Source organism: Pinus tabuliformis, chromosome 2_1 (genome assembly GCF_031772625.1).
Source record: "Pinus tabuliformis cultivar Carrire ecotype Pingquan chromosome 2_1, CPIR1, whole genome shotgun sequence".
NCBI classification, from domain to species: domain Eukaryota; kingdom Viridiplantae; phylum Streptophyta; class Pinopsida; order Pinales; family Pinaceae; genus Pinus; species Pinus tabuliformis.
The window spans coordinates 572415979-572480478 of record NC_142299.1 but is presented as its reverse complement, the minus strand read 5'-3'; the positions used below and the strand labels follow the sequence as shown (position 1 = coordinate 572480478).

Here is a 64500-nt window from a genome sequence, read left to right as displayed (position 1 = left end):
TGTGGCTATGTGGCTTCGAATTTGTTCGATTCTTTAGATGGATTAAACTCATTTACTGCTGTGCTCCACTACCGAACTTTTCCCAGATTTCCTCCCACAAGTTTCCTCGATCTTAACTTTGTTCCACTAGGTCTGGTATTTTTATGGTTACTCGAAAAATTCCTCTGCCCATTTTTAACTAGCCAACGCTTACCACTTTCTCCTTTCTGTCGCATCTATTGATAACAAATATGAGCCTTTCTTATGGTTTCATCCATCATCTTGGGATTATCTAACTCCAACCTTTCCTTCATAAAATTTGGTAGACTGTTGATAAAACATTGCAATTTCACCTTTTCTTCCCGTATGTAAGGAACACACTGTAACAAAGAATTTAATTTAGTTATGAACTAATCCATGGACAATTGCCTAATTTCAGATCATTGAACTCCTTTGCCTTTTCATCATAAAACCTTTCGGTTAGATATTTGTCCTTAAAATGTTTTTGGAAGGTGGCCCACCTGCTCATCAATGTTGCAGATTGTTTTTGTTTCTTCCCACCAAAATGTGGCTTTTCCCTACAATTGATAGACTGCTAGACAAGGTTTTAAGTTATCATCATATTCATAGATATGGAAGTACTTATTCATATTTATCAACCGTGCTTCTCTGGCCTCTTCTGCTTCTTCGTTAAGCAATGAGGCTTTATCGTTTTCAATTCCCCTTGTAACTTGATTTTTTGTCTATTAGCTCCCCTTCCCCCTAAGGTATTACCATATTCTTCCCCCTCCATCCGAGTTCCCTTACCCTCTAGGTGATCTTCCTATTGTTGCCCTATTTCTTCCGTATTTCCATTATCTGGACTCGGATCTAGGTTCCTCATATTTTTTCTGTTTGAGAGACTTTTCAGGATCCTCTCCTACTCCAACATTAGCCTCTCATTATCATCCCTTAAATCTGTCATCTCATCTCACAACCATTGAGCAGTCTCCAGTAACATATCATTCATGTTTGTAGTGCCTTTTCCTAGCTGGACCCACATCTCTGGGTTAGATCCAGCTCTTGTTGATGATCCCCTCCTCATACTACTTCAACTAATTCTCCCTCTGTGTGCAACATTAACACTTTGGTTATTATTTTCCTAGAGGCCATAGTGATGTAACCTGTGGCTCTGATACCACTTGTAACAACTAACTGCTTACCCATGGTCAAAAGCACATATATATATATATATATATATATTTGTAAAAGGTTTCCTAATCACTAACCATCATCAATATTAGATTACATGCTATATATAACCATAACTCCATTATTATATTGATGAAACAGTTAAATCATATAATCGCTCATTAGAAAACTAAGTACATTGATTATCAATCACGCATGTGCACATTGTTATTAATTAAGGCTAAGTATATTGGTTATTATGGTTTGATATTTATGGTTCATAAATATATTTAATGATCGAGAAGTGTGGATGGTTCCCGACACCTTCCTTGTGCCCTCCAGGTGCACTCAACTTGGACTACCACATGGAAGCTATCCCACGGTTGTTGTTGATTTGGAGGATCTGACAACTCATGTGTCTCAATTTGGATGGTAATTGCCCCCAGATAGATGGTTGAGGGCATTCATTTTCTACAATGCTCCATCGAGAGGATGGCTTTACAACCCCTTTTCATTCCTGCTTCCTATAGCTTGAAAACTAGTCTGATTCTATCACAGGCTTTCACTGATACCACTGCCAGAGAGTTTCTCAGGCTTAATTGGCAGTTCAACATGTTTACCAATCTTTTCCCTAGGATTATCATGGAAGAAGGTTTTCCTTTGTCCCTTCTCCCATCTCGGTATGTTGCAGACTTACAGACTAATGGCTGTCATAGCTCGGAATGTTTGGTTCCTCTCTTGTAGTTTCCTAGGCCACAAATTGGAGTTGTCTTCCTTATGGAAGACTCAGGTAATGAGGGTTTTTACCAATTCATAATTTATTTGCACTTCAATTCTTAATTTTTTCTCTACAACAACTAACTAGGGTTCTAGGTTCTCTGTTATAGGGAAGCTGGACAACATCCAGGGGTTTTGCGATGGTAGTTGGTTTAACGATTTTGGTTGCAACCCAACCTCAGGAACGACCAGGTTGGATTTTGGTTACGTTATGGGCATTCTTTGGTTTTGTATGATCATAATTCCACTTAGTAAGGTTAAGGGATTCACCTGATTTACTGTTAAATAAATGTATAAATATTACCGGTTATGAAAGAACTGGGCATTCCCGAGACCCCTTTGTTCATCACTTGTTGTTTTGGCCCAAGGTCTATGCAATCCTTTGCAATTGTCCTGCTCTAAACTATTATGTACCAAGGGTTTGTCTTTGTTTTTCTCGTTTTCAAGTTAATGGTATATTTGTGCATATCTCTATTTTTTATTCTTAGTTCAAGCTAGTTCCATGTTCTGTTATGCCATCGTTAACTAATTCAATCTATATGCTATAAACTTAGTTTACACAAATTTGTTGTTTTTTTGTTAATTCTCTCCACCAAATTTGTGTTTTTGGTACTTCTTTAAGAGCATTATCATTATTATAGTAACCGGTTTTATAGTTGTTTTATTTACCTCCATCTATGTGTAATTTTATTTGCAATCTTGTGAGAATTAAGCATGGTTAATTAATGACAGGCTCTTGCTACAGGTTTAATTTATTTAGGATTTGATAGTTACTGTATGCTTTCACTACAGAGTTTCGTCATCTGATATTTATGTAATGGGTTAACAATATACATATATTTTTCTGAGGTTCTGAGTGAACATATTCACTCACCCTTTCTAGGGTATTAGTGCTCATGCAGTTAATGGTTCTATGTTATAAAAATTTTTATTCCCCGGTCAATTGCAGCCCAAGGTGTTCTTTTCCATGCCATACTCATTAACATAGTTTTCCAGTGATTTATGCATTGTATACCAACGTGATTTGTCCGGATTTAGTGTGAATTGTCAGTTAATTTATTTAGCAGGGATTGCTAGTGCATTGTTTAATTTTTGTGGGAGAATGGTTTCTATTTCAAATTAGTAGTTTATTAATCATTATAGGGTTGGTCTCCATCCTAGGACTGCCTATGAGGATGCTATAAATAGCTTGTCCTCTGGGCTAACCCAGGTGGTAGACGCAACCACCAAACACATTATGCTCAGACTTAGAAAGCTAGAGTAAGTTATTTCCTTTCCTTTCCCTCTACTAAGGTGGGTTGTCTCGTCTTCTACAATACTTGGATGAGGTTTCATGTCATAACCCCCATTACTGTATTTACTATTATTTCAAGGGTTCCTTCCTGTGCTTATGAAGCCATATTTACACTAAGTTCTAGTTCCTTAATATGTTTCACCTCTCACATCTAAAACTATCTTCTCCCTGCTAACAGGAAAATTTTACGGGTTGTAGAAAAAATCCAAAAATTATCATTTTCATTGGGACCTATATTGTGTGAGATTCACACCAGCAGTTGTCGTGTTTTAACATTGCACCATTTCTTTAAGCAATTTCAGTTATTAACAACATTTGATCCAAAGGTCACTATTTAGATTACTACTTTACTTTTCTACCGGTTGTTCACACCATTATGTAATTGTGACTCATGCACAACAACGTTTTTAGGTTCCTGCCTTATTTTCCTTCTACACATTTACCATTAAGTACATATTTCACATAATCTGACAGAATTCACATTAAGCACATAGATTCTTTCAATAATAAAAATCATTAAGAAACAATGATGCTTCTTTACTCAATAGAAAATGCTTCCCTAACAAGAGTTCAATTCCTGTAAAAATTGTACAACATATGCTAAAAGTATATAAATACAAAATACTCTGAACACCAAAATTCCATACTTATCTTTGACTTCTTCAGCTGTTTAAGAAAGTGTATTCAGGATGATCACATACCTCCCTTCTAATGGAACTGGCAATTACATCCAGGTTCCCCCACTAGTATTCACTTTCCAACAGAGTTGAATATTAACATCTACAGGCTAAGTTATCAGACCTAAGGACTTCCCAGTCTAGCCTAGAAAATTCATATTTTCATCTGACTGGAGAGTTTCCACTCGCCCAAAACTAGCTCAGGACAATGCTCCGACATCATTCACATTCATTCTCTTCCTTCCTCAGGCAGTTCTGCCTCCTTCTAGTGGCTAACCGCTTCTAATACCTCAGGAGATCCTTTATCTCCACAATTCAGAATGAAAGGAATAATTTCCCTCAGCTGTTTCTTGGAATTTTTTAATTAGTTAATGTGTTCTCATCCTTGTTCCACTTCTTAAAAACTTTTCTTCAAAATTATCACATAATAAATTTATTATTGTTTTTCATACACTGTTTTCTTTCTTTCACTTGCAACTAAGGGTAATAACAATATTAATAGTGATTCTAGAATTTGTTACCTGACTAAGTCCATACTAAACATTAAAATAATTACAAATCTCTTCCATACATTGAAATAAAAAGACCCTATTAATAGAATATGAACTCTCTTCTTCTTTCTCTCTATACATATATTTTGATGTTAAAAATTTTTACTCAACATGCATATTGAAATATTCGATTTATAACCAACATTAAACCCTTTTTATGTTATTAATTTTTTTTATGGTACATATCAACTCCATATTAAGAATAGAATAAATTACACATCTCCCTCACAATGAAAAATATCAATATAAGAAAATTTTTAATTTTAGTTACTTTATTTTTCTTTATATAAAATTGATATAAATTTTGTAAATTAATACCATCATTGAAATATTTTATTTATGCAAATACTAACATATTTTATATTATTAATATATCTTTGTTTCAAATATTAAAAGTCAACTCAACATTGAATGAATTACACATAATGTTATATGAATAATATTATTTTATATACCATATATATTGGCTCTATTAAGTAAGGAAGGTATCACATATATCTCTCATACTAAAAAGCAATTTTTTTTTTTCAATTACTTAATTCTCTAAATTAAGTTGATATAAATTAAGATGGAAATTGATTTTTTTTTTATTATTATTTATTTTTTTAATGCAAGTATTATTTTATTATTGTTAAATGTCTCATTATGTGATAAGATCTTCATCATACTAGATTGTAGAGTGCCTCTCAACACAACAATTAATAATAATAATAATAATAATAATAATAATATTACAAATATTATTATGTTTTTAGTCCACACTTTAATTGGTGATTCTAGGTTCAATTCACCTCCTCCTCCTCCTCCTTGGTAATTATACTTTTATTAAGTGATATAATAACAATAATAATGTTATGTTGTTAGCCCACACTTTAATTGGAGATGATCCTCCTCCTCCTCCTCCAACTCAATTATACTTTTATTAAGTGATACAAGGTTTCCAATCACTAGGCAGCTAAGGTGGTCCTCCTCAATTATACTTTTATTACGTGATACAAGGTTTCCAATCACTAAGCAGGTAAGGTGGTCCTCCTCCTCCTCCTCCTCCTCCCCCTTTTTTTAAGTGATACAAGGTCTCCATTATACCTCCTCCTCCTCCTCCTCCTCCATTATACTTTTTTTAATTATAATATTATTATATAATATAATATAATATAATATAATATTATTATTTAAATATAATATAATTATACTTTTATTACTAATATTATTATGTTGTTAACTCACACTATAATTGGAGATGATCCTCCTCGTCCTCAATTATACTTTTATTAAGTGATATAAGGTTTCCAATCACTATGCAGGTAAGGTGGTCCTCCTCCTCCTTTTATTAAGTGATACAAGGTTTCCGAGGTAAGGTGGACCTCCTCCTCCTCCATTATACTTTTTAAGTGATACAAGGTCTCCATTAGACTTTTTTTTAAGTGATACAAAGTGGTCCCCTCTATTATACAAGCTCTCCATTATAATTATAATTATAATTATAATATAATATAATATTATTATTTAAGTATAATATAATTATATTTTTATTATTTTATTAATAATATTATTATGCTGTTAGCCCACACCTTAATTGGAGATCATCCTCCTCCTCCCAGGTTTCCAATCACTACCGAGATAATGTGTTCCTCCTCAATTATTTTATTAAGTGATACAAGGTTTCCAATCACTACGCAGGTAAGGTGGTCCTCCGTGATACGAGGTTTCCAATCACTACGCAGGTAAATTGAATAACGTGAAGGAAGTTCCTTCTCCGATACCTACGGCTAAAAGTATAAGATAACTGTGTCTCGGTGATCTTGCTTTACTGTAAAAGGAGAGGCAGATATCTAGATTACATCATAAAATACGATATTAATATTAATTAATATTACGATATTAATATTAATTACTATGCAACACTTAGCATAGTTAGTTGAAAACAAAACGCTAAATTACACAGTGCTCAATCTTAGTAAAGTTAAACCGTATCATTTTATTGTTATACGATAATGGAAAAACCTATGGTGTGGAGGAGACGCTCCATAATCCAATGTCTTACGGGAGTGAAGAGAGGTTTTTTACGTTACGTTTTGAGTCTAGTTACACTTTTTATAAAGTCATGTATTTAAACATATACATGTTTTATAAAGTTTTAATACAAGCGAATTTAATTTTTATTAATTTTCATACTTAGTATATCAATTATAAATGACACATTAAATTTTTTATTGCATTTAATACCTTTTTAATTTAAATATGGTTTAAATACATGAGATAGATATGTAAAAAAGTTATTATTTGAAGTTCTATTTATTGATTTAGAGGAGACAACGAGAATATGTTAGTATTTTTCATTTTCAATCATACTATTAACAAAAGGATCACTGTACCCACTTCCAATAAGGGATGCATATAGAAGTAACTATAAAAATTTGGAAATATATATATAATTATGTGTTATACATATGATTAAAACTAATTTTTTTTATAGAGGATATATTTTAATTAAAACTAATAATTGTTCCTCCTAGAGGGCGACTCAATTGGTGATCGAAGTAATGTGAAATATGTGAAAACTCAGAGATCCACGGTTCAAATCCCCCATTGTGACCCAGTTTATAGAGATGATGATAGGTTGTAAATACCCATAGGTTTACTAGTAGCTAAACTTTTATCACCTTCCCCGAATAAAAAGGAAAACGGTTAGTTTTCCTTTTAGGTGTTTGGTTTTTCTTAAATAATGGTGTTGAATCATGTTAAATTAGTGAAAAGCATTTTGTGACAATTGAATTAAGATAGATTTTTTCACTTATTATTGAATGTCACCTATGAATGTTGGGTTGACTCATCATCTTTATTCAAGGAAAACCACACCATTTAAAATAACTCATGAATAGTTTGGAAGGAGTAGATTTTAGCTCCTCCTCACCATCAAAGAAAATAATATCTTAACCAATGAGAAGCAATTTTAAATTTTATTTCAGGATAAAAAGGTGATTACAATGTATCTTCTCCACCCATGTTCAAATCCCCACCAATGACATGATAAGTATTGTTGTAATGGCTCCGTGCCTTGTGAACTCTTAGGTGACTATACATATGGGATGGTTGGGTACCAATAGCCTCACTCTAGCCCTCGATATAAGAGGGAGGCTAATCTGAAAAAGCATGTTTAGCAAGATCCTTAATCATAGATATTTTCCCTTTTCTCCGATGGGGATGAGAACTAGTAACAGGATGGGTTTGATGGGGGACTCGTCACCCTCAGCCACACAACAAAGGGTTTAATGTAGTGTGATAGGAATGCCTCTCTTAGCATGGATCAGTAGATGCTTTTGGAGATGTGGAGGTTTATATCATTGCAAGCATTTGGTTTTGAGTTCTGTTGAATGTTGAGGGTAATGGGAATAGTCTTGGTAGTAGCTTTTTAGTATTGGTTACTGGAGGGTGGCATTCAATCTATGCCATCCCCTGCCTGCTAAGTTGCGATGATCAGTAGATGCATTCCATTTGGCTCAGGTGCAGGTGATAATGTTTGCAAGGAAAGACAATGTAAGAAGTTGTGGGATCAAGGTTCGAGGTGGTAACTTCCTGAGTCTCGCAGTGGTGTATTTGCTTGGGTGGCCCACCAATAGTTGGGGGAAGTTGGAAGGACGGAAAATTGGGGGTTTCTTACGACTTATTATACCCTCGTAAGTCATAGTTATCCTTCTCTTAAGAGAAGGTTTGTTAGTTTTTCTTGGTTGAATGGTTTTTTGCTTGGATGACTAGTCAAATTTTGTTAGGTTTTTATCAATAAGTTCAACGGTGAGAAGTGAAGGGGGTCTTGAGAGCTAAGCTCCCCAAGAAATCATTTAGGTGTGTTAAATTGTAATAAGAAAAGGCTTCATTTGACTTGTTCCTTAGCCAAATGGAGAAATTTGAATTTCCACTTAAGCAGGATGAATTGAGTTGTAGTTAACAGGAGTGAAATGGCCAGGTCACTCAATTAAGTCATTCAAATTGAGTTTGTGGGCAAGAAGTAGAGTTGTGCATGAGCTTATTGCTAAGGTCTAATAGTCTAGTGGAGTTATATTTAGTGAAACTTAGTTATCTAAGCTCTAGTTTAGAATAGATTCAACATGAGTTGAGTTGAGTAGTTGTAATTGTTCTTAACTCACCGATATCTCAGCTAACTAGTCAATATACTAAAAAATTGCCTACTCATGCATGCAATTTGAATTGCCTAATTGAGTGGATATGTAATCATTATTGTATACTAGTGAGTGTACAATGTTTCCATGTAGAAGGTGAGCTAATTCTCTTTGGAATTGCACAAGGAAATATGAGATTTCATATTCTTTAGGAGTAGGAATTGTGCAAAGAAATACGAGGAATCAAGAGGCCTATTTTGCATAAGTATTGGGCAAAGAAGGCTCGGGAGCAGGAGATTAGTATTGCAGTGTAGGTTGAACTTCAAGGATTGAAGTTGTCATTCTAATAGATCATTTTTCTCATATGATATAATACAAACATAGGAGGGGTTTTTCCTAGTTGGGTTCCCTAGTAAAAGGGGTTTTTATTGTGATTAGATGATTGCATGTGTTTCTATTGTATGGTTTCCCTTCCGCAACTTGAGTAGAATAATTCTTTTTCTATTGATTTCAGTAGCAACAAAAAAATTCGATTTATTTCTACATGGTATCAAAGCTATTGAAAACTACATGCAAACCAGGTTCCTGATCACCTCTCAGAGAAATTTCGAATAACAGAGTTTATGGTGCAGGAATTCAAATTCTACAAGTGCAGGAATTAAAGTGCAGTAACAATATCTTTCAATTGATTGAGGCTTGAGTATGCATTGGAGGGAACTTAAAATTTCATTGCTTGGAAAGACAAAATGGAAGTTGTGTTGGATGACAATGGGATATTAGAGTACACATAAACTGACATTCCAAAATTAGCAGCATCATATGCACAACAACTGGCTCACTGGAAGAAAGATACAACAAATTCCAGGAAAATTATCCTAGGAGTCATAGACCATGTGGTTGAGAATTTACATGGAAATAAGACTACTAATGCTATGTGGAAAACCATTACAGAGCTATTTGAAAGTAGCAATGATGCTAGGAAATTGGCATTGAAAGATAAACTTAGGAACATTCAAATGAATAAAAATGAAATTTTTGTTCAATACCTATCTAGGTTCACTCAGGTGAGAGATGAACTTAGAGGAGTTGGAGAAAATGTGCCATCATATGAACTTGTGATCTTAGCACTCCTTGGTCTTCTAAAGTCCTGACATAACTATTAGGATTCAATTAATGGAAGAGACAAGATCCCAGATTGGGAGAGACTTTGGTCTAACTTGGTGCAGGAGGAGATTAGAAGAAACACTAGAGATGGTGTCACATCCAGAACTGATGAGGAAGAAAACTTTTCTTTAGCAGACAAAGGAACGAAAGCTAAAGGAAAGAAGACTTGAGGTAAGGGATAATCCAACTAGAACCATGGCAAGAAGAAATACCTCAGTAAAATTAGTTTTTACTACCATGAGTATGAACACTATGCAGCCAAGTGTTCACACAAGAAATCCATCAAGAAGCATGCAACGGGAGCACAACGAGATGCTCTCACATGAAAATTCGAATTGGATTTCACCCTCATTACTTGCATGGAACGTATTGTACGAGGTAGTGTATGGTACTTAGACTCTGGTGCTTCATTTCATATGATAGGAAATAAAGAGTTCTTCAACAACTTAGAGGAGAAGGACCTACAATTACACATAGAGCTTGGTGATGATGGAAGGTATAGAACCAAAGGGATTAGCACTATGACATTTAAAAGGGGGTTAGGCTCCCATATTCAATTAAAGAATGTAATGCATGTGTCTGGTCTGAAGAAAAATTTAATTTTTGTAGTTGTACTTGAAGACAAAGGATATGATGTGGTTTTTAGTAAAGGGAAGGCATATCTAAAGCAAGTTCCTACTTGACAAGTAAAATAAATTGGTGTTCAAGTTAAAAATCTCTACAAGCTAGAGGTGGATGCACACGCTGCATTAAGTAGCAAGGAAGAACATGTTTAGGGATGAGATGTTGGAGAGCTCTGGAATAGGCACATGGGACACCTACACCATGGGGCTTTGAAAATAATGCAACATATCACCACTAAACTTCCAAAATAAACCCTTAATCAACATGATGTTTGCAAGGGTTGCACTCTTGGGAAATATCTTAAATCTTCCTTTCGGGGCCAAGATAGCAGAGCTGGAGCTATCTTGGATCGAGTTCACTCAGATGTGTGTGGACCATTTTCTACAATCTCATCTACGAATCACGAGTATTATGTGATCTTCATAAATGAATTTTCTTACAAATGTTGGATCTATTTTATGATAAGAAAGACGAGGTATATTCAAAGTTTATTGAATTTGAAGCCTTAGTTGAAAACAAGACTGGAAATAAAATTAAATCCCTGAGAAGTGATAATGGAGGAGAGTATGTGTCTAATGCCTTCAAATAATTATGTGCCAAGGAGGGTATTAGAATGGATTTAATTACATGCCACAACCCATAGAAAAATTGGGTCGCAGAGAGGAAAAATAGAAGTATTATAGGAGTTGCTATAGCAATGTTTCATGACGAGGGATTGCCACTGTCCTTGTGGGCAGAAGCTTGCAATACAACTATTTATTTGGAGAACAGGAGCCATCACAAAATTCTTGGAATGATTACACCTAAAGAGGATTTATCTAGGAGGAAGCTAGATGTCTCCCACTTTCGTATTTTTGGATCCATAGTCTATTGTCATGTCTCCAAATATAGCAGGAAAAACTTGGAGCCCACTGTAGAGAGAGGCATATTTATAGGATACACAGAGAGTCCTCATATTTACTAGGTGAAAATTCCCTCACTCGGGAAGACTATTATGAGGGGGGATGTGATATTTAATGAGGAGAAAGCCATGGGGAGCTCTCTAAAGTGAAATTTGAGCATATCACCAAAGGAGGAGATTTTTAGTTCCAAAGGTGGAGCCTTAGTCAGATCCATAGAGACATCTTTCTTAAAGGTAAAGATACATTCCAGGAGGAGGATGTGGAGTAGCCACATGTGGAGGAGCAGAGAACAAGTCAAGTGGAGGCACCCACTTACACACACCCTTCCATAGAAGGGAGGAAGAGGACCAAGATGATTGACAAGTTGGTGCAGGAATCTCAGTAGTCGGTTGGATCTCCTAGCTCCTTGTGCATATAAAGGAGATCACGAGACATATATACATGATATATGGCACCCATTACATAATTGTTTGATTGTGAGCCATCTTCCTTTGAAGAGGTTGTCTCTCAACGGTCGTGGGTAGATTCCATGGTGGAGGAGTATGACTCCATCATGAAGAACAATGTTTGGTAGGTGTTTCCTAGACCTAGAAACAAGTCAGTTGTTGGTTTTATGTGGCTATACAATATGAAAATGTAGCTGATGGCATTGTTGAGAAGTACAAGGTCATATTTGTGGGCAAAGGCTTCTCATAGGTGGAGGGAGTTGATTATGAGTAGACATTTTCCCATGTGGCAAGATATTATTCTATCATAGCCATTCTTGCATTGGCAACACAGTTGGGGTGGAGGATCCACCAAATGGATGTTAAAATTTTCTTCCTCCATGGTGGTGGAGGAAGAGATTTACATTGAGCATCCCTAGGGGTTTAAGACATTTGATAGTGAGGCAGATGTGTGTAGACTCAAGAGAGCCCTCTATGGTCTCAAGCAGGCACCTCGTGCTTGGTACATTCACATAGACTCCTATCTAAGTGGATTAGGATTTGCTAAGAGTGAAGAAGATGCCAATCTCTACTACATTATGATAGATGGAAGTCTTCTCATCTTAGTCCTTTATGTGGATGATTTGATCTTGATAGGAGATCCGAGGTTGATCCAGTCTTGCAAGAGAGTTTGATATGAAGGGTATGGGTTTGATGCACTACTTCCTTGGCTTGGAGGTGTAGCAGGGAAATGGAGAGATATTTGTTGGACATACGAAGTACACCTCTAAAATCCTTTAGAGATTCCATATGCAGGATTGCAAACCCATGGATACTCCTCTAGGTACTAACCAGAGGAAAGAGGATTCTTTTACAGGTGAGGCAGTAGATGGCACTATCTAAAAAAAATGGTGGGGTCCTCGATGTACTTGGTGAACAAAAGGCTTGATATTTGTTTTGCATTTAATAATCTTAGTCAGATTATGGTGGAGCCTACCAAGCTTCACTAGAAAGCAGAAAAACATGTTCTCAGATACCTTAGAGGCACAACAAATTTTGGTTTATAGTATAAGCAGACTGATGGAGTGAAGCTCCAAGGCTTCACATATGCAAATTGGGAAGGGAGTCCCTTAGATAGGAAGAGCACATCAAAAATTGTCTTCAATGTTGGGTCAATAGTTGTTTCTTGGTATAGTAGGAAATAGAGATATGTAGCACTCATCTCAGTAGAGGGTGAGTATATGGTTGCTAGTTAAGCATCAAGCGAGGTTATTTGGATGAGGAAGATCCTGGTTGGTCTCTTCATTCATGGGATGGATCTTACAGTGATCCATTGTGAAAATCAAAATTGTATGAAACTCTATGAAATTCTAGTATTTCATGATAGGTCTAAGCATATAGACATCAGTTACCATCACTTGAGAGATTTTGTGTAGAGGAGGATTGTCATGTTACAGTACATTTCTTCAGAGGAGCAGGATGTAGACATTTTGACAAAGGATTTGTCAAGGACAAGTTCGAGTTCCACATGAGTAGGATTAGGGTTGTTCAAAACCATTTTCTTACTAAGAGGGAGTGTTAAATTGTAGCAAGAAAAGGCTTCATTTGACTTGTGCCTTATTCAAATGGAGAAATTCAAATTTCCACTTTAGCAAGATGACTTGAGTTGTAGTTAGCAGGAGTGACATGGCCAAGTCACTCAATTAAGCCACTCAATTCAAGTTTGTGGGCAAGAAGTAGAGTTGTGCATGATTTGGTTTCTAAGATCTAGTAATCTAGTGGATTTATATTTAGTGAAACTTAGTTATCTGAGCTCTGGTCTAGAATAGAGTCAATATGAGTTCAGTTGAGTAGTTGTTAACTCACTAATCTCTTAGTTAACTAGTCAATCTACTAAAAATAACACTAGTCATGCATGCAATTCGAATTACCTAGTTGAGTGGAGGAAAAAGGCATAATTGTAATCATTATTGTATATTACTGAGTGTACAGTGTTTTCACATAGAAGGTGAGCTACTTCTCTTGGGAATTTCACAAAGAAATAGGAGCTTCCCTATTCTTTAGGAGCAGGAATTGTGCAAGGAAATAGGAGGAAGCACGATGCTTATTTTTCCTAAGTATTAGGCAGATCAGACTTAAGAGGAGGAGATCAGTATTGTAGTGCAGGTTGATCTTCAAGGATTGAAGTTGTCATTGTAATAGATCATTTTTCTCATTTGATATAATACAAATAGAGGAGAGGTTTTTCCCAGTTGGTTTCCCTAGTAAAAAAAATATTCATTATGATTGAACGAGTGCATGCATTTTAGTTGTATGTTTTCCCTTCCATAGATTGAGTAGAAGAAATTTATGTCTATTGATTTCAGTCTAATTTCATTAGCAGCTAAAAAATTCGAGTTATTTCTACAGGCTGGTAAAGAGGAGATTTGGTGTGTTTGGTTTGTGGTCTTGAGAATCAAGGGTATCTTCTAGTGTGAAAATTATCCTCCAGTAGTGGAGGTTTGTTAGTGACGTGCTTGACATGATTGCTTTGCGAGAACATGGAAGGTGGCACTTTTTGGGTTGTTGGTGCAATTAGATAAAACTTGGGTCCATGCTTAGACAATAAGGTTGCACCCATTGGGGCATGGATCCGTGAGGCCATGGAGTAGTGCATCCTGAAGAAAATCACGGTCTAGAGGAGGAGGTTGATCAACTCATTGTGCACTCTCTAGACAGAATTTAGACATCTCCTCCCTTTGATTTCTTGAATGATGGACTTTGATAGATTTCAAAGCTTTTGGATAAAATGGATCAGGTTCGACATGAGGATAGGAATGAGGTTATTGTTTCATGAACGACCTTCAATAGAAATAGTGGTGTATGCTAGATAATGTGGTGTTGTTGCATTATGGGAAAAAAAGGATCTTAGAAAGTTTAGTGCACTTGGAAGGCCGAATTGAGCATATGGAAGCTCATGTTCATGAAGATTTCCATGCTCCCCCGAGTGCTGGTAATAGGTGAGGTGATCATGGCCCGATCCTCCTTCCTCATAGTGATGAAGATTGGGTGTTTTTAGGTTTAGGGATTTTTTAGGTTATTTGGGATTATTTATTTTCAACTATCTAGTTTTCTCATTGTATTTGTAATGTGGTTCTATTTTCAAGTGTGGTTAGAATGAGGACCATAATTTTGTGATATATCATCTGTCATGACATATTCTATGCTTGGAATTAATAGAAAATGTTAGTTCACAATTAAAAATAAAAACTATTACAATTTGAATAATATAAAAATCAAAATAAACAGGTAATATTTCTTATAATAATTAGTGAAACTATTTTTCTATTTCTAAAAAACATAATATTTTTAATAATATTTAATCTTACTTCCATAAATAAAACCAAATACTACTCTCTGTTGCATATATATATAATTTATTTTTTATTCCAAAAAAATCTATTTACTTGTGAAATTTATTTAACTTATTCTAAATATTTATGTTTTTATTTTTTAATATATATTTTTAAATTTTTTTGTAAAATTAATAAAATTTTAAAATAATTTTTAATTAAAATTTAATAATATACATCAAATTTAATTTAATTTTTATTTAAAATGATATATATATATATATATATATATATATATATTCACTTTCTTAAATTTTATTTTATTTATTTATTCATTTATTTTCATTTTTCCATAAATTTTATAGAAAAATTAATTCAAATTAATATATATATATATATATATATATATATATATATATATATATATATATATATATTAAACAATTTACAATAAGTAATATTAAAGGGTTAATTTGTATATATAATGAGCGTCCACAATTTCCAGGACTCTGAATATTAAAAGGAAACTATCACTCAATCATTTTTAAATTTAAAAATATATTAAAAAAATTATCAATATCAGTTTTTATCAAAATCTCATGAAACAGCTAAAAACGATACAATTATATATATATATATATATAACATGGCTATCTGATTCTAATACTGTCTACTCACTAATAAGATACTCTCATCAAAATTTAAGTCGAATTGGATGAATTGTCTAGACTGTTTGAATCCTGACAAAAAAAATTTAAAAAATATTGCAGAGGAGTGTTTGAATTATGTTTCTACTGGAAATAAATTAACACCATAAAAAATTTCCTAAACACCTAAAATTTTGAAAATTAACAAACTATATTCGAAACCTTCCGAATATTATAAGCATTTATGACAATCGAGGACAAAACATGTCAAATACAAATACATCAATGCAGTTGAAGTGTCACGGAACCTACGCGTAAACGCATGCCTGAACGTTCGAAGTCAACTAATCCTTCGAATCTTCTCCTTTCAATATCATTCACTGTGTCGTGTAGTGTTATATCTCATTTCCACGCTGTTTGTTTCTTCTTGATCCACAGCTCAATGATCGTTCTTTATTTTTAGTTTATCAGAGTTCCACGAAATATTTGGTATCTTATTATTAGCATGGCAGAGAGATCGGCACTGGTCTGTTGGGTGTTAATTGGATTCTATTTTCTCACTACTCCTAACATTTATCGAGCGGAGTCTAAGTCTATGATAACCAGACATGACTTTCCTTCAGATTTTATTTTTGGCGCAGGCACTTCTGCGTACCAGGTCGGCCAATGCTTGTTCTCATGACTCTGCCTTATATATTATATACACATTGATGCTAAGCTTTGCCGGGCGTGCAGGTTGAAGGCGCTGCAGCATTGGATGGCCGGAAACCCAGCATTTGGGATACTTTCACCCACGCAGGTCGCCCCTTACCCTTCACTCAACAATATTTTTCCATAGTTCATTTTTGGATATTAATATCAAGCATCGAATGATCTACAGGTAACATGCCCGATAAAAGCACAGGAGATGTTGCAGCAGATCAATATCACCATTATAGAGTAACAACTTCTACTACTCCTCTCTGCTCTTTAGGTTATGAAATAAATTAACCTAACCTAAAGATGTGATTGTGATAATTAACTACAAATTAGGTTATGAAATCTATAATTTCCTTAATTTGCTTGCACCTCCAACAGCCCCTGTATAATCCATGAAAATTCATTTTAACTTTCAGTTAATCATGGTTTAATTTGGGTTAAAAGTATCGAATCTCTTAATTTTTATCTAGAAAACCAGTTCGTGATATATTTAAATTTAAATTAATTTATCTGTATATTTGAATTCCCTATCATTATTTATAATCAACCTTAAATGCTTAACATTAAAAAAATTACATATTTACTCTCAATCTACAAGAAAAACTCCTCTTCAAGGGAAAACAAAACTGTAACCCCAATTCCAAACCTAACCGAGAATATAAATGCCACATTACCATTACAATACTGCTTGAAATTAAATCAGAGTTAAGTAATTTGACCGTCGTGTGTGAGGGTGATCATTGTTTTGAATTCTTACTAAGTTCCAGCAACCCTTGTGCTGACGTGAATTTCATCGTCCGGAAAAAGCTTTGCTAAGCCGAAATCTGAAATCTTAGGATTCAGCTTCTCGTCCAACAAAATATTGCTGGCTTTAATGTCCCGATGAATTGTCCGCGGTTGAGAATCTTGGTGAAGATAGAGAAGGCCACGAGCTATCCCCATTATGATGATGTAACGCTTCTGCCAATCAAGGTGTTTACGTTTCTTTGGATCTGTATGTTGAAACACGACAACTAACTGATGATCATGCCTGAACTGGGTATATCGAAATATAAGAGCTTTCTATCTACATTTAATAAAATGCAAGTGACTTACCGAATAAAATCTTATCAAGCCTCATATTCGGTAAGTACTCGTAAACGAGCAACGTTTCTGAACCCCCTGAGCAACAACCGAGTAGCTTCACAAGATTTCGATGTTGAATTTTGGCCACAAGTTTTACTTCATTCATAAACTGTTTTCTTCCTTGCATAGAATGTACGGAGAGCCTCTTCACAGCTATGTTTTTTCCATCATCAGTAGTTCCCTGTGAGATTCAAGCAAAAAAAATGCGTATGAAGAATGGGTGATGTAGTTAGTCTTAATTGTCTCAAAGCTATAGATTTATTTTCAAGACAGCAATGTGCTTCCAAAGGTCGAGCGTGCAGTGAGAGCACCCCGCAGATGATATGAATATGAAAAGTGGTAGAAGCTTTCTTTATAACATAAGTTTACCTTGTATACAGAACCAAATCCTCTCTCTCCGAGCTTGTTATCATCATGGAAATTCCCGGTTGCGGCTAGCAATGTTTTCATCTTGAACAATACTTGCCGTTCCTCACTGATTGGCGTGTCTTCCTCCACTTCATGAACTATACAATATGCAAAATAGATAGGCACATCAGAAAATATTGGAGCAAAAATCGAGAATATCTATTTTAGTTCCCTCAATCAATTGGTAGGTCTCTTATATATGTAATGTTTGTGTTCTCAACATCGATCTAAGAGAGCATAATGTTCCAGATTGCATGGAAATCAATGTATTGTATCTGTGATGATTTATCATATCTTATATTTTCACACATAGATAACAGAGATCCATTACATAGAACCACTACAACACCCGTGACAACCTATCCATTCTATGTGTGTACACATTTATGTAACTACCTTATATCAATTTTAACTCCATTTATCAATCACCTCCCAGAGGTATCAAACTCTTTCCTGATAGGCTGGTCAAATGCCGTTTGATCTCAAGTTCCAAAAAGATCAGATTTTGTAACTGAATTGAAGGGATTAAACTAAGATTTAAAATGAATCTACTCTAATTACAATGTCTAGCAAAAACTTCAGATATAAAGTTTAGTTTTATCAAAAATTAAAATAATTGTCAATATAAAGTTTAGTTTTATCAAAAATTAAAATAGTTGTAGATATAAAGTTTAGTTTTATCAAAAATTAAAATAATTATTTGAATTTTACAGTGTGTGTCAGGCCAGGGTAACTCCACATTGAACGAGAGAAAACATTGATTGATTTTATTCATTAGCTAACACATTATTTATACATATACAAAACGGATCAGTTCATTTTCTAGATGACTGTCGAGCTTCACCTCATCCGTTTCGGATTAGGTGTCAACATTCCCCCCTTAATCTGAAGGGATGTTGGTGAGTCCAAGCATCATTCTGAATCTTTCAAGCTTTTCTCTTCCAAGCAATTTGGTGAAGATGTCTGCAATTTGCTCGTTTGTGGAACAATGACGGAGATGGATTGTTTTGGCCTCAACATGATGTCGGATCAGATGATATTTAGTATTGATGTGCTTAGTACGATCATGGAACTTTGGGTTCTTGGCCAACTTTATTGCAGATGTGTTATCAATCATGAGTGGAGTTGATTGTATTTGTTTTACCTGCAAATCTTCAAGAATTTTCTTGAGCCACACAATTTCTTTCGTTGCTTCAGCTGCTGCCACAGATTCTGCTTCTGTTGTGGAATCTGCTGGTACTGATTGTTTGCGTGATCTCCAGGAGACAGCTCCTGATCCAAGACTCATAGCATATCCTGAAGTAGATACCCCAGTTTCTTTGTCTCCATCGAAGTCTGAATCAGAGTATCCAATCAAGTTGAAGTCGTCCACCTGTGTATACTTGATTCCAAGGTCTTGAGTTCCCTTCAAGTACCTTAGAACTCTTTTTGCAGCAGACCAATGTCCTTCACAAGGCTTTTGCATAAACCTTGAGAGGATTCCAACAGCAAATGAAATGTCTAGTCTGGTAGTAGTGAGGTAGATGAGACTTCCTACAAGCTGTCTATACTTTGTTGCATCCTCAAATTCTTTTCCTTCAATAGATGTGAGCTTCAAGTTTTATTCCATTGGAGTAGAAAGGGGATTGCACTCTGTCATGCCAAATCTGTTTAACAAATCTCCAATGTATTTCTTTTGAGAAAGAAATATGGACTTTGGATGTTGGGTTACTTCAATGCCAAGATAGTAGTGAACATAGCCCAAATCAGTCATTTCAAAAAATTTTCCTAATTCTTTCTTTATGGATGCAATATAACTTTCATTGTTCCCTGTCATTAAAAGATCATCTACATATACCACAAGATATACAACTGTTTTGCCAACTTTCTTGACAAATAAAGTTGCATCATCAAGATCAAAATGTTTGAAGTTGAGTTTCAGAAGATGCTCAGTTAGTTTTTCATATCAGGCTCGTGGTGCTTGTTTGAGGCCATACAAGGACTTCACAAGTTTGCATACTTTGTGTTCATGTCCTTTCACAGCAAATCCTTCAGGTTGGGACATAAAAACATTCTCTTTTAGATCTCCATTCAAGAATGCAGTTTTTACATCCATTTGATGCACTTTCCAATCGTTCTGAGCAGCTAGTGCAAAGAGTGTCCGGATGGTGGCCCATTTTGCTGTGGGAGCAAAAGTTTCCTCATAATCGACCCCTTCCTTTTGTGCAAAACCTTTTGCCACAAGCCTAGCTTTGTGCTTGTCAAGTGAGCCATCAGCTTTGTACTTGTTCTTGTAGACCCACTTGCAGCCAATTGGTTTGGTTCCAAATGGAGGATCAACCAGCTTCCAAGTGCCATTCTTTATGAGGGCATCATACTCCTTCTGCATCGCTTCTTTCCATTCATCATGAGAAGCAGCTTCTTTGAAGGAAGTTGGTTCAAAATCTGTAGACAAGTTCAATTCACAATCATAAGTAACATCCATATCAACAGGTGAATTAGAGTTATCTACATCACCTCCATCTTGTCGGTTTGAATTTCTGGTTCCTGTTTTTCCAATTTCATCAGGATGAACACTTTCAAGTGTCTTTGTCAGCCACTTTGGGGGACCTTTCTGAGATGGTCCAGGCTGCTCTGTTGATTGAGTTGGGTCTGAATCAAGATTGAGTCTCCCAATTCTATCAATTACATCACTTAAAGCATCATCCGTTGTTGGAGTGTCATGCAGGGGAGATTGTTCTTCAGAAGAAGATTCCACATGTTGATTTAGTATAGGAATCCCCCCTTCAAGATGTGGAATCTGATTATCAAACTCTTGGAATGATTTCGGTTTTGTGAATCTATCCAAGCGATCAAGTTGCCGCTCAACAACACTGTCTGATTTGGATGATTCAAGAAAAATGACATCTCTAGATAAAACAAACTTTTTATTTACTTCATCATAAAGGCGGTATGCTTTAGATGTGTTTGAATACCCCAGGAAGATACACTTACGACTTCTAGCACCAAGTTTGTTTCTATGTACCTTTGGTATTAAAGCATAACAGGTGGAACCAAATATCCTGAGATGTTTTACCGAAGGAACATGTCCATACCACAATTCATAAGGAGTCTTGTTTCTTATAGCACTAGATGGACATCTATTCTTTATATATGCAGCACATAGAACAGCATCAGCCCAAAACATTGTCTTTACATTTTTGAAGAAAAGCATGGATCGTACCATATTCAAAATTGTTCTGTTCATTCTTTCAGCTACACCATTCTGTTGAGGATTATAAGGCACAGTTGTTTGATGTTTAATCCCATGTTGGCGAAGATAGTGTTCAAATTCATTTGATGTATATTCTTTTCCATTATCAGTGCGAATAGACCCAATATGAGATTGTGCATCATTTTCAATCCACTTATGAAAATTCTTGAATGTTTGAAAAGCATCAGATTTGTTCTTCAATAAGTAAACCCAACACATTCTGGTGTAATCATCAATAAATGTCATGATATATTTATTTCCATTTGCAGAAGGAACAGGCATTGGACCACATAAATCTGAATGAATAAGTTCAAGCTTCCTATGTGCTCTTGAATGTGAATCATGAAAAGACTGTTTGCTATGCTTTCCTAGAATGCAAGCATCACATTGTTTATGTTTTCTAGGAATTGTAGGCAAACCAACAACACCATTTTTCTTCAACAAGCGGAGACTATCATAGTTTAAATGTCCAAATCTAGCATGCCATAATAAACTTGATGGAAGTGCACCTTCTTCATGATGAGAAATATATGAGAAATGCTGTGCATGAGCAGAGGTTCCTTGCAGTTTAAGGAGTCTTTCTTCTTCTATACCCCTCATGACAAGTGAGTGGTCAGATGCCTTTCTTACCTCAAGCTTGCCATCAAACATGTGAATGGAGTGACCTTGCTGGCGGATGTGGACCAGGGACAACAAGTTTCTCTTCAGCTGTGGGAGATATAGAACATGATCCAGAAGAAAGTCTGGAAGACCAGGCAGTTTAAGCCTGATTGTGCCAAGCCCTGATGGCTTGATTTTTGACTGATCTGCAAAGTATACTGCTCCATCAACATTGTCAGTGAAATCTTCAAAGAAATCTCTCCTATAAGTCATATGACAGGTTGCTCCTGAATCAAGCAACCAGTCATTTTTCGAAGAAGCAAGTGAAGCATTAAACAAATCTTCATTTACTCCAATGTTACATTGTGCCTCAATATAGTGAGCGGATTCAGGTGCTTTACCTTTGTCTGAGTCATCAGTTTTACCTTTCTGCTGATTTCTTCTCTGCTCAACTTTGTCCCATGGTAGCTTGCATGTAGAAGCATCATGTCATCCATTTCGTTTGCAGCGAATGCAATGCAGATCTGCCTTTTCTGCTTGAGGATGTCTGCCCCCCCTGCCTCTGAAGTATCTTCCTCTTCCTCTTCGTCCACCTCTTCCTCTTGTAGAATCTTGAGCAGGCTGCTTTTCTTTATGAGCAAGGCAAACAGTCTCTTCAGAAGATTCAGGGACTGTTTTCTTTCCAAAGGCTTTCTCTCTTTCAGCAAACTTTTTCAGAAGAGTGTCAAAGGTTATATCTTTAAGATTTCCATTTGCTTGTAAAGACTCAAGATAGTTAGAGTAAATAGGATAGAGTGCTTTGAGAAAGGCAATAAGAGAGATATCCAACTCAACCTTAGTGGATTTAATATCATGCACTATAGACTTTATTTCAGATGCAAGAGTAAGAGGATCATTATTTTTCAGTTCAAGAGTGAAGAGTTTAATCATGAGCTGAACAACTTCAAGTGCAGAATGTGTATCATAGAGTTCTTTCAGCTTTTGTAAAGCTTCAAAGGTAGTGGAATAGGATGAAATATGACGACTTACTTCCTCATTTACAGATGCTGCGATCAATGCAAAGGCTTTGCTGTTCTTGTTTTCCCAAATGGCGAGTTCTTTGTCTGATGTGGGCTGCACAGGGTCTTTGTCTTCTTCTCCGACACACACTCCTTTCCACAGCTCATTGTAGATGAGGGTGTGTTTCACCATCCGAGACCATTCAGAATAGTTCTCCTTGCCGGTGAGAACTATTCCGACCATTGAAATGATTAAATGCATTCTGTAAAAAAAATATCTCTTCCAAAAACACTTCTGTTGAGAGAGAAAAAAAAATCCTTATATGATAGCCTTATGCATTTTATTTTTCTTCTAACATTCCATCAGCATATATATATCACTGCTCACATATATATCATGTATATCACTGTTTAAAAAAAGGGCGCTCATATACATATCACTTCTCACATATATATCAATGTATATCACTGTTTAAGAAAAGGGCGCTCATATATCACTTCTCACATATATATCAATGTATATCACTGTTTAAAAAAAAGGGCGCTCATATACATATTACTTCTCACATATATATCAATGTATATCACTGTTCAACAATAAAAGGGCGCTCATATGAAAACGCTGTGGTATCCTGGGGGTTTCACGCCATGGTAGCCGCTGCCCAGAGGTGGAACACATATCGATTTCTCGTTAGCTATACTATACCCCATCTGAAATGGCTCCTCCAGTACTCGGCCTTGTCTTTGCCCGTTGACATATGCTGGAATGAAATAAACCAACAGTCCCGAGAACAGTCTTTAAAAAACGCAGCGATACCAATTAGAACAGTCTTTTAAAAAAAATGCAGGGGTTCAATGCACCAGGTTACCATGTCTTCAACGCAGTTACCAACAGTCACAGTCAACCATTTCAAGCTTTTAAAAAAACGCAGTCATCTTTACAAGAAAGTCGATGAAGGCATTTACAATTCGTCAGCACAAAGGAGAATCACTTCTGAGCTCTCAGGCAGCATTCAATACAACGCAATCTTGAATACCATAAAAAACGCAGTCTACAGTAAAAAATGCAGTAGCATTTTTATAATAAAACGCAGTCTTCTTGCGTTGCTTCAAATACATTAAACGCAGGCTTCAATACATTAAACGCAGCTTCAATACGTTAAACGCAGCATCAAATACATTAAACGCAGCTTCAATACGTTAAACGCAGCATCAAATACATTAAACGCAGCTTCAATACATTAAAACGTTGCTTTCCAGATGTGCAGAAGTCACAAAACACACCATTAACGCAGTCATGAAGGCACCATCAGTTTCGTTTGAATGGAAGGAGATAGGTTTTTACCAACATCAGAAAACGCATCAACGCATAGTTCCACGGACAGAGGGCGCAGTCTCCATGTCTCAGCAGTGTCAGGAATCCCTCAGCAGAGGGCGCAGTCTCAGCAGTGTCAGGAATCCCTCAGGATGATGCAGCACTCAGCAGGAGTTACACTATTTTGGGACCTGTGCTCTGATACCATGTCAGGCCAGGGTAACTCCACATTGAACGAGAGAAAACACTGATTGATTTTATTCATTAGCTAACACATTATTTATACATATACAAAACGGATCAGTTCATCTTCTAGATGACTGTCCAGCTTCACCTCATCCGTTTCGGATTAGGTGTCAACAGTGTGCATTGAATATGTGCTTAGCACATTTATGTTGATTGAAAGCTTTTTCAAATAGGTTAATGGTTTAAGATTTAGAGGCATTTTATAGGAGTTAAAGTATGTGTATTTATAGATCAGTAGCAGGGAATTCTGGATGGCATTGGTTTTCTTGTAATCGCATTAGTTTCCTTGTAAATGGTAAACCAAGATATCAGCCAATACTATCCTTCTTTACTGCTAATTTGACAATAGAATTATAATAAATTTTCTCGCTAAAAAATAGGAATAAAAATAAAATGGGTGTAGAACATACCTACCTATCCTGGGTTTGAGCTTGATTATATGTTTCTTTAGCTTGGGTTTGAACTTGATAATATGCTTCTTTAGCTTTGTGATTGATAGATTTAAGTCATCCTTAACTAAATTAAAATCCTAAATATCAGATTTCAGAATATTTCAAATATCTAACTAACCAGAGCAAAATCACTTCCCAAGTTTGCAACCTACTTAATCCTAGATGCATAAGATAAACGTTCTAGCGAAAGATGCAATTTAATGAACCGGCCCAGTACATCACCCGACACTGCCCAAACAAGGGATTATTGCAAAAATAAAATAAAATGGCTGCTTGACCCTCCTACCAGCTAACATGATCATGTACAATACCTTGAAATATGGTAGTCTTCAGTCTTCTCCAAGATTGGAAGAGGCACACGAGCAACGCGAGAAGCAAGCTGTCAACAACACCTAAAATTATGGGTACCCTCTATGGTCGTGTGATCCGCATCCGTGGTGTATGACCTACCGTATTAGTTGGCGCTGCCGCAGGAGGCAAATTAGGGATATTAAGGATAGTTGGCGCTTCCACAGGGGCTGTTGGAGGTGCAGGCAAATTAAGGATATTAGTTGGCGCTTCCGCAGGGACTGTCGGAGGTGCAGGCAAATCAAGGATACTAGTTGACGCTTCCACAGGGGCTGTTGGAGGTGCAAGCAAATTAAGGAAATTATAGATTTCATAACCTAACCTAAAGATGTGATTGTGATAATTAACTACTTCAAATTTTATTTTATTATTTATAATTAGCGTTTGCTTTCATGGATGATGATATTACTTGCCAGGAGGATGTTGCTCTCATGAGTGAAATGGGGTTAGACGCTTACAGATTTTCTATCTCCTGGTCTCGACTTATACCTGGTAACACACATACACATATGTTTCTTCGTGTACAATCGAGAAACCTAGCAGTATATTGTTAATATAATTCTTTTCAACTTACAGGAATTGCATCCCTGCAGATGGAAGGGGAGTCGTCAATCCCAAGGGCGTTGAATACTACAATAATCTTATCAATGAACTTGTCCTCCATGGTAACATGATCATTGAGAAGAGCACTATGAACTTGAGCTTTACAGCCTTTCATTAAAATGCAAATAGTGCCAACGCTGTCATTGCATTGTGAATGATTGGTACAAATCTTGCAGGTGTTGAGCCACATATCACATTGTATCACTTCGATCTGCCTCAAAGTTTGGAAGATGCTTATGACGGATGGCTCAATCCCCAGATAGTGTAATGCTTTATTATTTTTATATTTTTTTTTAATGTGCGCTAATAACTTGATATAGGATGAATTAATAATTATTTAACAAAAGGATTTGTATATAAAATAATTTAAAAGGAAATCAAGATACAGAATTACTATACTTCTCTGACCGTGAAATATTTTACTATTGTTTTATTTAATGTTCACAAGTCTACTGTTTTTTTTAATGTTCACAAGTCTAGTGTTAAAATGTATTTAAAAAATCTGGATCCACCATGACAATGTTCACGAGTCAGTGTTAAAGTGTATTTAAAAAATTGGGATTTACTATTATATATTATGCGACTATTTTGTAATTAGTTTACAAAATAGAATAAAAGATAGATCAACCATTTGAAAATAAGTTTTTTTCTAGGGTTAAATTTCCTTTACATTATACAAATGAACAATTTATTGGATGATTCAAAGAACAAAACCTCATTTCTACATATAAGAGTTTAAGGGGTCATAATATTGGACATAACAATAATAATATAATGGCACAATAATAACAATAGTAATCTTCTATGGAACATAATAATAACAATATGGGGATAACAGGGGACAATAACAATAAGACCTACAATAAGAATAGTAATGGGAAATCACTAGTACTATAAAAACCTAACATCACAAAACTTCACTTTTTAAAATAAAAATCACACTTGTAACACACTTATTTCTATAAAATTTATTGGAAAATTAAGTTACATGTCACGAGTAAATAAACTTGCTAGTCTGTTTCAAATAAACATAAAAAGTTGTTATCATTATTTCCTGTGTTGATCTGCACTGTAGGTTTTCCTTCAATATATGAAAGATGCCTCTCCATGAAGAGGCCCTCCATTTGTTTAACTGGTTACGAGTACACCACCTAACATTGATAGTTTTTTTTTTATAATGTGTCAGCAGCATTAATTCTTCTTCCTTTGATAAAGTTTCTTTTATAATTTGCAGCAGCTAGTTCATTGAATTGACTAAAGGTATAAAAAATGAAGTTTTTCAAATATTTATTATTTGATTTTTTAAATATAATTTTTTCTGAATTTATTTTGAGAATCATTTCTCAATTTATAACAATTTTTTTAAAATAAATTTAATGATGGAAAGTTAAGATTTTTTTTTACAATTAGACAGGTTTTGTTTCCAAAAGTTAACCATTACCTATAAGACACCTTAATGTAGTAGAGGAATGTGTGATTAAATTTAAAAATATTATATTAATGACATGATCATGTGTTGTGTGCAGGAAGGACTTCAAAGCATATGCGGAAGTTTGCTTTAGAGAATTTGGTGACAGGGTCAAGTATTGGACTACTTTTAACGAAGCGAATGCGTTTCCTATCCTGGGTTATGATCTTAGTGTATGGCCACCTCAACGATGTTCTTACCCGTTTGGCAATTGTAGTGCTGGAAACTCCACAGTGGAACCATACATTGTTGGTCAACGTGTTTTGTTATCCCATGCGGCGACAGTAGAGCTTTACAGGGAGAAGTTCCAGGTTCTGTATTTTAATCCATTTTTGTCCCAGGTTATCTGAAGATTTAATTAGCAGTAGGAATTGTTTTTACTGATAAAAGTGGTTGGAATTTGAGGAAAAAATTCAAAAATTTTTGTAGATACAGTATTTAAATCATGTTTTTGATGATGGAAATAGATTCAGCACCATCAAAAATCTCTAAAGTGTTAAAAATTATAATATAAAGTTTGACAACTTTTATTTGGATTTACAAAAATCTGGTAAAAATCCCCACCAGATTTCTTCAGGACAAAAAAAAATCAGACCATCTCATTTATTTATTTCTTCCATCTTTATAATCATGGTATTACTGAGTAGAATTGAAATATGATCACTAATATATTTATGGTAAGGTAAATATTAAATACAATGTAGTAAGTTAATCACTGACTCATGTTTATAGTCAGACCTTTTTATTTTCATTTATTGACATTTAACATATTTGCAGAGCAAGCAAAAGGGTTCCATCGGCATCTCGATCTATGCCCCGTGGTATGTACCAATGACAAACTCGTCCGAAGACAGCGCTGCGACTCAAAGAATCTTAGATTTCTTGTATGGCTGGTAATGGCAGAACCAGAAAACCCAACAAATAATGATAAAGTCACTCACCGTTTGTCTGACTAAATTCCATTGTTAATGTGTGAATTCATTCTCTGATTGAGCAGGATAATAGAGCCTGTTATTTATGGAGATTACCCTTCTTCTATGAAGAAGATTGCAGGCTCCAGATTGCCTTCTTTCACCAAACAAGAATCCGAAAAGCTGAGGGGCTCCTTCGATTTCATTGGTCTCATGCATTATACTACTAGTTATGCTTCGGATGCTCCTAGCTACAGGGATTTAACCCCAAGAGACGTACTAGAAGATACGTTGGCAACCACTTCAGGTATATACCTAAAAACTAAAAACTAGAGCAGGCACTCTTTTGATCGAATGCTCTACAAACAAATAAAACTATTATGTATTCAGCATATAAAGATTAAGAAATAAATTTTCTTCTATGATTTAAAGGATGGTAAACTAAGATAATTTATGATTTAAAGGATGGTAAACTAAGATAATTTTTTTATCAGACCATAGCAATTGTAATGGAGCTGAACACTCATGCAAAAGTCTACATTAAAATTTGACAATTAGATGTTAAACATCTGATTATTATTTATAAATTATATTAAGTTGTCATATTCAAAACTCAGCCATTAGATGTTGGTAGGTCATTTTTAAATATACAATGGTCTGTATTTTTTAAACATACTACTAAAGAGATTTATGTTAATTATTAGTTAGACATCTTATACTGATCCAAAAAAAAATCTTTCCCAATAGGATTTGGACTCTAACCCATCTACAATTTTATGATTGCAGTGTATCGAAATGGCATCCCTATTGGTGAGGTAGGCATATGATCATATATTCATCTGTGCACTTAATACGTTCATCTGGATGGAGGGTGGACTAATATCTTCATACTGTTGTTTTAAATCCATTGATTAAAGCTGGCTCCTACTGGACTTCCTATTGTCCCATGGGGAATGCAAGCATTATTGGAATACTTCAAGGGACACTATGCTAATCCTCCTCTAATAATTTATGAAAACGGTATGCTCTTGTGCTTGTACTACAGTATTCAAAATTCTATGATCCTGTTTTGAATTGTGTTCACACCCATGAGTAGGATATGGGCGGTCCAACAATGAATCTCTTCCACTTGCGGACGCATTAAACGATAAGCCAAGGGCAGCCTACCTCCATGATTATCTTCAAAGCTTGCTTGCAGCTGTGAGGTACATTACCCAAATACCATATCGCATTCCAACTTCAAATGTTGTTTATGTTTTTCTTTGCAAAATAATAAGGAGACAATGCAAATAATAAGGAGACAAGTATATTTATTAAATTTGGAAAAGTATATATTCATCTATATTTATTAAATTTGGAAGAGTATAAATTAATCCTGATTCAGAGATTTTTTTTAATTATTTTTTTACTTTATTTTTCTCAAAATTTATTAAGAAAATGTTTTTTTATTCTATCGCATAGTGGTTAAGATAAAAGACTACATATTTTTTTTTTTTTTTTTAATGAAATTGTTTGACAACATAGGATGTGATGGCTGAGTGCTTACCAAATTGGAGTGGAAGTTTGTGCAGGAATGGATCAAACGCCCGCGCATACTTTGCGTGGAGTTTTGTTGACACTTTCGAGTTTCTGGATGGTTATACAATACGCTACGGGCTATATTACGTGGATTTCAAACATAGAGATTTGAAGAGGTACCCAAATCTTTCTGTTCGCTGGTACACACATTTCTTAAAGAGATACACAGATCATCGGCATGTCCGATCATGTTGTTACGACAATGATCACAGTTTCTTCAATGTCTACACCTTTAGGAAAGAACAGCCACTGCTGGAAGCAATTTAGAAAGTGAGCTTCAACGGATCGATATAGATTACAACGGATACGAATCCTGTGAATAATGCAGGTTATTGCGCATAACGATATGTTTTTCATATCTTTCGTAATGGGCACAGGCTAGCTTACAATATTTTTATTTTATGTAGTTAAAATACTACGTTTCTTAATTATAGTGGTGATCAGCAAATATATAATTTGATTTTGTTTTGAGTTCCATGCATTAGGTATCTCTCGATTTTAGGTATGCGAAAGAGGCTCTTTCATTTTCTGTCTATGGATGGATTCTGCTTGGATTCGGCGTCCTCTACCAGGATTGATAACACTACGCTGTTTATTAAAGCAGTTTTCCCAATTTCTGTCTCTTTGGTAGATGGTGTTTTTACCATGGTCGGATTTCTTTTCTTTTTTTTTTCGAGCATTATCACGGAGGACAATGCCGTTCTGGTTTCCGCATGGATTTTTGGGGAAGTGCTGAGACTGATAATCAAAAAAGAAAAACATTACACTGGTATGTGCTGAGACTGATAATCAAAAAAGAAAAACATTAAACTGGTATGTCCCCATGGTCAAATGTTAAGCCTAATACATAATTATTGCTGGTTGCTAAATGTCGTTTTCTGCGTTAAATTTACGGTCTGCTTGCTGGATAATTGAAATTATGCTGTAAGTTTTTGGGCTAAACATTTAGAACGGTATTCATCAACTCCTCAACTGTCTGAGATTTGAATCGTTTTTTAGCTGATTTGCACTCTAAATGTTCATTGTGGGTGTTCATTCTCGTTGAAATGTAATTTCAGCTGCAGCTTAATTAAAACAGCGAACTTATACTTTTTTGAAAACCAACAGTACGTTCATAGCATCGCTTTTCAGCAAGCTGTGGTATTTTTGGAGGGGCAGCTATGACAATCACCATCTGACGCGTGTCCACAGCAGATTTTCAAAACAGCTTTTCATGAGCATAATGTTCGTTTGTTTTGATTGTGCGATAGCCATTCCATTGAAAGGTTGGCTGTCCACCGTCGATTGAAACCAAGCTGCGTACAGGCCTGCAGCACCATGGAATTGACGTGAAGTTTTGGGTTTAATTAATACTTAGCATGGTCCTAATTGCAGGTGAAATGTTGTTAATTTTAATGTTTTTTTTTTTTTTATCTGTGGGAGTATGGGCACAAGTAAACTGATGTAAGTGTTTTTTGGTGTGATATATGTAATGTTTTTGTGTTTATTTGCATAGGTAATGTAAGTGAAAAAAAAAGCAGCTTTTAAGCAAGACGCAGCAGTGTGAATGTAAGTGTTGTTGATTGAAATGCAAAGGAGCACGCAGTAGCAGCGTGAGTGAAAATGTAAGTTTTTGTTTGTTGAGTAAAAACAAAAGGGAATTCGCAGCAGCTAATGAAAGTTTTCTTGTGTGAAATGAAATATGCAGCTGAGTAAATGAAACAAGAAATTTTTTTTACAGCAGTAAATGTAAGAAATTTTTACACAAAAATTTCAAAGCAGAAACAAAGTATTTTTTTGGAGAGACTGAGCAATTTTTTTGTGCATCTGAAGTGTTCTTGTGTAAATCCCTCTATGAGAAGAAGAAGTCTGTAACAGGCAGTCTTTTATTAATGAATACAAAGTTTGTTTTGTGGGTGTAAGAAACTCTGTTCTCCAGCAAACAATTCTTTTTTTGGCTTCCCTGTGCAAAAACACAGCATTGTTCTATGTTCCTCTTTGTTTTGGAATTAGCAGAAATTCCCAACAGTGGTATCATAGCTTGTCCAGGCTCTTTGAAGGTGTCAAAGAAGCTGAAGGAAGGGTTTCCTTGCTGCAACAACTTCTCTAGCAGAGTGAAGACTCATTCAAAAATCCAAGGTATTTCTCAAGATTAGTTTTTTCATTGAGGACAGTCTGTTATTTTAAGTACATAGTCAGGTATTTGAAGCATAGTTAAGAGTGCAAGAATGGCTGGCTCCAGCACGAGCACTCGCATGGGTATCTTTAATACTCAGCTCCTACAGTTTAATGGGAAAAACTATGACTATTGGGCAATAACTATGAGAGCTTTGCCTGTCTCACAAGACCTATGGGAATTTGTTGAGGATGGATTTGAAGAGCCAGCAGATGAAGATGAGTTTAATAATTTGACACAGGCAGAGAAAGATCTGTTGAAGAGCTATAAGAAGAAGGATTCTAAAGCCCTCTTATTTTTGTATCAAGCAGTGCATGAGAGTGTGTTTCCAAGGATAGCAGTAGCCAAGACATCCAAAGAAGCATGGCAAACTCTCAAGACAACCTATCAAGGCATGGAGAAAGTGAAGACAACAAAACTACAGTCGCTGAAGAGAGATTTTGAAAATCTATGCATGAAGGAGTCAGACAATATTGACTCATTTTTCACACATGTAATTGGTCTGGTCACACAAATAAGGTCTCATGGAGAGATTCTTGAAGAAAGAAGGATTGTGGAGAAACTATTGAGGATCCTACCCTCAAAGTTCGATGTGATTGTCACCACCATAAAAGTGGAAAAGGATATCACAAACTTCATAGTTGATGAATTACATGCATCACTGATAACACATGAGAAGAGATTGAGTAGAAATGAAAACTCATCTCTAGAGCATGCCTTCAAGACCCAGATGTCCTTTGGAAGAGAAAGAGGTCAAGGCACAGGAAACAAGAAAGGAAGAGGCAAAAGCCAAAACAGAGGTCGAAGAAACAGTTCAACAAATACTCAAGGAAGAGGCAGCAATCCAAATCAGAACCAAGGCCAAGGCAGCAGCGAACAAAGTGGAAAACATCATGCTCAAGGGCAAAGGTATGAAAAATCCAATGTCCAATGTTACTACTGTAAAAAATATGGGCATTATGCAAATGAACGTAGGAAGAAACAACATGATATGAACAATAGAACGAGTGCAAATTTCACTAAAGAAAATATCAGCCAAAATAATTTGTTTTTAGCATGTAATATGGCTGAAGAAAATAGTGAAGATGTATGGTTTCTAGACTCCGGTTGCAGCAACCATATGACAAGAAACATAGCCCTGTTTTCCATGTCAGATCAGAATGTGAAGTCACAAGTCACACTAGGAACTGATAATAAAGTTTCTGTTATGGGAAAAAGAGAAGTAAATGTCTTAACAAAGAAACGTGAAAAGAAAACCATAGCAGATGTTTATTATGTTCCTGGAATGAATGTCATCTCTTAAGTATTGGACAGCTTGTGCAAAAGGGGTACAATGTTTCTTTGTGAATGATGTATGCACCATCATGGATAGAGCACCCATCATACAATGTATTGCTGAAGTGAAGATGACAAGGAACAGGATGTTCCCTCTCAGAATGAAGCAGATTTGAAAAATAAAGAACTAATAGCAGCAGTGACACAAGAGGCTTATCAAAGCGAACCAAAGGATGAAAATTGGTTGTAGCACTTGAGATTTGGACATCTCAACTTTGGAGGTCTTAATTTGTTGAGTAGAAAAAGAATGGTAAGAGGATTACCATTGATAGAGAAACCAGGCAACATTTGTGAAGGTTGCATCTTAGGGAAACAACACAGAGAAAGTTTTCCATCTGGGAAAAGCATAAGGGCAAAAATACCCTTAGAGATTGTCCACTCAGGTTTATGTGGACCGATGCAAACTCCATCACTTGCAGGCATCCACTACATATTAACATTCATTAATGATTTTACAAGAAAAACTTGGGTTTATTTCTTGAAAAACAAAAGTGAAGTCTTTGAAAGATTTTGCAATTTCAAAGCACTTGTAGAAAACCAAAGCGGACTGCATATCGAATTTCTGAGAATTGATAGAGGAGGTCAGTATATCTCCAAGGAATTTCTACGTTTTTGTAGAGAAAATGGAATTCATAATCAGTTTACAGCTAGGTACACCCTGCAGCAAAATGGAGTTGCTGAAAGGAATAACAGGACAATCATGGATATGGCGAGGAGTATGTTAAAGGCAAAGCATTTGCCAAACGATTATTGGGCTGAAGCTGTACACTATGCAACATACATTTTGAATAGATGCCCTACAAAAGCAGTCATGAACAGAGTGCCGGAAGAAGCATGGAGTGGGAGAAAGCAAGGAGTTACCCACTTGAAAGTTTTTGGATGTGTGGCTTATGCACACATTCCAGATCAGTTAAGGAAAAAGTTGGACAGCAAAGGGGAGAAATGTATTTTCATTGGATACAGTGAGGAATCCAAAGCTTACAGGTTGTATAATCCATCCACCAAGAAGCTCATTGTGAGTAGAGATGTTCAGTTCATTGAGGAGGAAGCTTGAGATGGAAGCATAGAGAAAACAGTGAATGTTAAAACCTCTTTGTCACATGATGAAAATGATGAGGAGATGGTTGAAATACACCCCCAAACAACAGCACCAACACAAGGACAACAAGGGACACCCTTGAGGAGAAATGAAAGTGCTTCTCCAAGCACATCACAAGGAGGAAATTCAAGTGCTTCTTCAAGCACTTGTACACCAAATGAAAGAGGTAAGAATTTCAGAAATTTAATTGATATTTATGAGCAAGAGGCAGAAAATGAAGGTATGAATTCTTTGTTTGTTTTATATTGTCATGTTGATGACCCTATTCATTTCGAAGAGGCAATTAAGGATAAGAAATGAATAGAAGCTATGGATGAGGAAATCAATGCCATAGAAAGAAACAAGACATGGGATTTAGTTGAACTACCAAAAGGAAAGGAGGTCATTGGAGTTAAATGGGTCTACAAGACCAAGAGTAATGCTGAAAGCAAAATAGAAAGACACAAGGCAAGACTTGTTGTCAAAGGATATAAGCAGCAATATGGAAGAGACTATGAGGAAACTTTTGCACCGGTTGCCAGAATGGAAACCGTGAGAGCAGTGCTGTCCATAGCAGCACAAAACAAGTGGAAAGTTTACCAAATGGACATGAAGTCAGCATTCCTAAATTGAGTGTTAATGGAAGAGGTTTACATTGAACAACCTCTAGGCTATGAAAAGAATGGCCAAGAGCACAAAGTGTGCAGATTGAAGAAAGCTCTTTATGGGCTGAAGCAAGCACCAAGAGCATGGTATAGTAGGATAGATGCCTATCTACTGGAAAATGGATTTGAAAAATGTGAGGGAGAACCCACCCTCTACATTGAAGAAAAGGATGGTAAATTACTAATTGTTGTGTTATATGTTGATGATGTTATTTTTACAGGTAATGATGATTATCTTATTGAAAATTTCAAAACAGTCATGAAAGAAGAATTTGAAATGACTAACATGGGTTTGCTGAGATACTTCTTAGGAATAGAAGTAGAACAAAATGGAAATGCGATTTTTATCTTAGAAGGGAAATATGTTAATGAAGTGTTGAAAAGATTTAATATGCAAGAGAGCAAGGCGGCAATCGCTCCCATAGTGATGGGATTAAAACTCAGCAAAGAGGACAACAGTAAGGATTTTGATCCTAGGTTGTATAAGAGCATAGTTGGCAACCTCATGTATTTGACTGCAACTAGGCCGGATATAATGTATGCTGTTAGTTTAATTTCTAGATTCATTGAGAGGCCAAAAGAAGCACATTGGTAGGCAACAAAAAGGATTCTGAGCTATGTTAAAGGTACTAAAAGGTTTGGCATTTTGTACACTGCTTCAGAATGTTCAGATTTAATTGGATACACTAATAGTGATTGGGCTGGAAGTGTAGATGATCGGAAAAGCACATCCAGTTATGTTTTTCACATGGGTTCAGGTGTCGTTCATGGGCTTCTAAAAAACGGCCTATTGTAGCGTTGTCTACAACAGAGGCAGAATATGTGGCAGCTACAGCAGCAGCATGTCAAGCAGTTTGGATGAGAAGGATGTTAAGGAGTTTATGCCAAGAGCAAACAAAAGGAACTGTGATTCTTTGTGACAATAGCTTCGCTATTTCATTATCCAAGAATGCAGTGTTTCATGAGAGAACGAAACACATTGACACAAAGTTTCATTACATCAGGGAATTGGTAAGAAATGGAGAAATCGTTTTACAACATTGCAGAACTCAGGAGTAGGTTGCAGACATTCTAACCAAGCCATTGGGACAGAAAAGCTTTTAATTTTTGAGGAAGTGTTTGGGTATGACTGATAATCCAGCAGTTGAAATTAAAGGGAAGTGTTGAAATGTAATTTCAACTGCAGCTTAATTAAAACAGCGACTGTATACTTTTTTGAAAACCACCAGTATGTTCATCGCACCGCTTTTTAGCAAGCGGTGGTATTTTTGGAGGGGCAACGATGAAAATCATCATCTGACGCATGTCCACAGCAGATTTTAGAAACAAATTTTCATTGGAGCATAATGTTCGTTTGTTTTGATCGTGCGATAGTCGTTTGATTGAAAGCTTGGCTGTCCACCGTCGATTGAAACCAAGCTGCGTACAGGCCTGCAGCACCATGAAATTGACGTGAAGTTTTGGGTTTGACCGCCGTTTGTATCAGTGAAGCATTAATGAATATTTACTATGGTCGTAATTGTAGGTGAAATGTTTTTAATTTTAATGTTTTTTTATCCGTGGGAGTATGGGCACAAGTAAACGGATGTAAGTTTTTTCTTGGTGTGGTATATGTAATGTTTTTGTGTTTATTTGCATATGTAATGTAAGTGAAAAAAAAAACACAGCAGCGTCCAAGCAAGAAGTGAAACAAAAATACACACAGCAGTGTGAATGTAAGAGTTGTTGATTGAAATGCAAAGGAGCACGCAGTAGCGTGAGTGAAAATGTAAGTTTTTTTTTTGTTGAGTAAAAACAAAAGGGAATTCACAGCAGTGAATGAAAGTTTGTTTTGTGTTGAAATGAAATATGCAACCGAGTAAATGAAACAAGAATTTTTTTTTTTTTACAGCAGTAAATGTAAGAAATTTTTACACATAGCAGTGTAAAATTTCAAAGTAGAGATAGAGTATTTTTCTGGAGAAACAAAGCAATTTGTTTTGTGCATCTGAAGTGTTCTTGTGTAGATCCCTCTGTGAGAGGAAGAAGTCTGTAACAGGCAGTCTTTTATTAATGAATACAAAGTTTGTTTTGTGGGTGTAAGAAACTCTGTTCTCTAGCAAACAATTCTTTTTTTGGCTTCCCTGTGCAAAAACAAAGCATTGTTCTTTGTTCCTTTTTGTTCTGGAAATAGCAGAAATTCCAAAAAATTCTGGGTATAATATCCTATTTAATCGTCTTCATAATTTTACTGGATTGTCTAGGAATAGCCCTGTTTTCTCTGTGCATATAGTTAAGTTTTTGGTTTTAGGGGCTTACATCTATCCCCCCATTTCCATATGGCGTGGGGATTACAAAATTTAAAAGACAGTTTAACAGGTTTTCTCGCATAATATTTTCTATTGATCAATTCGATTGTCATTTCCCGTCATGGCTCAAGCTTTCCAACTTCTTAATTATATCTAGCCCTTGTAAATGCGGGTTTTGGTTCTGTAATTTGTGGTTTGTTTGTAACTGTTGCTATTGCTGGTGTTTGAACTTCGGATGCTAAATTTTGTTGTTCTAGCTGCATTAAACCTTGTCTTAATGAACTAACATTGATTTCGTTCCCTCTCGGCTCTAACATACTTCTGTTAGCCTCGTCATTTTCCTCATCGTCATAGAACCCCGCCATAGCTCGTCACCTTCGTTGGTCTTGTTCCTTCTCGGCCCTCTCAATTATCCGTTGGTTTCAGACTAGAGGTGGGATTCCGACCACATCTCATTTATGACACTTATTCTACGCGTCATCCACACTCATCTCAAGACACCTATTTATTTCCACATCAGTATCATTCCTTTTGTCAGTTTTTTAATAAATATTTCCCATTTCGGATTGTCAATCAGTGGCATCCGGATATAAGGTTCCATATAACTTTGTACCTATCCCCCTCCTGGATTACCTCTTTTTTTGGAACTTGGTGTTCCCAAGGGGTTGTACAGATAACCATGTCAGACTTTCTCCGTTTCCCTAACGTCAGATCTGAAATTCTTTAAAAAGTTGTGAGAATCCATTGACTTATACGCCATTACATGCCCTTAAATATTAATTCATGGTGGATTATCCTTTTGACGTTTCTGCCACCTCTGCTCTCATTCATGCCACTATGGAGGCTGAATGCCATCAGATTGGTGCTGATATCCATGTAGGCCAAAGCAGTCCAAACTCACTTGATGCATGGCGCACTATCTTAGGTGACGATAGTGTGCCAAATGTCGCACAGATGCCTCCTGATCAAGTGGGTGGTGGACTTACATTTCGACGTCGACGTTCAAAACATCGCTCCATTAAAACCGCTCCTCCACCTTCGGCTTTGGCTTTGGATAGTGATACCCTGGCGGACCATATTACAAGTCTCCAAAAATGTGCCTTAGTTGGTAGATGGTATTTCTCAGAGATGGAAGACTCTGAAACACGTAAATGGATTGATAAGAAATGGAAATCAATGTTAGGGTACATGCCTACGGTTGTTAGGCTTCTGAAGGGATGGTACAACTTTCACTTTCTCAGTCAGGAAGACTTGGAGAAAATTATAGCCATCCCATGGATTCATGGAAAAAGTTTCCTTGCCCTCCATAAGTGGTACATCAGGTACAATCCCCTTCGTAATACACCCTCCAACAAGCTGGTATGGGTAAAATTACTAGGACTCCCTCTGGAATTATGGACCAAATAGGAACTTGCTGACATTGGTGACGCCATCGGAAAATTTATCTACATGGACCCTCGCTATCTGGGAGCACAGGACAAAAGGGTAGCCTGGATCCTCATTGAAAAGGATTATAGAGGGGGATTCCCTGATCACATCGAACTTCATTGGGGTGACACCTTCCTTTAGCAAAGATTGGACTATTAGGGGGTTCCCTTCAGATGCTCTTTCTACCATAGATCTAGACACATGTGTGATCAATGCCCTTTCCGTTCAGGCAGACGCTTCCATTGCAAAAGATGCCATAATTTCGCCATGGGGCCTCTCTCGGATATGGGCCATCAGAGTCTAAAAGTTAAAAAGAACATGCCACATAAGCATCCTCCTCATCAATCAGGTATGCACTCACACCAGAATTCCCACCTTCACCATGCTTTTGGATCAATTGTTTCTTTGCCCATTACCATTCCATCATCATCGAATAATTCGGCCAAATCAGACTTCCCTTGTTTTGATAGCCCACCAGCATTTATGTGTCATCCACCTCCCGAGCCTGCAACTAGCCAGGGCATACCAATTCCTTTTACAGCTCCGCATCCATATCCAGACATTTTTTCCACCTCACAAGTTGCATACGTTGCTCCTCTGGCTCCACCTCACCGACAATCAAAAGATAAAGGCCCATGCCTCAGTATTACTCCTCCAAATTCTCCCACAGCTTCACCTACAAATTCGGTCAGGAGTGACTTAGACTTCCTCCTACAAAGGAAGACCCTTGATCTCTGTACCCTCACTATCCACAAACTTGCAGGCAGCTCATCTCCCCATATTAGCCCGACCTCGGTAGGAAACATTACAGTGCGCAGGAAACTAAACCATGGCAGTCGCCACTTTTGGGGACAATCCAATAAAAATCCTTTTTCCTCCCCCTTGGATAGGTTTCTCATCGATATACCCATTGTTGACATCTCCCCCTCACGGGCCCTTAGAGAGTGGATGCCTGAGAAAGACCTTCCATGATGTGCATAATCTCCCTTAATATTTAGGGTTTGGGGACTACCCCAAAATATTTAGCCCTCAAAAACCTACTATTATCTTTAAAACCTTTCATTATCCTTATTCAAGAAACAATGCATAATGTTCTTGACACTATTCAATATTTTCAGAAAATGTTTCCGAACTGGTATATGTCTGCAACTACTGCCATGGGCCTTTCAGGTGGTTTGGTTGCCTTATGGGACCCAAGCTGGATCAACATTAAGGCCTTTGAATGTTTCACTAGTATACTGCTGGAAGGTAGCATTCTGGCATGTCGGGTCATGTACATATCTTAACATATATGCCCCATACAGAGATAGAGGGAACTTATAGGACCGTTCATATCGTTAGGTTTGATGGACCTAGAGACGCTCATTATAGCATGAGGCTTAAACTGTGCTATCAGTCTTGATGAAGTTTTGGGATGCTTCAGGAAAGTCGATCTTCTAGCTGGGAAAATTCAGAATGCCATCATCATGAACAACTTTGTGGACAATGGACACTCTGGATCTGCCTATGTTGCTAAGAGATTGGATCATTTCCTGATCCATGAGCAATTGATGGACTGGTTGGGGGATGTCCGGGTTAACACCATCAGTAAATTTATATTAGATCATAGGCCCATCACTCTACAATGGAGGAAAAGGGAAATCTGCTTGGGTTTCCCTTACAAATTCAATAGAACAGTCTTGGAGGATCTTGACTTTAATAAGTCAGTGCTCAAATCATGGGGTAGTATTAATGTCACAAGATCCTCTCCCATGCTCACTATCCTGGAGAAACTAGACTCCCTCTGGGGAACTGTTAAGTACTGGTAGAAAAAGAAAATTAGGGATAGTAGAAAGGAGCTTGTGAAAATCCAAAAATGTCTGGACTCACTCCAGGCCTCCATGTCCACCCATTTCCTTCTTGATCACATCTGATCAAACATTCAAACACTGGAACACAGGAAGAAGCAAATTCTAATGATGGAAGAATCTACATGGAGACTAAATAGCAAGGCACACTGGTTAAAAGAAGGTGATCGAAACACAAAATTTTTCCTCAGATATGCTAACTACCACTAATATATAAATTCCATATGGGAAATCACAAACTCAGCTAGATGCATATTCCAGACACAAGAAGAAATAAGTGATGTTGTTGTGATTTTTTTTCAAAATGCTTATGGAAGCAATGAAAATTCTTCTGTGGAAGATATGATTTGGGGAATTGATCCATACCCTATCATGTTTGATTTGGAGAAAAATGAGGATTTTTTTAAGGAAGTTTCTAAATATGAGCTACTGGGAGTCCTCAAGTCTTTTAAGAGAGACAAAAGTCCCAGTCCTGATGGGTGGACTATCGAATTTTTTTCTCACTTCTTCGAAATTATCAATATGGACCTAGTGGGTATTATTGAAGAATCCAGGAATATTATCTTCATTCATCATAAGATTACTTCCACATACATCGCTCTCATCCCAAAAAACAAATCAGTGGAAGGTTTCATGGACTTCAAGCCCATTTCACTATGCAATGTCATCTATAAAATCATATCGAAGACTATTGCAGGGCGGTTGAACAAGACTCTCTCTCACTTCATATCCCATGAACAACATGGATTTCTTCCGGGCAGAATCATCCACGATGTTGTGGCAAATGCACAGGAAAGCATGCACTACATCCGCGCAAAAAACATGGATGCGCCTATTCTTCAGGTTGATCTTCGTAAAGCATATGACTGTTTGGATTAGGGTTTTCTTAGACTAATTTTTAGCAAGATTGGCTTACAACCTAGGTGTATTAACTGGAATTATGGCCTATGTGGACAATGTAAACTATGCTATCATTATCAATGGATTCCCAACAAGATTCTTTCGAGCTGGCAGAGGTCTTCATCAGGGATGTTCGTTATCTCCTTTATTATTCATTCTGGGCATGGATTGTCTGAGTTTGCATATAAAAAAGGTGGTCCTGGAGGACCAATTCAAACCACTGAAGTTGGGGGCCAAAATCAGTATTTCTCATAACCTCTTTGTTGATGACATCCTTATAATGGGTATACTTTTCCTTTTTTCCTGGTATTATCTTTTTCATATTTTTAGTAGATTTGCAAATGCTTCAGGACTATACATGAATTCCAATAAATCTGTTCTTTATCATAGTCAATCTGATATGGTAACTATTGCATACATTAAAGACTTATTTGGAATCGACGCTAGACCTATACAAAATGGATTGAAATATCTTGGTTACCGACTTAAACCCTCCTGCTGTAGAATCTATGACTAGAAAAGGCTTACTGAAAGATCCTATAATAGGATCTCTGGGTGGGAATTTAGATGCCTATCCTTAGGGGGTAGGCCCATCCTTACTCACGTTGTTCTATCTCAACTGGGTGTTTATTTGGCACATATTTTTCATATTCCTACCTCCATCATTACTGACATAAACTGACTTATGGAAAATTTCATTTGGGCGGGCAACCACAGTAAAAGAAAATTACATCTGACCAAACTATCAAATATTACTCTTCCAAAAGACATGGGTGGTTGGGGAATTTTTGACCTTTGTCGTTTTGGTGAGGCATTGCTTATCAAATCTCTCTGGAGGGGCTTATTTGGAGTAGGCACATGGAGCAAGATTATCCATCATAAGTATTTAAAGAATAAAGACTTCATTTTTTGGTACCAATTAGGAACAATCGGTATAAAACAAGGTTTAGCAATCTAGTTAAGTTTCCTAAAAATCGAGAATTTTTTCATTCAACATCTAGCATGGAAATTCCAGTCTGGAAATAGTATTCTTATTGGCATTGACCCAATATTGGGTGCTGAATCGAACTTCGCCATTTCTGACATTATCATTCAGCCCTTGAACGTGAATGGTTTCTTTTTTTGGGGTCAAGTCATAAAAAGTTGGCAGGGTACGCTCCCCATATGGAAAAGTGCCCTCGAGTTGGGTTAACAGGCCACTTGGAAGGGGAATGGTTTTAGACCACCTCAATAATGAAGCAGCTTGGAATTTTCCGATCAGGGACTCAGGACAGAATTATATGGTCTGGAAAAATGATTTCTGATAACATTATTGTGCCGGACACTTATCATGCATTATCAAATATGGTCACCAGAAAAGGGGAGCATCATACTCTTTATGATTTCTGGAAAACTAAAGCTCCAATAAAAATTATACTTTTCATATGGCTTGTTTATCATAACAAGAATCTTGTATGGGCTAACTTGCCAGAAAGGAATTGGTATGGCCTTGGTATATGATACTTACGCAAAAATTATTCAGAAGATAATGATCACATCTTTCTACACTACTATTTCACCACTCAGGTTTGGAAAAAGACTACTTCCCTATTTGGCTTCCGATATATTCAACACTCTTGCATTAGAGATTCATTGAAATGGTGGAGCTCACAAAAGTCTGCCTGGTGAATTATTCCTCTCTTCCTCTTCTGGGCAATCTGGAATTGTAGAAATAGAAGCATTTTCCAGAACTGTAGGGAGGATTTCTCTATGATAATTGAAAAAATTTCCTCCAATCTTTCTTTTTTTTCTTCACAACATATATGCTCTAAAGGAAACCCTAAATAAGGATGATATTCAATTCACACACGCTATGGGGTTTTTTAATGGGGCCGTACAGGGAACACCTATGATTGCAGATTTTGGATTGCCATAAATGACGATTTGTCATACATAATGTACTGGAACTGTGGTGGTGGTCCAAACACAAAAGCTAAAGCAATGGCTCTTTGGGCTCTCCTATGGTTCAACAGCTTCCTTGGGAACCCCACTTTGCACATATATGGTGATTCGACGACTATAATTGATCAAGTGTTAGGGAGGGCATCCATCAACAATCCCAGACTTCAAGGATGGATGGAAAGAATCGAACTTCGATGGCAATGTCAATATAGATATACAATCTAATACATCGGAAGAAGCCTTAACAAGGAAGTAGACATAATATTAAAAAATAGTTTGTAGGGTCACATTGGAAAATGGTATCTAGAGATATCATTGGAGCAGAACACTTTTGATATGGGTGATTTTCCAAATATAGGTTAAATTTCCTCTCTGCATGTTTTTTCACAGTCTTTTTGTAAATTTTGTTATATAGACTTATAATCTGCATAGTGTAGTTCAATATGTCCAAAATCTTCATATGACAGCACATTGTGTGAAGCTGGTATACGGATAGGTCCTTCTAAGGTTGATCCACTATGTTTAAATTTTTGTGACATTATTGGATGACTACCTATTTCTCCATTTTTCTTTTTGAACTTGTTTGCCTAGCCACTCAGCATAAACAGTGTCCTCTACGAGGGACTTTTACTAGTTTCCTCATTAGATGGTGTAATTTTAAGTACCTATATATCTATTCTGACTAGGGTGCATTGTACTAATAGAAATAGTCTCATTGTAATTGCCTCCAAATGCTACAAGACTCTCATGTGGGAGTAACAATTTTACAACCAAGTCATGCAACATCAACACTGTGTGGTTTTTATCTCTGCTTTTCATCACCTCAACTCAATATTGATGCAAGACAACAATACAGTTCTGAATTGATGCATATCTATATTACTGACTAGTAGCTGTTGAAATATGAATCTATTGTCATCCATAATTTCCAATTACAGGAATGCATCTTGTATTAAATTATTTTTCTATCTGGTTTTTCATGATGTAAAAGGACTATGGACTGCTTATTTCCCGGTCACAATAGACTTTAAAAGCTCAAGGGATCTGTAATTTTATTGCCCAAAGAGGAACTTCATATGAATTATAGTATATTTATATCCATTTTCTAATATAATATAAATCAAGCTTTTTTCGTACTGATGAAAAAAGATAAAATTATTTTTATGGAAATTGTAAAAAGAGACTTCGTCATGGCAATTCGTCAACATTGTTTATCCATATATCTCTCTTACTTGTAATGTTTGTCCTTTAGTTTTGAAACATTGCACAGATCGTCATCCAGTATGTAATGACTTCATCTTCTTTCATTCTTGTTTTATTTATTTAATTACATTGCTATTTAATTGCATTGTTATTTTTTGTAATGACAAATTATGCATGTTTTTTATTATATATAAATTTATTAACAAAATTACATAAGTAAATTTGGTTGATATATGTTTATATGTATCATTCTCATACATCTATTTAAACCTAAAAGAATTATCTCATTGTCTTTAGTTTGACGTGTCATAACTGTCAATCCAATGTTATAGTGAGAAAATGGTCACTCCATAAATCAAAGGATTGAAGAGAAGGTTGTTGACATAAAACATTGTAGAACTCAATCCCCAGCTTTGGTAGAACATGTTGAGAAGATAAAAGACTATATTTGTATAAATGACTTCTTGGCCATTGCCAAAATTTAGGTAGGCGAAATTGAAAAAAAGTCTAATACACTAAATAGGATAATGGGTAGAAAATTAGCAGTTGTTGGATCCCATCTCTTTACTCCTATGTGTTGTCACTTATTTTCTGTCTCCTTTCTTAGTTCTTTCCTTTTCTTCTAATCATTTAATTTCCTTTTTCTTATTCTAACTTTAATATTTATATTTATAATAAATTTAAATAATTTTTTTTTATTTTTTATTTTTATTTTTTAGTATAGTAAAAACTATATTTATTTTTACATTTCTATTTTATATTTTTTTCCTCTATTCCTTATTATTATAATTCATTTGTTTCCTATTATTTCATAGAATTGTTTATATATATATATATATATATATATATATATATATATATATTATTAATAATTTATTTATTGAATTCCAAATTTAATAATTATTATTAATAAATAATTATTCTATAAATTATATATATAGTAGTTTATAAATTAGTGTTTTTTAATTTAAAATTAAAGTTATTAGTTTTTATTTTAAATTCTTCAAATATAAAGTTTTTTATTAAAATCTATTTTTATAACTAAATTATATATATATATATATATATATATATATACAGCTTGAGTGGGTCTAATGGTTAAGAGCATGTGTTTCCTCCTAAGAGGTTACAGATTCAAAACTAGAGGGGGTAGAGTATGTATGCCTTCGTAGACTTAGCACTCAAATCGTTGGCCGAGATGGATCATACGTAACCTTTTAACCTATTACACTTAATTAATAATTTGAAAATAATAATGAAATACAATTTTGTGTAATGGTTTATGAGTTTGGGTTGCACTATGTGGTATTAGAATAATAGATAAGATATGTTCGAATTCAAGCTTTTGTGATCCATAACTTGTTAATATATGAAGATTTTCGAAAGAAATCACATTGAAAATATTTGGTCGATGTGTTTCGAACCAGCCAATGTGGTTCATCTTCAGGACAGGATGAAGAGACATATCTCACTAGTAGGCTAAATAAGAAGAAAGGTCAACTTAATGGTTAGATGAAAATGACTACCTTTAAGTTGACCTTTCTTCTTATTTAACCTACTTGTGAGATCTATCTCTTCATCCTGTCCTGAAGATGAACGAACCACACTTGCTGGTTCGAAACGCGTCGACCAAATATTTTCAATGTGATTTATTCTGAAAATCTTCATATATCAATAAGATAAGATATGGTTTAAGATTTATGAGATGGAGATTAATTTGTTTCTATGAGTTTAGTTTTAGTTAAATTATATGTTTGAATTTTATTAGGAGAGGTTGAAAATAAAAATTATTATTGGAGCAATTAAATTATCCCATAATGTGAGTAGATTATTCTTCCATTTAATATTGAAGTTCGCCTTGCACATATTTGTAAAAACTTAACATTGAAATTTTGGAATACAGTAGACTAGAGCTGTGGATTATTGAGGCTAGATCCACGCGTATATAATATTTGTAGAAAGTGAACATTGAATTTCATGGATACTGTAAACAAGAGCTGTGGATAAGTGCAACAATTACTAACAACAACTTATTTAAAATGATTGGGAGTCTAGTTTGCAATGAATGTTAATTGAGAGGCGATCAACTGAAGTGTGATTGAGTGCATGAAACTGTGCATTGATCATTAACACCTCACTTCAAATTTTGATTGGGTGAAGAATGCTTGCAGTGTAACTTTAAGCCTTAGTTTACCAAGTAAAATTGTGCTTGACATCATGGTTATAAATATTTTTATTCCCAAGGAATAACCCATCATTATACAAGCTATGTTAGAGTAATATTTTGAGAAGTGTGGTCGTGTTGGGTATCATTGTTATGGATAGATGCATTCCCACAATGATCATTACAAGCTGTGTGAAGTGATTTGGATTTGTGGCAGTTGTTAGCATTAACTTGGAGTAATATGAAAACGATCAAAATGCACAATGTGAGTACAATAGTCTGGAGTTGAGCCGATATATCTTCTAATACAAGACTTGTGGAAAACACTAATTGGTTACCGTCTTTAAAAACTAAAAACTAGAGTCAGTATTCTTTTGATTGAATTCTCTACAAACAAATAAAACTATTATGTATTAAGCATATAAACATTAAGAAATAATTTTATTCTATGCTTTAAGGCTGGAAAATTAAGATAACTTTTTAAATTTTCTTCTATGATTTAAAAAATGGTAAATTAAGATAATTTCTTTTATATAAGGCCATAAAAGGGTCATGCAGAAGTTTACATTAAAATTTGACATTTATATCAAGTTGTCATATATTCAAAACTCAGCCATTAGATGTTGGTTTGTCATTTTTAAAGATACAATGGTCTGTATTTTTTAAATATACTACTAAATATATTTATGTTAATTATAAGTTAGACATGTTAGACATCTTATACTAATAAAAAAAATATCAACAGGAAAAAAAATATTTCCCAACTTATACCGATCCCAAAATGATAATAATAACAATTTTTATGACAAGATTTGGATTCTAACCCATCTAGAATTTTATAACTGTAGTGTATCAAAATGGCATCCCTATTGGTGAGGTAGGGAGATGATCATATATTCATCTGTGCACTTTATATGTTTATTTGAATGGAGGGTGGAATAATATCTCCATATTGTTGTTTTAATTCCATTGATTAAAGCTGACATTGTAGTGTATCGAAATGACATCCCTATTGGTGAGGTAGGTAGATGATCATATATTCATCTCTGCACTTTATATGTTTATCTGAATGCAGGGTGGACTAACATCTTCATACTGTTGTTTTAATTCCACTGTTTAAAGTTGGAACCTACTGGAATTCCTGTTGTCCCACGGAACACTTATTGAAATACTTCAAGGAACACTATGAAAATCCTCCTTTAATAATTTATGAAAATGGTATGTTCTTGTACTTGTACAACAATATTCAAAATTCTAAGATAATTATCCTCTAATAATTTATGAAAGCGGTATGTTCTTGTACTTGTACAATAGTATTTAAAATTCTATGATCGTGTTCTAAATTGTGTTCAGATCCATGAGTAGGATATGGGTGGTACAACAATGAATCTCTTCCACATGCAGATGCATTGAACGATAAGGCAAGGGTAGCCTACCTCCATGATTATGTTTAAAGCTTGCTTGCAGCTGTGTGCATTAACCAAATACCATATCACATTCCAATTTAAGTGTTGTTTATATTTGTCTTTGCAAAATAATAAGGAGACAAGCATATTTATTAAATTTGGAAGAGTATAAATTCATCTTAATTTAAAGAATTTTCTTAATTTTATTTTTTTCTCAAAAATTTATGAAAAATATGTTTTTTTATTCTTTTCCATAGTGTTAAAGATAAAGTCTACATTTATTTTATGAAATTGTTTGACAACATAGGATGTGATGGCTGAGTGCTTACCAAATTGGAGTGGAAGTTTGTGCAGGAACGGATCAAACACCCACACATACTTTGTGCGGAGTTTCAATGACAGTTTCGAGTTCATGTATGGTTATACAATCTGCTACGGTTTGTATTGCATGGATTTCAAACATAGAGATTTAAAGAGGTACCCAACTCTTTCTATTCGATGGTACACTCATTTCTTAAAGAGATACAAAGATCATCGGCTTGTCCTATCATGATGTCACAACCGTGCAAACTGTGTTCACAGCTCCTTGATCATCCACTCCTTTAAGAAAGAACAACCACTCCTTGAAGGAGTTTAGAATGTGAGCTTCAATGGATCGATATAGATTACAATGGATACGAATCCTGTGAATAATGCAGGTTTTTGCGCATGACGACATGTTTTTCATATCTTTCAGAATGCACAAATGACTAGTCATATTTTCATTTTATGGAATTAGAATCATACGTTTCATAATTATCGCAGTGATCAATGTAAGGCACACAAGACTGGAAACCAAATAAACAATATATTAAATGATCTCAAAGAATTATGTACATGTTGTACATATGAATACATATAGGAAACAGTTCAATTAGTTCCCGGGAGTTATTGGACTCCGATAACTACCCAAACTGACACAAGGTTAATCTCGAGGATTAGTTATCTAACAGTGTCCCCTTAATCTGAAGGGATATACCAAAGTGCAAGAACGAGAGCTCAAAATGCAAAAATGCATCTCAGCCAAGAGCTGAATGTATCTCAAGAAATGGTTTTTAAGGATAACCACAAACCACGATGTGTATTTTAATGCCTTGTAAAAAGCAGATCACTGCAAAGCAGACTGCTCATATTTTCTTTTAGCATGTTTGGGTCAGTGTCCATTTTGGGTTGGCCACATCAATTGTGTCAGATCGAGACTCTCACTTTCTCGGAGAGTTTTGGACCAACTTGTGGAAGATGATGGATACCAAATTGAAAAGAAGCACGACATTCCATCCATAGACTGATGGACAGACAAAGGTTGTCAACCGCACCATGGTACACTTGTTGTGAGGGTATTGTGGGAAACATCCTAAGTTGTGGGATGAGAATCTTCCATATGTGCAACATTCCTACAACCGAGCAGTGCACTCATCTATGCATCGTTCACCATTTGAGACATGTTTTGGCTACCTACCAAAAGACCCTTTTGATATGGTCTTTAGAAGGGAAGATGACTCCAGTGGACGTGATGATAGGGAAAAATCACAACAGTTCATTCAATAGATCCATTTGATTCACCAAGCAGTACAGGAGTAGTTGGAGAAAAGTCAAGCCCGTTACAAGGCTTGACATGACAAACACCGAGTCGACCATCAATTTCAAGTGGGAGATAAAGTGTAGTTCCATATCAGCAAGGACAGGATGAAAGGAAAAGGGAAGAAGTTGAGACCAATCCAGTATGGTCCATTCACCATTTTGGAGAAGATTGGAAACAATGCCTTCTGGCTCGATTTGCCGATATATATGCAAATGTACTTCGTAGTGAATGTGGAGAACTTAAAGCTGTATGAGCCACCATTGATTATGGATACCGAGGAGGTGGGCATAGTTCTTACAATTGATGACTTTGCACTTGAGTATCTCGATGAGTTACCTGAAGACATCATCCTTGAGAGAAGAACCAAGACTTCATGACAGGGAGATGTGGAATACCTTCGAGTTGGTTTCAAGGGGATGCACCCTAGCAAGGAAAAATGGCTGGAAAAAGAAGGAGTGAGGGAACAATTCTCTCACTGTCCAATTGACTGATAAAGCTTTTGGCGGTTTGAAAGCTCCTCAATGGGGAGGATTGATCTAGGTGGATCTCTAGACACAGTGGCATGGAAAATGCTCAAAATTCAAAGTGGTGGAAAGGCAATGAACTTAACATCAGATCAAAGCAATCGTTACCCTGATTCCAATGGTGTGAACGACACTCCAATCCGAGTTCGGATGAAGGAGATAGAGGCAGTCAAAGTTGGGTTGACTTTTGATGACTAGGCAGGTTTAACAAGGACACAATTTGCACTTTTCCGGCAGACAGAATTCGGCCAACTCTGGCCAGATTCTAGGTGAAATCGTGGCCTAGTTAAAAGACTCCTTCGGCTTAAAAACATAATTTTAAAAAATGGTCCATCTTGTTATTATAACAAAAAAAACAAAAAAATAAAAAAAGGGGGTGAGGGCCACCAACCTCGCCACCCCCCCAACCCTATGTAACTACAATTTTAAATATGGAGGGGCAGGCCATGACCCCCGACCCCTCCCCACATCCCACGGAATGTAGCATTAAAACACGGGGTGGGCAGCCATGACCCTGCCACCCCACAACCATCACAATGACACCACACGAAGAACCATGGCCATCAAAGGTGGGCCGGTCCTTGGGGCACAAACCCGACCTTCCATCCACCAACCATTAATAAAGAAAAAAACGCGCAAGGAGAGGGACAGTTGAGGTGGGTGGGCCCTAGCCCAACCTCCCCTCCCACTTAAGATGTTGTTATGTAAAAAAAGGGAGGAGGCGGGGTTTGACCACCCGAGCTCCTCCCCAATATTTGGATCTCCAAACCAACTCAGCGAATGGATTTCTTGTGAAATCCGTCAACACATTTTCTATTTAACATGCAGCTTATGAGTGTGCCCAGGGGTAGAGGAGGCAATGCACGTAGTTCAAGGCAAAATTTTGTAGGAGGGCCAAATTTTTACTTTGTGAGAATTTGACAAATTTTATATGGTTTCAGCACTTCTCGATGCCACAAACACAATGGATTTGTCCATTTCTCCATCAAAGTTCTCCATTTTTCAGGCATTTTTCAATATGGACGTATAAAACTCCTTTTTGTAACTGATGATTCTACTCTTCTTTCTCGTGCCACTTAGTGAATGAAGACCTCCCCATTGATCGAGCAGGGCCCGAAGACGTAGTCCAAGCTGAACAAACTCCGTTATCAAGTCTTGTTGTCTTCTTTCATGCTTTATGTGCTCCTCCTCTTCTCTCATGTGCACATTAAGTTTTTTATGTTACGCTACAATTTATGGATGTAATTCTTTAACAAATATATAAGTAAAAGATTTTGGATCACATGTAGATTCTCAGCAATCACACGAAGAAACAACGACGCTGATTTTTTCTTTAAACTGTATGTTAAATTTTAATAATATGTCAACCCTGTTTCAATATCCTTCTCTCGTAAGTGTAAAAAAAAAAGACACGTGCGCGGACCTTTAAAAGGAGAAATTTCAAATAAACTCTTTTAAAATTCCTTTGAAAAGAGAATTATTCTTAACTCTATGATTTTGTAGGCAAATGTGGATACCAAAAATTTTATTTTTAAGAAATTCACTTGCCACAAATCGAAATCATTCCATTCAATGAAATTACAGGGTTCGGCAATCGAAACTAGCACAAGAATTCGTCAATTATAACAAAAGAATCTAACTAAACTGAATGAATCCGTGAAGACAGGCCATGAAAACCACCATTCTCTCAGAGTCAATCTCGACAGTGGAAATGTACACTGTTATATTTGGATCTACGCAGTGATGAAAATGGCTCTATTCTTTAACACACAGAAAATAGAAATTGGTGTACATTTTGTATATAAGTTTGAAAACACTACATTCAATGAAATTGCAAAGCTTCAAACAATGCTTTAATCAATAGTCAACGATTTCTTCAATCAACTCAGTTCTAATGGATGTTGGGGATTTTTCTGGTAAAATCCCAAAAACACACAAATAAAACTGAAACTCAACACACATAGACAATGTTCTGTTTTCTTTGTTCCACAGGATCTTTTGTGCACAGGGAAGGTTTAAAAAAAATGACTGAGAACAGAGTTTTACATACCCAGAAAAGGATTTCTATTCATTAAAACAAAATGCCTGTTACAAACTTCATCCTCTTTGCTGAGAGGGATTCACCAAGAATACATTTAACAAAACTCTGTCTCCTCCTGAGAATTTACACTGCTGGGTAAAATTCTCATTTTCTTTTACTGCTGTAAAACCTCCATTTACATTACTGTTGTAAAACTATTTTACATATGCAGTAAAATTTTCATTACATTCCAATTTAAAAAAAATACCTGTGCGTTCTTTTCTTTTGCATTTCAATGCACATCCAATACATTCAAAAAAAAATTGATCTATTCACTGCTGTGCATCTCCCTTGGTTTTTCACTGCTGCGAGCTTCACCACCAGTCAACAACAACATTTCTTAACGATATGCGCTCCCCTCTTTTCTTTTCTTCATGCAATGCTGTGCATTTCAATAACAAGGGTCTTTGGTAATTACAGTTCGCATGAACTGTACATTTCATACTCTTTTCATTACACATATATATTCAAACCAAAAAGAAATTCCATGCCCTAACACTACGCACTGATGTGCACACCATATATATATATTTTACATCCAATACAATACACTTATACCAACAACGTGGAACTACATATCTTGTTTGACTAAACTTACTCCCGTTTTTTTAAACCATTAAAATTAAAACTTGCGCCTAACATCTACGACCAGCATTAAATTTGATTTAACTCTTTTCAGACGGAACACGCTGTCAACCAGATTTAATTTTTTACTCCACGCAAAGCATTTAATTGTTGGCTCGTATGCATGTTAAAACAATCGTCGGCGGAGAACAATGAGCTGCATCGGACGACTGACAAGAATATCGGGAGGCCTTTTGCTGCTGAACATTAGCGCCCGAAAAATGACTTCTGCTTACGTATGCAGAGAACCACGTGGCTGCATTATATTGTATCGGGCTCTTGTGTACGGAAACTGCCTGCTGCTGGAAAGCGGTCTGAAATCGTTAGGGTGGTTTCTGGTTTTGCTGTGGTGTTGGAGAGGCGGTTTCGTGCTCTGTACATGCTTGCTGAGTCGACTTCCATCCCAGTCCATGATGCGTCCACAACCTGCAGTTGGAATTAATATTCCAACACTCCCCTTTAATTTCAACTGCTGGGCATTCAAACATACCCAAACACTTCCTCACATAGAGGGATTCACCAATACTGCTGTTACAAAAATATCTTCCTCACATAGAGGGATTCACCAACACTGCTTCTGATGCAGTTCCACAACCAATTAAAATAGTCTTCCTCTTAACAGAGGGATTCACCTGAGATTGTGCTGAAGAGCACCTTCCTCTTGACAGAGGGATTCACTAGTGTATGCTAAAAAGCATCTTCCTCTTGACTGAGGGATTCACCATGACATTGTGCTGAAAAGCACCTTCCTCTTTAATAGAGGGTTTCACCAAATGACTGCTTCAAGTGCAGTTCCAAAACAAAACATTCATTGCACTGTTGTGCATACCCATTACATTGTTCTTTTATGCTGCTGCATATTCTCTGCTGCATTGTTGTGCCATCTTCTTTGCTGCGTCTACCCCACACTGCTATGTCTGCTCCACGCTACTGCGTCTACACCTGCACTGCTGTGCATTTCACTACTTGTTATTGTGTTGCTGCACTTCACTTACATTTCTTTACAAACTCTGCATTGCTGTGCGTTAATAAAAAAATTCTTACATATGCGTTGCTGCGCCTTCCCTTTCTCACATTCACACTGTTGTGTGAGAATTCTTCACTTGTGCACTTATGCGTGCTTCCCTTCTTCACAATGGGAAAACTTTTCTTCACGCTGCTGCACCTCTCTTGCTCTGGTTTCATTTTCTTCGCACTGCTGTGCTTCTCCTTCTTGCCATCACGCTGCTGCCTTTTTCTTATGCACTGCTGTCCATACCCATAACCATAGACTCTGTCTCCCCTGGGTTTTTATTCGCTGTTGCGTTGCCTCTGCAATTTGCACTGTTGTGCGTAAAAAATTTCTCACATTGCTGTGTCCGTTACCCTCACTGCACTTCTATGCATCTCATTCTATTTTCTTCATTTGCTGCCCTTTTCGTTTCACTCATTACACTGCGTTACTTGCATATAAAAGGAATCATCCTCACGCTGCTGCGCTTCATTCTCCACACAAAAAAAGAATTAACACGGGCTGCCCCTGTTCCTTTTTACACCCTTGCTTCACACAATCTTCGTCTTCATTTTTTTATTTACACAATGCACTGTTGTGCATATATTTGATTTCAGTTCAATAAACAACACACTCACTGCACTTACATTTCAACGCTGCCCCTTTTTCTTCTCCGCACATCTGTGCATATTGCATTGCATATGTGGTAAAAAAAATTACATTTTTCAACACCGCTGCATATTACATTTCAGAGGGATTAACAACAAAAAAATTCATTTGCGCTCTGCTGCGCTGCAATACATCCTCCACGCAATCTCCATGCCCTGCAGATTTTTTTTCTTTGCTTTTATGGCAGATTTAATTCCATATCTCTCCCCAATAAGAAGATCTTCATCAAAGAATGACTGTTAAAACAGTTCAACAATAATGATTAATAATTACAGACTCCCCCTTAAGGTATGCATTGTCTTTTTTCAGCAAAGTTTTCTTAAAAGAAACTTAGATCAGCTTGAGAGCTGAAGGGACTTTCAGACTGTGTTTCCTTCCTTCTCCACACTTGTGTAACTTTCTTCTTTTGCTGGGACTAGCTTGCATAGGAGCCCATGTTAAGTTACAGTCACGTGCCATATGCCCAATTTTATGACACTTGAAACATTCAACATTGTTCATGAATAAGAATTCATGATTTGTTCTTGCAAAATTGTTTCTTGGAGGTTGTCGGAGACCATAACATCTATCTCTATGAAATGCTCTACAGTCTTTTGCCTTATGACCAAAGTTTGAACAAGAGTAACAATAACCATAAAATGAACTTTGGTACCTGGGAGATGGAGGTTTCCTTGATGTACTTCTGAAGCCTTGCTGCCTTGAGATTCTTTGATGATAACCATGTCATCTTGCCTCTTTGACATCAGCTACATTTCTTCTTGGAGCTGGTTTTCTACTTGGAGTAGGATTTCTTCTATTGTAGCCTTGATCTTTCTCCTTGCCTTTGCTGGAACTAGGAGCATCACAATTTCTTTCTGGCTTCTTCACATCTCCTTTGCTTAAAGCATCTTCATTCTTATTTGAGGGTTCACCTACGTACCCGAGTCCTGATTTATTAGATGGAGATCTGTGATAGCTGAGCATATCATCCAAGGCTTGAGAGCTCTTCATGATTTTGTTCATCCCTTCAACCTTTTTCCTGAGGAGGACAATCTCTTCTTCCAATATTTCACATTCATTATTTTTCTTTGCAAGTTGTTCCTCAGTTTCTTCTTTGCTACGAGTAGCTTCAGCTGCTACTATTTTAAGGGAGATAATATCTGACTTCATTTTGGAGATTTCTGCTTGACTGCTCTCCATTTTCTTCTCAGCTTCTTGTGCCTGCTTCCTGGCTTCTTGTAATTCAGACTTAAGGGATAAGACCTCTACCTTGTACTGTCCAATCTCTTCTACAATCTTGTTCACTCTCTTGTGCCTTTGTTCAAGTTGACTTGACAAGGCGTCTTCCTGCTTCTTTGCTCTATTCAATTGATTTGTCATTGATATGACTTCTTCATAATGTTTCCTCTTGCATTGATCAAGCTCCTTCTTAAGCTTGGCGAGCTCTTCATCCCTTTCTTTTACTTAAAGTTTCATGAGGTCAACCATCTCACTTTCAGCTTCTATGATGGGTTCAGAATATTCTTCTTCACTGATGGTCATGGTCAGTGCTCCCTTTGCATGAAGGTCATGAAGTCTGTCCCATATCTCCTTTGCTGATGAATATTTTCCTAGATTCTTCTTCACAGAATCAGGCAGTCCATCCAAGATAGTCTTTGCTGCTTGTGCATCATACTCCATGGATTCTTTATCCATCTTGCTATCATCAATCACTGATTCCTAGATTTCAATCCCTTGAGACTATAAGACAACCCTCATTTTTATTTCCCACATATCAAAATTTCCATTAAACTTTGAAGCCTCAAATAGAATGCTTTCAAATAGATTGTCTTCTATTTTAGTAGAAGAGGGAGACACAACCTTAGGGGATTTGGACACTTTCTTCCTTGACTTTGCCATTCTTAACTATACTCCAAAATACTTGACTGTGTTTTTAAAATGACTCACTGTTTCTTCAACAGCAACACAGAAAGTTAATCTGAGAAATACCTGAATCCTTTTGCTGAGTCTTCAATCTGCTGGAGAAGATTTACTGCTGCAATGACTCCTTCCTTCAGCTTCTTTAACACCTTTAAAGAGCCTGAGCCAGCTCTGATACCACTGTTGGGGATTTTTCTGGTAAAATCCCAAAAACACACAAATAAAACTGAAACTCAACACACAGAGACAATGCTCTGTTTTCTTTGTTCCACAGGATCTTTTGTGCACAGGGAAGGTTTAAAAAAAAATGACTGAGAATAGAGTTTTACATACCCAGAAAAGGATTTCTATTCATTAAAACAAAATGCCTGTTACAAACTTCATCCTCTTTGCTGAGAGGGATTCACCAAAAATACATTTAACAAAACTCTGTCTCCTCCTGAGAATTTACACTGCTGGGTAAAATTCTCATTTTCTTTTACTGCTGTAAAACCTCCATTTACATTACTGCTGTAAAACTATTTTACATATGCAGTAAAATTTTCATTACATTCCAATTTAAAAAAAATACCTGTGCGTTCTTTTCTTTTGCATTTCAATGCACATCCAATACATTCAAAAAAAAACTGATCTATCCACTGCTGTGCATCTCCCTTGGTTTTTCGCTGCTGCGAGCTTCACCACCAGTCAACAACAACATTTCTTAACGATATGCGCTCCCCTCTTTTCTTTTCTTCATGCACTGTTGTGCATTTCAATAACAAGGGTCTTTGGTAATTACAGTTCGCATGAACTGTACATTTCATACTCTTTTCATTACACATATATAGTCAAACCAAAAAGAAATTCCATGCCCTAACTCTACGCACTGATGTGCACACCATATATATATATTTTACATCCAATACAATACACTTATATCAACAACACGGAACTACATGTCTTGTTTGACTAAACTTACTCCCGTTTTTTTAAAACATTAAAATTAAAACTTGTGCCTAACATCTACGACCAACATTAAATTTGATTTAACTCTTTTCAGACGGAACAGGCGGTCAACCAGATTTAATTTTTTACTCCACGCAAAGCATTTAATTGCTGGCTTGTATGCATGTTAAAACAATCGACGACGGAGAACGATGAGCTGCATCGAACGGCTGACAAGAATATCGGGAGGCCTTTTGCTGCTGAACATTAGCGCCCGAAAAATGACTTCTGCTTACGTATGTAGAGAACCACGTGGCTGCATTATATTGTATCGGGCTCTTGTGTACGGAAACTGCCTGCTGCTGGAAAGCGGTCCGAAATCGTTAGGGTGGTTTCTGGTTTTGCTGTGGTGTTGGAGAGGTGGTTTCGTGCTCTGTACGTGCTTGTTGAGTCGGCTGCCATCGCAGTCCATGATGCGTCCACAACCTGCAGTTGGAATTAATATTCCAACAATGGAAATCTAACTCGAACTCACAACAGGCACCAATTTACATCTGTGTTGCCTAAGAGCTAGGCATTGTCTGAGATAGAGACTGTCTGCAAGAAGGCGCACACCCAGATTCTTTGTAAAAAATAACTCTGCTAGTTTATGGATCAAGTCAACATGTTGTCTCTTCAAACCACGAATTGAAGGGGCTACATAAGTAGAAAATGTAGAAAAACGAATCAACGTTGCACATAAAACTTTGTTTGAAACAATCACTTTGAAATCACCCCCTCATTGCTCCTTTTTATTTTTATTTTTGGATCCACATTTTTCGATTCGCTCCCTTTTTTTTGTTTTTTATAAAGTGAATTAATAATATAAGATCATCTGTTGACTATTCAAATTCGAGGCCTCGTTTTCTAAACAAAGAGTGCTGAAAATCTAACAGATGTGGAACGGATGGAGTAGAACAGAAAAATTCCTTAATGCCTAATCAATTTTACCTTCATTAATCCATCTTGTTACACCACTGTTAAATAGGGGAAGGATTAGTCACTGGGAATTAAGTTTAGGATGTGAATCCTCCAACAATTCTTCAAGATATTTAGATTCAATAACACGTGTAACGGGATGTTACATACCTTCGTTTACTTGATCGGAGATCATGCATCAACAACCTGAATACCCTTGACAAATGCAGTACTTTGAATGCTCTAGTTAACAACACACCCAGCGAGGAATCAAAGACAAACCCATTATGCACAATGTGTCGACTAAGAATCTTCTACAAATCCCCCATTCAAAGCTATAGATCGCCACAAAACTAGTGGCTCGTTAATCAACATGCAAATGAACTACTTGCTCTGATACCATGGTAAGACACACAAGAACTGAAACCAAATAAATAGTATATTAAATGATCTCAAAGAATTATGCACATGTTGTAAATATAAATACATATAGGAAACAATTCAATCAGTTCCTGGGAGTTATTGGACACAAATAACTACCAAAACTAACACAAAGTTAATCCGAGGATTAGTTATCTAACAATCAAGACTTATTTAATATGATTTTGGATTAGTTATCTAACAATCAAGACTTATTTAATATGATTTTTTTTTGAGTTTCATGCATTAGGTATCTCTCAATTGCTTGCAATGTTCCACACTAACACTTGAATCCATTGTATATCTGGTTTATGTGAAAGAGGCTATCTCAATTTCTGTTTATGGAAATTATAAAAAAGACTTCGTCATGGCAATTCATCAACATTGTCCATCCATATATTTTTATTACTTGTAATGTTTGTCCTTTACTTGAAACATTACATAGATCATAATATGGTATGTAATGACTTCATTTTCTTTCATAGTTCTGAAACATTACACAGATCGTCATGTGGTATGTAATGACTTCATGTTCTTTCATACTTTCTTTTTCTTTAATTACATTTCTATTTCTTTGACAAATTATGTATATATTTTACTATATATAAATCTATCAACACAATTACATGAGTAATCATCAAGTTAGTGACATGAACATCCATGTATTTAAGTCAAGTAAGTGATGTAACCAGCTAATTCCAACATAATTGTACGTGATGAACGACGTGTTTCAAAACTCTGGTTGATATACTTCCATACTCATCATTCTCATACTCTTAATTGTTGAGAGTATTATCTCACTATTTTAGTTTGTCTATTAAGGGGCATACCTGTCAATCCAGGTGTTATGGTGAGAAAATGAACAAACTGAGAAGACAAAACACCCTATTTATATAGATGAGTCCTAGGTCATTTCCAACATCATCATTTATATAGATAAGAGGCATTGCCAAGATTTAGAGAGGCCATGGAAATTGTAAAAAGGTAGTATCCCATCCCTTTATACCCAAGTGTAATCATTTATCTTTCTTCCTCCTTTCTTATTGGTTTCCCTTTTTTTAATCATTTCATTTTCCTTTTTTTTTTTCTTTTTTTCTTTTTTTTGCCTTCTAGCCTTAATCTTTATATTCATAATAGATTTCAAAAATCTCTTTATATTCATAATAGATTTAAATAATCTCTTCACTTTTTTAATATATTACTAATTTTATGTCTCTTTTAATTTATTAGGTAAAAATTATATTTATTTTTTCATTTCTATTTTATATTTTTTAATATATTCCTTATTATTATAATTGAAAAATAATTCATTTGTTTCTGAATCTTTCATAAAGTTTGTTAAAATATTATATATATATATATATATATATATATATATATATATATATATATATTATTAATAATTTATTCATTCAATTTCAAATTTATTTATTTATTATTATTGATAATTATTTTGATCTTTTTCATATATATATATGGAGTTGTCTTTAGTGTGACTTTTTGGAGTTTCTTATGCTGATGGAAAAAATTGTGGTTAAATCTTGATTTGTGTTATTTAAACTAGTTTTTTGATTGTATATATGGATAACACCCTGAGAAATCCCTTGGGCACTTCTATTGTTTAGGGGTTACCCATCAAAATTGTGATTTCAATTAGTTCATGCTGAATTTTAGAGAAATTAGATTAGAAAAATCCACCGGAATAACTTCCAAAAAATAGCATTAAAAACAACTCTCATATATATATATATATATATATATATATATATATATATATAAATTAGTGTTTTTTAATTTTAATATTAAAAACCATTAATTTTATTTTTTTACTTATATTTTTGATAGTTTTCATTTTGAATTTTTCAAATATAGATTTTCTCATTAAAATCCATAAATATTTATATTTTTATAAATAAATTATATATATATCTATATATATATCTATATCTATATATATATATATATATATATATATAGATATATATATATATATTGGAATTATATATATATATATATATATATATATATATATATATATATATATATATATAATTTGATATAAACTACTATTTTTTTTGTCTTTTGTTATTTTCAATAATTTCTATTTTGAATTCTTTTTATTTTTATTTTTTAACATTTCTTTTAATTTAATTATTTATATATTATCTTGAAGTTTTATTTGAATAATATTATTTATTTTACTTCTCTTGTAATTTAACCAATGTATTTTACTAAATTTAGTGGATCATATCTTAGTTCTAATAATAAATCACATTAAGTGGTTAGAATGCAATGAACATAAAAGCATCTCATTTCTTTTGACAACAAGGATGAAACCAAACCATCAAACTTGTGGTTATTTGTTAAACATCTCATTTCTTTTGATAACAAGGATGGAACCAAATCATCAAATTTTAATGTGGTTAATTACTACAAATAACTACAACTAAACTATCACATGCATATGCCAACAAATATATTAGACTAAGGCACTTTTAAGAAATTTTAATATCAATTAATAACAATTTATTTACCATACTATTAAGTTCATGTATATGATCTTTCATCGAGTCTCCATTATTCATCCTTAAGAGGTACAAATTCTTCTAAAAGAAAAGTTTATTTACCACACACTTAGATTCATACAAATCTCCTAACTTATCACGTAATGCCTTGGTTGTAGTTTCTTTGAGAACTTTTAATAATAATAAATATGAAAGACACAACTAGATTGTGCTCTTTTCCTTCCTTTCCAACATTTTCCAAACTTTTTCCCACATAATCATAGGTGCAGTGCTAGGATCCACTATGACTCATTGTTCTTTTTCTACCAAAAGGTATTACATCTTTAGCTTCCATAGATCAAATATTTTCCCAGTAAATTTCTTATCTTGATTTTCAAATTATTTCTCATTTTATTTCACCACAAGAATCAATATCACAAAGCTCCCATTGAAACCACATTGAAACCAAGTTCATAGATTCAAGATAACTAGACCTTTAGCAATAAAGGTGTCTCCTTGAAGCCAAAAAATAGTATGATACCAAGTGTAAGTTTTAAATCTTTACAATAAAGAAATTCATAAATGTATTCTTTATATAAAAAAATAATAAACAATAGAACGTATTCTTATAATACTCAAATATTTACCCCAACAACCCTTAACTAAGAAAATGGACAAATGTTGAGGTTTGCACCTCTAACTCTCATTGTATTTTCTTCACCATTTACAATATAATATATAATATTTTATGACACTCAAAATCTTAATTTATTAACCCAAATTATATTCCTTAACTAGAATTACATTATAATGGATTGAAAAACTATTGTTTGAAAAACACCCAAAAAAAAAAGGCCAAAACAATACAAAGAAAACCTTATTTATTCATTTATTTTCTGGTACTACACCTTGAAACGTATAACTAGGAGGGACACAAAAATCTTCATTTTCTCCACGTGCAATGTATAATGCATGAAGTTAATCATTCAAATAATGTAACGCATTCCCAAAAATGTTTCCTCATAACTTTCATGATTTCCATGAGATATACATCTCTGAGTATCCATTTTTCTCAAGTAATTTCTATAACACACTATAAAACTAGATTATGGATTGAATTGGGAGTTAAAGTCATGGATATTCACTCATTGAACATATGAATGATATACTACAATAATTCATGGGATATTATGGAATACTCCTAATTTTAATGGATATTAAAAATATTTCCCAAATTCCTTTTGTTGAAACCCCATCCTAGTGTAACTTTTTAATCTACAAAACAAATAAACAAACAAACAAATTTTTACTAGAAATCCTACGTATTGAATTATATTATAACATTTTGTATACCTATTTTTCTTTCTACTCCATGTATGGTGAAGACACAATGCTATAATGCTTACATGCAGATTATGTAAATAAATGGACTAATGTTTTCCTTCCTTATTTAAGCTCAACCATTGAGCGGTTAATGGAAATTATAATAATAGTAATTGATTTGTATCATCCATTATGATTCAAAGCATCTAAATTACCCACATCATACCTTCTCTTCTCTTTCCAAAAAAAACAACCAAGCAAAACTAATAGAAGTTAGTTTTTTCCCTGTAAATATGTTGATTTCTACATCACACTACTTCTTAAAAATTATTAACACATATTCTATAACACTTTATTTAGCTCTGCTTCTATCTTTTCAATGTCTTCATTAAATTCTTGGTTTCTAATGAAATTTTAATTTTCACTAAACAACAATTTTAAGTACAAGACCATTTTATTTTTTAACATAAAAACCTTAATATTTATGGGATCACACAAACACCTACTTGAATCCTTCTCCCCATACCTAATTCTAACTCCCTTAAAATCTACATTTCTATAATAATTGAAATAAATAATATATTAAACCTTCTCCCCACATGCTTCCATTAATTCTATATTTCTTTCATTTTCTTATTCGTGTGAACTCCATTCCACTTTCCTTAATAATAATTCTCAGTTATTTATGATGATAATTCACATTTATTTATGGCTTAAGTGATTTATAAGATCTTTTGATATTTATATTTTATTATCAATTTTTTTAAGGCATTTAACATTATGTAAAATGAGGATTATATAGAACAATTTTTTTTGTCTACTGGTCTATCTGGAGAGAAAACATATTAGTAACATAAGTTCATAGTTTTGAGGTTGCTAACATCTTGTATAACTAGAGCATATTGTAATTAGAAACTTATAAAAACACACCAGTTGCACCAAACCTTGACATGCATTTTTTTTTCTACTGGTCTATTTGGAGAGAAAACATATTAGTAACATAAGTTCATAGTTTTTAGGTTGCTAACATCTTGTATAACTAGAGCATATTGTAAATAGAAACTTATAAAAACACAACGGTTGCACCAAACCTTGACATGCAATTTTTTTTTCTACTGGTCTATCTGGAGAGAAAACATATTAGTAACATAAGTTCATAGTTTTGAGGTTGCTAACATCTTGTATAACTAGAGCATATTGTAAATAGAAACTTATAAAAACACACTGGTTGCACCAAACCTTGACATGCAATGAGAAGACAAAAAATACTACTAGTGTTGTAAGCAAAAAAACCAATCAGTCCTAACAACTATTGGGAAGAATCTCGAGGAATCCACGTTGGTTGGTCACTAACCTTATTTGAGGAGGAGACGTTAGCTGATCTCCTAGCTAGAATGGTCAACTTGCAATCTACATTGTCAATTTTCCCTCCAACTCTAGCAATCTCGTAGAATTATCCTGTTGAGTCCTCTTATACCTCCCTATGCCACATGCAATATTTAAAGAACATTTAACCTTGTTCCAAATTTGTGTCATGCTCCATGAAGTGACGATAGTGCATGTAATGTGCCAAGTGTAGTGGGATCTGCAACCCCCTTTCGTGTGAATTGGCATCATATCAAGGTTTGGAGGAATTCCCACTCTTGGGCACCCTCCTTGGAAGATAGATTTTATTAATCCTTATTCCAATTTTAAATAAGTATTTACTTTTCCCCCTTTAAAATTTACATGATTTTCGCTAAATATATCTAAATTACCTTACTTAAAATCATAATAATATTTAAAATTAAATTTAAAATTTATTTAAAATTTTATATAAATTTCGTAATTACCAAAACTAACTGTTCTTTAATAAACCCATCTCTAAAATCTTTGTCTATATATAGACAAAAATCTCTTCAAAATTGC

The 64500-nt window shown here is 35.3% G+C and overlaps 1 protein-coding gene across 1 annotated transcript; it reads left to right on the top strand.

The window, feature by feature from the left end:
- The first annotated feature begins 16130 nt into the window (after nucleotides 1-16130).
- Nucleotides 16131-30020, top strand: LOC149201740 (beta-glucosidase 22-like). The gene is made up of 13 exons (XM_089403001.1): nucleotides 16131-16318; nucleotides 16396-16459; nucleotides 16541-16599; nucleotides 25500-25575; nucleotides 25677-25748; nucleotides 25863-25950; nucleotides 27213-27465; nucleotides 27932-28047; nucleotides 28152-28372; nucleotides 28852-28880; nucleotides 28983-29085; nucleotides 29162-29270; nucleotides 29637-30020. The coding sequence occupies exons 1-13, from the start codon at nucleotides 16166-16168 to the stop codon at nucleotides 29908-29910; spliced, it is 1617 nt and encodes a 538-aa protein (XP_089259127.1). The 5' UTR covers nucleotides 16131-16165; the 3' UTR covers nucleotides 29911-30020.
- Nucleotides 30021-64500: the final 34480 nt, after the last annotated feature.

Excerpts from the sequence above, each read along its gene's own strand:
- LOC149201740 (XM_089403001.1), top strand. The coding sequence starts at position 16,166 with ATGGCAGAGAGATCGGCACTGGTCTGTTGGGTGTTAATTGGATTCTAT. Across the intron at positions 25,576-25,676 it reads CTGGTCTCGACTTATACCTG|ATGGAAGGGGAGTCGTCAAT; the intron begins GTAACACACATA and ends GCATCCCTGCAG. Across the intron at positions 27,466-27,931 it reads TTTACAGGGAGAAGTTCCAG|AGCAAGCAAAAGGGTTCCAT; the intron begins GTTCTGTATTTT and ends ACATATTTGCAG.